The sequence below is a fragment of the Pristiophorus japonicus genome, chromosome 18 (genome assembly GCF_044704955.1).
Source record: "Pristiophorus japonicus isolate sPriJap1 chromosome 18, sPriJap1.hap1, whole genome shotgun sequence".
In the NCBI taxonomy this organism is placed as follows: Eukaryota; Metazoa; Chordata; class Chondrichthyes; family Pristiophoridae; genus Pristiophorus; species Pristiophorus japonicus.
The window spans coordinates 47,717,139-47,789,227 of NC_091994.1; the positions used below are offsets into that span (position 1 = coordinate 47,717,139).

Consider the following 72,089-nt stretch of genomic DNA (forward strand, 5'->3'; position numbering starts at 1 on the left):
AGTAATGTACCTGTGAACATCAGACTCACCACGATGCCCCTGACACATTGCCAAGGCTTATACATGAGGGATGGCCATTTGAGTGAAAAAGTGGACAGCGCTTGGTGCCCCTATCCCATCAAGGAGCTGTTACCAGGAGAGGCAGGGAAAACAGTGCAGAGAGAATTTTTTTTTTGTAAACTTACTCTACATGACCTGTGAAATTAGTTTGGCAGTTACTCAGGAGCAGTGTTAGTTTCCCTTCTATAGTTTCTGCCTTCATGCTCCCCAACAGTTTGAAAGATTTCATGGAGTCTGAAGTACAAGTCTATGGGGATAATTTTATAAGCCCGTGCTGTTGAGGGGGGCCTCTGTACCAGCAGTGCACATCAGAAGATCAAGTGGTACCTCGCCTACCAGCAGCACGAACTCCAACATCTTTTAAAGCAGTAGTAACAGACAAAACATTCTGAACCATGGTGCCAGAATAAGGAGAGGTGACCCAAAGCTTAGTCAAAAAGATGGTGTTTGAGAAGATTTTTTTTTTTTAAATGGGGAGGATGAAGAAAAACAGGTTTGGGCAGAAAAGTCCAAAAAGCAAGTAGGCCCAAAGTAGCTGAAAGCTGTGCCGCCAATTGTGGGACAGCAGGAAGGGGGGATTGCACAAAGTAGTTCAGAGCGTGAGGGAGGAGGAGGCACACCTGGAAGAGGTGGTGGAGACAGGGATGAGGTTAGGCCATAGAGGAATCTGAAGAGAAGCACGAGGATTTTAAATTTAAAGGCTTTTGGCACGAGGACCAGAGTAGGACTTGTAAAACTGCCTCGTACAAGTTGATCAAAAGTCAGAACCAAGCATGGTCAAAGAATGTTGTTTGCCTGCTTTGCACAATTTATGCTTCTAAATTTCACATCCTCTTGACACATGTATATACTATAATGGGATACAAACTCAAAGTAACCAATGTAGATTTTCTCACACATTTTTCAACATGTATTTTGTGCCCCAATTAAAAATGAGTCCAGGCTAGTGCTATGTGACTTGTTTCAGATATCAGTCACAATACCTACTGTAGAAATTCCATGGTTAACGCTTAACATGGTTCTCCAAGGTTGCAGTTATCCTGATACCTACATGCTGATGTATAGAGCTTTTGGGTGTGCAACACTAAAGCGGCAACGTACCACTGCAGCCCAGTCGCAATTGGACTCCAGAACCCATTAAAGCCAAGTAGAGTGACCCCTCTCCCAGGGGGCCATTCTACCACACTTGGGCTAGGCACCATCTGAACTCCAGTGTTCCATGAAATAGGGCTCAATGTGCCAACTGTCAGAGCTGGGTCCAGAATAAAGGCAATCAAAATGGAGAATACAGGCTAAGTAAAGATCATTAAAAATGAGCCTGAGCATTATTTCAAAGAGTATTTATTCCAGTCTACATACTTCAGGCCTGCTGTTTTTCCACTGGACTGTACAGCAATTTTGTGCATTTTTAGTGAAAACTGGACATAAAAACAGTAACTTCTTATAAAAACAATCTGTACAGCAAGGTTCCTAAATACCCTAATACAAATCACTCCTATACAGATGACATACAATGCAGAGCGATGATTTTTAAAATAAAATCATTTTTCTAATGTGCGTTTCGTTTCATTTTTTTGTTGAAATATAAAACACACGTGATGATTTATGCCGGTTTTGGGCACACCTTAGTTGGTCATCCAGACAGATGATGTGGTTTGTCCACCATAACATGTCTGGATTCTGGATATTATTCTATTACTAGAAAATGTAAACAAGAGAAAGTTGACCTATGCTGAACTTGGCTTAAAACAAAACCATATTATTTTATTAGATTATTCATTCGGAGTCAGAGAGCTGTCAGATCCAATCATTCTCGCCATGATTAAAAACAAATGAGCCCAATTTCAGATTACTGAGGTCAGAGCATATGGTCAGCTCATCGCCCAAGATTTGTACTCATCCCAGCCGCAAAGATTGCTCTTCAACAAAAGGACTGCATTTTCCCACTTCAATATATGGGGAAATTCATGTGTCCACTTCTTCAAATTTTGACCCATAGAATGTAATATCACACATTAGTGATCCTGTTCCCTTTGACATCAACATTCACACATAGCCGCCGGGCCACACAAGATATGAATCTACTGGGCCACAATCGTGTTTCATTCTTTAGTGTCACATTTATCCAATGAGACAACAGTGATAACTACCCTTTATGATCTTTCAGGGCCACAACATTCAAATTGGTCAACCAGCAAAGAAATATGTATCTGAAGACTATGAACCCAAAGCGTCAACTGTCTGTTCGCGCCACAGAACTGGTTCTATGCTTCCAGTATCTTGTTTTTGTTACAAATAAAATCCAGTTGTCGAGACTTTAGTGGCCAGTTTCCAGATGACCCACACTTTGGAAACTCTGAACTAGATCCCATTTATTAGAACATGCCAATTTGAACTTTGGTGGGCTCTTTTGGCCTCATTCAAGTGCCTTATCCTACCTTTTTCAATGCAGTACTTTAGGAGTGGAGACTCAGGAAAGTGTCCAAATTATAGACTGTAGATCAAGGCCCATCAATCCAACCTACAAGACACAACCAACTCAGTCCTAAATTCTGCTGATTGGTATCCAGAAGTTTGTAGTGCTGAAGTTTTGAAAAGGGTTCTTTTTAGCACTGTTGCCTCAATATTAGATAAATCCTTAATGAACACCAAGATCTGTTAGTATCAGCAACTTCATACACAATTTAATGGAAAGATGGATTTAAACTTTAGATTTGGTCCCCAAAGATCCATGGTGTGCACCGTTGTAACTCACAAAGTCAAAGTTTGAACAACTAAAACTAGCTCCGATATAAAAAGTTAATGTTTCAGTACTTACAAAAACAAAAACTTATTACAGCCTCATTCCTATCACGCCATTGGAACAATTTTTTTAAAAAGTCTACTCTTAGCTACAGCCAGGATGGGTGTTGGGGAGATGAAACATTTTTTCCCATAAGTTCAACTAATTTGATCTCCTAAATAAGCTGGCACGGTGACTGAAGCCAATGAGTATACACGGATTTTTGATCTGGTACAACATACATTCACATCATCCAGGGGACAACCTCCTGCCCGCTTAGAGACCCAATTTCAAAATTCTAAGGCTTCAAGGTTCCATTTGTTAGAATTAGGTTGACAAGTGGCTCCAGGTGCCTAAACCTACAGGCTATAACTTGTGGCATTATTCCAACTTTGCTCCTGGAGTACTCCTTTCCCCACTGACTGAAATAAAAATACTGCCAGTTTGGCTCAGTTAACACTCTTGCCTCGGAGTCAGAAGGTTGCAGGCTAAGCACTTAACTGAGGGCAACACTTCAGTGCTATACTGACAAAAGTGCTGCATCGTCAGAGGTACAATCTTTCGGATGATATGATACATCATAGCCCTTTCCCAACTGCCTACTCGTGGACATAAAAGATTTGAGAAGGGAGCTCTCAATTATCTTGGCCGACATTTGTCTCTCAACCATCACCACCAAAAACAGATGATCTTGTCATTCATTTGCAGGACCTTGCTTTCCACAAATTGGCTGCCTCGCTTATCTATAATACGAGTAACAACACTTCAGAAGCGATCCATTGCTTATAAAGCACTTTGGGACATGATATGGTGCTAGATAAATGCAAGTACATTCTTTATTTTACCTGTCCCGAGATAGATTGTCACCAACAAAGCATTCTGTACCATTAGGAGGTTCCTGCATATTAAACAGTAGTAGACATCACAACACTAGCTCCCAGCACCAATTCAGTTTAGTAATTTCAACATTGACTAATAAATCATTCTAAAACAAAGGATAGCCTCTCTAATTAATTATTCCATTAAACATCATGTTGTGATAAAAATGTAATCGGTACTAGGAAATAGCAATCAGTATACATCTAACTACTGTAGCTTTCCAAGATGAGCGAACAGGATTTTTTAAAATATAGGATTAATGTAATACGAATCTGCCTGAATGCTGGTATTTGTCACCTTCCAAATACTTTTCCCCCTTGATAACTTGATCTTTGCAAAATCTACATTGGACCAAAATGTAATCAAAGTAGCGCACAGCAGGCCTGGTCTCTGCCCCTTAAAGTACATAAGAAGCAGGAGATGGCCACCTAGCCCCTCGAGCCTGCTCCGCCATTTAATAAGATCATGGCTGACCTGATCATGGACTCAGCTTCACTGGGGCAGAGAATTTCATAGACTAACAACCCTCAGAAGAAATTCCTCATCTGTTTTAAATGGGCGGCCCCTTATTCTGAGACTATGTCCCCTATTTTTAGTTTCCATGAGTGGAAATATCCTCTCTACATCCACCTTGTCAAGCCCCCTCATTATCTTATGTTTCAATAAGATCACCTCTCATTCTTCTGAACTCCAATGAGTATAGGCCCAACCTACCATCATAAGTCAATCTGTTTAATTACTTAGATAATGCATCGAACAAGGAGGAAGTAAAAATAGGCACCCTGATATACAGTGGGACTAATTTCCTAAAATTGACAAGCACAGCCAATTATATACATTTAAAGGTGTAATTGTGATCTTTGGTTGCTAATTGGTCAGTACCCCAAGTGGTGGTTGTGATGCACAATGGTAGAAGACACAAGATTCCTTCACTGAATTGGCCAATTTGCAAGATTAATATACTAACTGAACCAAATAGTCCATGTAATTCTCCTGATGGTAAATTCCAATTGTTGTGTTTTATAAAAACAGCACAATGTTCTTGGACAATCAGCTGCCAGAGAAGGCACAAAGCAGCAGGAACCAAGTGAACTCCTCATATTGTAATCCCAATACTAACATTCTTGGGGCAGACATAGGGCCGTTGGTAGTTGTTCCTGCAACAAACGCAAAAACTACACCAGTATCTGTGTGGACTTGTTTTCATTGCTGGATGGAGCTTTTCCTCGAGTTGAGCAAGGACTCTCCTCGTCATCATCTGGCTTAGAGGCGCAGATGGCTGCTATTTTGGGAACACTCTTGCCAGTCGTAAAATGATCAGAGGCTAAATACTTATGGTGCATCAATGACCCACAGAACAGAATGACCTGTACCTGATGTCTAAAGAGCCATTAATCTGATATCAGCCTTGCTTTTACTCTTCTGCACCTTGTCTCCCCTCCCCACACTTTAGCAACACTGATATAATTCATGAAGATTCACCCTTAGTGCACATGGGACAGCACTCAGCAGTAAAACTAAAAATCTAACTTCAATGTCTTCTTGTCCTTGCCCGCAAGAAGAAATAGCTAAAGACCAACATTGAACATGTAGAGCAATGTTAATGACTTTTAATGAACAGTCTGAGGAGATTTCTCTTCAAACCCTTTTATTCTTGCAGGGGTGTTCTGATCAGTACAAAGGAGTTGAGGCACTGATCATCGCCAGTTAGATTTCTTACTATACTTAAGGCTGAACACTAAACAGAAAGTTCAAAATTCCTAAATACAAATCGAGCTCAAGCAAAGGACAAATCCTTCTACTACAATCGCTAGACAGAAAGGAATTTTAAAAATGCTACACTAATTTCGACAGGAAACTCTGGACAAGTTATTGTGGCATATTAGTTTGTGGTTAAGAGAACATTGCATTGTAAGTGATGTCAAACTGTCCAGAGCAAGTCTATAAAGGGGTAAGTGCATATTCACCTAGCATATTCACCTAGCAATGGAGTGGACTGTATACAGTAGACTCATCTGGCCTTGAGACTAGTTCGAAATGCTGGTTGCATTTCTGTGAAATTGAAACCTTACATGGAGTGAGACAGGGTAACTGAATATCATTGCAAACCAGTTTGTGGCATGGGATGTCTATGAAACCACGACTGAAAGCACTGCATTGTTTAAAGTAAAGCATTTGCTGCTGCAGTCAGACCTGTGCTTGGTTACAATTAAATTACCAATTTCAGATTAAAGTTTTACCATATGTATTATGTACCAGAATTGAACATTCTGCTCTCTCAATGGGATTGAAAGCTAGTTTAAATACATCATTTTGAGAGTAAAAAGAACTGCAGATGGAGGAAGCAGTGTCCCTCAAAGCAACTGAAGTTTAGGATTTCCCCTGGTGATTGTATGATTAATTCACTGAACCCAATGCAAATTTAATTCCGACTTAAGCTTCAGCAATCCATTTTTCAGACTTCACTACATTTAACGTAATATACTTATAGTACAGGAAACACCAATATGTTTTGTAAGAATATTTAGACACAAGCGTGTTTTATGGCTGATCACACGCGCAAGGCCCAAAATTGGTCCAATAAAATGAGCGAGAGACAAGTAACACAATGACATTAGTGCAAATACGGTCAAGTGATGAGGCCATTCTTTGACACTTCACTGCACCAGTCTGGTATTGGAGTGAAGTTCACATCGATGGGGGAATAAAATGACAAAAACATTTAGAAATGCTTTCTATCTTAAATCCTTTAGTTTAAGCCTTTTAGACAACTCAAGAAAGCCGTGTGATACATAATTTAATTCAATCTTTAAAACCTGAAAAAAAAATCATGAATACTACTTTTTCCTTCAGAAACGGTGTAGAAAAGCAAATCAAGAGTTCAGTCAGACTCGTCTTTTAAAACAGAATCAAACATAATTTAATATTGGTGAGAAAATAAATTAAGTACAAAAATGTTTAATAACTTAAAACAGCCTTCTGGCTTTGTAGCAAACTAAAATAAAGCAACAGTATTTAAACATTTACATCCACCAACTCACAGTACACATCAAGCCCAGGCACATCTATCTTGCCAGGAACTATACCTTGTACTGCATTAATGAAAAATAACTCCTACTAGCTGCCATGCAATACTTAACTCTTCAAAAAAAAGGAAATGAATGTAACATACAAGTTTAAAATACATTACACCTGCCCCTTCTTTTTGGCTAGATCTCAAAACTGATGACTGACTTCCCAGGGTATTCGGACAAACATCCAATCTGTTTTGTACCACTTTTCCAAACCCTGGAATATTCCCAGTTCTGTTGTGCTTCTTGCAGTTTCACTCTGGAACGACTCCATTTTTCAGTACTTGTGGTGCTGAATATTCAAGTTAGTAACATTATCAGATATAAGGTACTTTTACTTGCAGTGGCTATCATATGGTCTCATGTCATGTATATTAGGGGACTAAATTATGGAATGTCCTACCATGCCTGTACTGTCCAGATCCAGAGCTTTTGTTCAAACTGTACTAAGGTACAGGAGATTTAGCATATTTGTTTCACCTTAACACTTTTGAAGATTCATAAAAGTAATCCTTTCAGATTTTAGCCTCATTTGCATTACAGTCCAGTTTGTAACTTGGCTCAAGTACAAAAAATAACCATCTGAACAGTGCAAATTTATCCCCTTGTTCACTGGGTATAAAACACTTGGGGCCAATTTAAAAACTGTCTAAGGTGTACATGCATCTGAATCAGGCTATAAACAGCAAGATTCAAATCCCCATTTGTCTTCTTGCCCCACTGCACATGCCAATGCATGCATCAGAACTCGTTGTATTGTACATGTACTGGTTAAGGCAAAGCATAAATTAGCGTGGTTAATTTTAACTCGACCAATACATTCAGAATTCAATCCAAAACTATAAAAGTGGGCTCGGTGTTTTCTTTTGCAATTTCAATGTAATCGTTCCGATTTCTCCATCATGTCTCTTGTAAAAAAAAAAATCAATTTGAGCACTCTATGTGCTATTCCTACATAAAAACAAAGTTGTCTATAAGCATAGCTACAATCTAGAATTGAAAATATTAGTGCAACTCAAAAGCTAATCTGTGGATCATCATATGCATTTTACAGAAGTTTGGCAGTTGACCAAAATTAAAATTTTGGTAAATTAAGTTTCACCCTTTGAAGTCCAGGCCCTGTTGGATTTCTGGTGTCTCAGCTGGAAAATCCACCTACCCCTCAAATTTGAATACATCCTCTCGTACACTGCACTGCATCTCCGGCGTTCTTCAGTGTCAACAAAGTTATAAAATATAGTTGCAAAGCAAAACAAAAAGTAGGCCTCAAAAATGAACATATTTCCCAGATGAGATCAATGTGCCACAAATGTGGTTAGGATATGGAAATTACAAGTCAACTTTGCCTAACCATAACTTAATATGACTGGGCATTAGTTTATAACTGCACATTAAAAGGGGAAACACGGATATTCAAAGCTGTTAAAGGGCTACTCTTAAAGTGCTTTGTGTTTCCTCTATATAAAGAAAAAGGCATATTTGAAATTTAAGAGGTCCTTCATGCTAAAGGCAGTTCAAAATTAAACCACAAACTAAACTGGGCTCCTTCTACAGTGAATACAAAGCATTTCATACTTGTTGGAGATACAAGGATTGAATAAGCATCAATTTTTGCAGGATTTATCACCTTGTACCATCAGTACGTCATGGGGTTAGAACTGCCGTTCAGTTTGAAATTTGACTTCAAGAAGTTGTGTGCATAAATTACACACATGCACAAATAAAAAGGCATTGAACAGGTTGCTGTATTTCTGTTGACTCCTGGTGTTGGATTCAAGTAAGTGCATGATGCCTACTGCATTCTACACCATATATTAATCTGAGGCTCCCATTAACAGCTATACAAGCACAACCCAGGGAACAAAAACTAGTTGAGACAACATCAAATCTAAAAGTATTCTGTAGATAATACGATTGAAAAATCTTCATACTTTTAGTCACAGTAATATTTAATATATAAAATGTTAAAAAAAAATAAGGCAACCAAAATAAATGAAAGGCCCAGCGCTGCTGCCAAACTAGCTCATTGGTCAGGAAACCGCATACATCACCTCACAGCCCGTCTCTGACGGCGTGCTTTCTTGGGGTGGTGCTAATAAGTATCACTTGGTCCCACTTTCATTCCCAATATTAGTGTGGTGGGCATGTGAAGCCTTTACTGCCTTATGTTTGTTTCTGGGGGGGGGGGGGGGGCGGGGGGGGTTGGAATTAAAGATCAAATGGTACTGCTTCAACTTCAGCTATTGGAGGCTTTTAATATCCACTGGTCCTGCCTCCATTCCAGTTGCTTAGTTGAGGATGGAGGGATCGAACATCCACTAGTCATACTCTTTAAAAAAAAAAGCTAGCTATTAATAGTTACAGGTCTAGCTTTATTCTATTGTATTCTTTCCCCTTGTTAGAAATCTATCACACACGGTCCATTAAAATGCAAATTCAGGTAGGCCAACACCCATTTATTTTATTTTGGAACCAGAAAGAACTTCCCTTTGTACCAACTCTCGCTCTTTCCCAAGCTCTTCAATTCTTACTACCTTTCGTGGCAACGTTAGGTAGTCTTTTGATAGCCACTCAACACAGGTTAAAGTCCATCAAATGTTGAGCAACACAAAGCAGTGACTACAGACAGCTGGTATCAAGACAGTGTTTGTACATATTTTAACAGACACCTAGATGTCGAAGTGCAAACCTAACCAATCCCATTCCTCAGGAACACTGGGATCAAACCTCATTTAAGCGTTTCTTTGTTTGTTTCCCCCCAAACATGTTAAACTTCATGGAACAAGTATACTGGACAGGTAAGATGGAGTGAGAACTCGGAAATGCAACCAAACTGAAAACTTATCAAAAGTGACATTTATTGTAGACTAAACTCAACAATTTTACTTTGACATATAAATTCATTTACTTGAAATGCTAAAGAATGTAAGTTTCCAAATGGGTGGCTAGATTCTTCATGGGGTGTTAAAAATAATTCATACTATTAGTATAGTAAAAGCCATTGAGCACTACCCAACTGCTCCAATAAAATCTGCCTAATAACTGGGTCCGTTTTTTACCCCTCCTTTCCTGAGGGAGTTGAAGCCTTGCTGGTTTGGTGCTCAAGCGGTCATTACTCATGTGAACCTCGTCTGTGGAGTATTATACTGCGGGAGGAAGAGAAGTGCAGAGAAGGGATCATCATAGCCAAGTGTAATCCTATCTTCATCCAACATCACTTCTAACAGGAGCCTCTGTACCGGGACCGATTTTCCCTAACCTAGAGCACCAAGGGCAATTATTGTGCGCCTACCACTGCCTGGGCTGAGTCTCGCTAACTCAGCATAAATCAGGATTTAAGTCAGTGGCCTTCCTCATCTGCTAGTCTCAGCTACTCATTTGATAAATTTGCTGAGCTGCTGACTGATCTGTAACAAGCCCCTTGATGATGTAAGAAATTCATAACTATCTCCCAAAATTGCTGAAAGTAACAACTATAACCTAGTTCAAGTCTTGGAAAGTAGAAAACTACCCCACACTGGACAGACCGCAGATACAATTAAATCTGAAAGACTGTTCACTGGAATTCAGAGATCTAGGAGACAATATTCAAACTGAAGCCACCCAAGACCAATTTATTACTTTGCTTGCACCTCTCCCAGTTACTTTGACAACTGGTAAACACACTTACTGACCTAACAACCTGTAAAGCTGCAATGAACTAAAGGAAATTACACGCTGCTTCAGTGTCCAAGCAGCGTTTGAACTTTGAGATCCGCATGGTTTTTATTTTGTCCTTTTCCAAAATTAGCTTAAAATGTCTCAACAATTTGTAACTAGTTTTCAAATGATTTCTTTTTAAAGACGTGAACAATGCCATTGTGACCGTACACATTTTTTGCAGGGGGGGGGGGTGCGGGGAAGAAAGAGAGGAGATTCTGCTAAGAGTTGAAAATGTAATGAAGCACATTCCTTTGAGGTGACCAACGTAATCATCAAAAGGGCAATATAGAGGGACTGAACTCCTAATAACATTAGCATTATACATGCAATTGGTAGCATGTCTTTACCAACATTGCTCAGCTTTGGTGCAGTTTTTACATCAGATTATAAACTAGGAATAACCACAAGAAACCCAGCAATTTGAAGCTATGCTTTCACAGATTCCATCAAGGCAGCCCGATTAGCACTATCCAAACCAATGTGTTACTCTGCAAGTGGTAACATTCAGCTGTCACTAAATCAACTTTACTGGTACAGTTGCATTTATTAACATATATTTTAGGGACCCCAGCTCAAGTGTGGCAGTGTATAGATGCAAAGCAGAGGAATGTTGACTAAATTGTGGCTCTTCAAAATGTATTTTACAGCCTATCCCAAGAATCAATAGTAGCTCAAAACAGTTTGGTGAGAACCAATCTAGGAAAGAGATGGGAATCATTTCAATTTAAAAAAATGTCCAAGCTATTTCAGACATCATCCGTGTTCTTCTGATGATGTCACCAAATGCAAGAAACCAGCATCTCTAAATGTTGCAGGATTTATGGAAGAGAAGACAAAGAAATATGAGGTAGGGAATTTTTTCCTGCAGCATTAAGTAGGAGTAAAGCACGTCCTGAAATCTTACCTTGGGTAAAAGGTGTACTGTGGGGATGGGAAAAATATGGAATTAATTGCAGCAGTCTTGTTGATAAACTAACCTGTCCTGTTCTCTACTGCAAAGCTGTTCAGCCATTTTGGGAATTCAAAGTACTGATAGATAGGAGAGTTTTAAAAAAAAATAAAAGGCTATAAAAGATTTCTAAGCCAGAAAGAAATCCTTTATGGCTACACTTTTACTTTGTTATCCTGTAATCAGTATAACTAGTACAGAAAACTATTGAGGTTTTGCAACATAGGATTAACCAGTTAGGACAGTAATAAATTAGGATTACTGATACACAGATATCCCTACAAAGTGATATAATCCAGGAATCAATGTGGTTCGCAAGCAAAATTATAGTCATAAAAAATGACAACTGATCTGTTATGAACCATTATCAAGAGATGCAACCCAGGGTCTGGTTCTTCAGTTTAACTTCACTTTTTTTTTTGTTTTGAATACAGCAAATAATTTAGTGTTCTATTGGGATAAAGCATCAATGTTTCTCCTCCCCTCCCCCCCCACAAAAAAACAATTGTGGGCACAAAGACAGTGTAGCCCAGAGGGTAAAAAGCTGCAGCTGTCTGATATCCATGAACTACAGCAAAAACTGTATCTAGCTCAGTTTATATTTTGAAAAAAGTGCAGCGGAGTTGGTTTTCAAACACGTCACACCGTAGAAACTAACACAGCATTAGGCAAAAGCCAATTCACATTAACTCGATGCTGTGCAGTAAATAAGCAGAGGGCAAGGGTGAATTATGGATGAAGATAGGTGCAAGTTAATTCCATCTGGTTTAACTGGCAGGATGTACTGAGTTCTAAAGCGTGTTGAATGGAAGGACAAGGAGTAATAATTATGACACATGTCCAACCAGTAATTGCACAATACCCTTTAGTTGGAGAAATATACCATCAGTCCTCAGCTCTCACAAAATAAATGAATTGTTGACCATTCACTTGTCAGTGAATAAAATTATTGGCTTAGCATTACAGTCAAACTGGCCTAGAAATCCATTAAAAGCCTCATCATGACAATCATTCACAAAATACCAAAAGCAACTTTTGTCAGATATCAGAACTTTGTGGCAAAGATGTCTACTGCTGAGTAATTTAAAGGCCTAGCCAAAATCATTCTTCATACAAACTAAATCTGGTCTCGCCACAAAATGTATGCTCTCAAACAAATGCACAAGCTGTCAGCCAGGTTCTCTTTTCACAATGGGGTTGTCTTACATGCAAGTTCTAAATTTGGTTGAGTATCAGAAGGCATTTAGCTGTCTAAATAAACCCGAAATAAATCAGTTTGCACTAGTGAATAATTAGCTCTGAACCAAACTTAGAATGTCAGACTGTGGTGGAAGTCTACACACACAACAAAGACAACCCAACTGCTTTGTTATTCTCCTCCAGCAGACTATTCTTAATTACTTCAGATACAAATTACTTCTCAAATGTTACTCGTCGTGTGGAAGGCAGTCCTTCTATTTTCTACCACAATGTAATTGATGTTCAAGCAATAGCATTAAAGTAAAATCTGAAATATCACTGTAATTAGCTTGTTATCTGATTAAGAGTGAACTGTATCTAGTACTGGAGCCTGCAACATACTAGAAACTGCAACGTACTGGGCAAAGTTAGGAGGAACAAGGGCCTGGAATGAGAAATCAGAGAACCTTAAATCAGTCTCCACTAATCTGATAGCCTTGCTACCCTCAGCTCCCAGAAACTGCAGTAACTTCCCTACAATTTGTAAAAGTCCAAAAATTATATATAGGCATATGAAAAATTAAGTGCATTTTTCTACAGTTCCTTTCTCCAGCAGTTGGGAATGAGAAAAGGAGTTCAACTGAAAGTCCACAAGTTTAACTATCTATATTTTGAGAAACCATAACACTCTCAGATCCTATTCTGGGGTTTAAACACACCAGCGTGTTTGGCACAAAGAAAAAGGTTACAAGGAATGGTACGTTGGTGTCAGCGCCCTTGCCATAGGTTTGGGACAAAGCTTGACTGTGCATTTACCATGGCTTTAAGTAGTTTAGTTTCTCCAAACCACTTCTTAGCACTATCCATAATCATGTGCTAAACATAAGCAATAAAACTTATTTTCCCTCCATGCCCTCACTCAAACAGGACCAGTGGATTTGTGTCTGCATTTAATTCTAACAAAGATTTAAAAGCCGGCTACAGCTACCTGTCTACTGAAGGTTCAAGTCTAATTAATTTATTTAAAAGCTCATCAGTTGGCATACAAAACTTTCCACTCAAAATCCCCTGCTAGCACTCCTGTAAAAAGTTTGTTTATAAAAATAGATGCTCTGTGAAGCCCACTTCAGCATAAGGTGTAAAACTCTTTGGCAGGGTACCTAAAGATCAGGTGCCTGTCTGCACACTGGCCCCTCAATCCCTACCCCAAATTGGAAAATAAAATTTTGAAGCGCTAAACAGCAAATGAATTTTAAAACAGAAAAAAAAACAAAAACAAAACAAAATTGGAGCAAAACAAAACAAATTTAATGATCATAAATGCAAAAGTAAAATCAATAGTCAAACAAAACAAAGGAAACAAAATGAAAAGAAATTATATAACAGAACATTAACGAAATTCAAAGGCAGTTTGAAAAAACTTTTAGATTAGTCTTCTTTAAATCTATTTTAACAAAGCTTCGTGTCGACATCTAACCTGTATGAAAAAAAACATTAAGTACTTTCTATTCTGACGCATTATCCCAGCTTAGCATGTCAATTATGCAAAAAAACAATTTTTTTTTTTTTTAAAAAGAAATGCAATGGAGTTCACTAGATGGGGTGCAACAAACCTACAAACGTTCAAAAGTTTGAACCTCCAGGATATTACAAGTAGAATTAATCCTGTAATATAATTTCCCAACCAACTTGCTCCTTTCACCTAGAAATTTGGCAAATGTGTTAAAGCCACCTGCTCCATTCTTATACCGTCAACTGTAAATCTATTACTGAATACGGTATACTTTTATCAGGAATTAAAATGTGAATTATTTTTCCACCTATCACCATATTTCATGAGAACTAAGGAGGACCAATAAGGTGCCATTTACACTATCTACAGAAAACTGTAAATCACAACCATGGCTCAAGAGTCTGGGTCAACTTAATAACTAAACATATTAATTTTACGGGCACAAATCAAGCACATTTAAATTCAAAAAGGTTCACTAATGCGTGAATCCTGTGCTAGCAAGTAGTGCATTTATGAAATTGCTTTCCCAAACATAAGCAGGATTTAACCAAGAGCTACTAGTTACACAACTGATATTAAAATGGAATGACTATTGCAATTTAAAGCGATATTATTCCAAATCCATTGAACGACTATATGGTTCAGTATTTTTCCCTCCTTTTTTGGTTGGGTGGGAAGAAAGGAGGGGGCAAAATGAAAGGAAAGGTATCAAACGTTTGAACATTTCATGTTAGTTGCATCCCAGAGTACTAGTAATATAAAAAAATCCTTTTCACTTATTCTTCTAGAATGGTAGACAAAACACTTCTGTCACAACAATAAGAGTTGCTTTACACTAGTGGACTTATTCACCTTTCAGCAGTGTATTTCTAATCAAATGCTTACAAACGCGCACAAGCTTTAAATTATGCCTTGTGTGACTTGCTGGTTTTGAAGGAGACTTGGAGGATTTTGTCTCCGAGGCGATAGCCATTCAGGCTAGCAATGGCCATGGCAGCCTCCTCATAGTTTGTCATGGTTACAAAGCCGAACCCTTTGCATTTGTTGGTGTTGAAGTCGCGTATAACTTTGACATTGGTCACGGCTCCGAATGGGCCAAACATCTGCCACAGGATCCCCTCATCCGCGTCTTGGCCCAGGTTGTAGATGAAGATGCACCAGCCAGATGGATTGTGACCACCAACGTTCACACCCGACAAACTACTCATATTGTCAACACTCATCGGCGAAAACCTAACAAACAAACAAAGAAAATTAACTCAAGAGGTTGGTGCCAAAAGTTTAAAAAGTGACAAAAACAAATAGAAATTAGTAAAAATTCTCACCCTCCCCTCCAAAAAAAATAAAAAGACAATTAAAAACCTCACTACAGGGGAGTGGGAAAACTAAAGGTGTTAAGCCAGCGATTTAAGCTTAGCTGAAATATCCATACCACGTTTATAGACAAATGCAGACAGTAACACACTTCATCCAGAGTACAAGTCTTCTGCTTAAAACTGTCACAAAGTATTTTATGGTATTGTAAAGCCCTACACTATAGCCCAACACAACTCTATCGTGCATTTTTACACGAGTACAGTCAAACAATGATTACGACGTTCCCCTCTGTCGGCTGCATACCGCATGTAAACAAGTATAGCTTTTTAGACCCGTTGGGATAAGGGAGCAGCTTTATCAATGTAAACACAGGGAGTTGGCTCATGGACTTTCCTGCAACCTGAACCACAGAAGCACCAAACATAAAAGCATAATACAAAACTGCTTTCCAAACGAAAAAACTGAAGCTATATAATATTGGTAAAAGTGTCTAAAACTAAATCCTGCAATGTTCTTGCAAACTTCCTTGCAAAGGCAGCATCTGAACAAACCCAAAATGACTGATTACAGGCATTTTTGACAAGGCAAATAAAGCATTTTCAAATGTCAAATGCAAAAACTATGACATCAATTTTGGAATAAATAGTGCAATTCTAAACATTTTAAAAGCTAAATCTTATGGTACTGTTGTCCAAACCTCCAGTCCAAATTCAGCCCACATCACAATTTCAAATGGCCTGCCAAACAGCTCCTGGTCAGGAAAAAAGCCTGCTGGCACAAACAACTGATCCATCAATGGAACCTGAACCATCAGATGTAGTGCCAGCATTCACACTAGGCTGACAACACCTCCCATCCGTTCTCTTCTCCCATCCAGTCAGAACATGCAGCATTATAAATTTTTGAGACGCAGCCTCACTGAAAGGGGAAAGTAATGTTGCCAGGAGCAGTAGGCATGATAGCCTGCTGCACCCACGCTGTGTCTGTTTGGCATTTTAAATTCCGCATTGGAAGATTAACTATTTATGCCAGCTGCCCCACCCCGTCCCCCAGTAAGTAAGCCCTTTGTACTCATAGCCCTTATTATGTGACCCTTGCTGGAAGTGAGAGCGAGGGTTGCTGTTGGGGCATGGCCAACCTACCTAGCATTACTCAAAATAGTTGTTAGAAGTTCATGTGGAGCCTCTGAGCCCAAGGATGCTGTCACCTAACAGTGCCCTCTCCTCACCACCACAAAAAATTAAGCTACTCTCAGACTGCCACTCCCCAAAGTATACAGCACTCTTCCCAGACGAAGTAGAAAATTATGTTGCCACATCTCCCTTCCCCATGGTTGCAGAGACAAGCAAAATAGACAAGTAAAAATAAAGAGGGAAAAGAGAGCGGGAGATACAGACAGTGTGATCCCAGAACTCCAAAGAGCACAAAATATACAGGGGACTAACATGATGTTGAATGATGATTCCACCTAAATCAAAGTAATTTGTACATGATTTGATAGTTGTGAAGAATGAATCTGGCTCACGATTCCAAATATTTGAATACCCATTCCCTCAAAGCATTGCAGTGTTAAGTGACCCAAGATGAACCAGCCTTTTTGGATATGCCCATCTTGTTTCCAGCACTCACTTTCAAAAGGAACAAAGAGCTAATGATCGAAAAATATCTTGAAGATGAACAAAATTCCAATAAATTAGTTGTTAATCAAGATCTAAATTGGTGCTTACTGAACAGCAGGTTAAATAATGTATGGCCAAACACACCGGCTGCCCCAGTTTAGGATTAAGTCTGAAAGAATCCACAATAAATTCTAACAGGGTAACAGTGGCAAAACAGTCTCCGAGTCCAGGAGGATTAAAGTTGTTTTTTTTTTGTGGTACTGAAAGAAACACTGTACGAGGTAATCTTGAAGTAAAGGTGGTTGAAATCCACAAACGGTCAAGTAGTCTTTCATGTTACTGCTTGCTTCCTTCCCATCGACACAAAAAAGCAATTAGAATTAGCACCTCTGTGAGTGAAAGTAACACACCTGAATCTCTGTGCCTGATGGTGCAATGGTCCTGGAAACCGCCTTGCTGGTGAATGGTACAGCTGTGCCAGCAGGGATGCATTTGTTTTCTGGTTAGGATTGGCTGCGAGTTTTACCGTAATTGGCTCAACAGCACCAGGTGGTTTGTGCCCGTTCAGATTGTTAATAGCTTCGTCAGCTTCGGATTTCCTGTCAAAACGAATAAAAGCCACTCCCCTGGACATACCTGAAAACAGACGAGAATCACCAGTAAATGTTTTGCAACCGAGATGAGAACAATTGAAGAAAATCAACTAGTGTGCCAGCAATCTATTTAAGACCGGTTTATGAAATGCAGCCTGTTGATTTGTTCTGGTTCATATCATTAAGTTAAATTCTTTTGATGCTTAAAAATCGCACATTAAAAAGGTGGTATTTAGACTGGTTGCAACTGTAATTACTGGAAAAATCTCCATACAAGTATCTGGTACATAATTAGCATAAAAGTAGTCCATGTTGACCGTAGTCAGATCGTGCATAGAATATTGCCATCTCAGCAGTTTAAAAGAAACGCATATAAAACAGTCCCACTGGGATTCCATACAGGAATGCAATATAGAGTTTAACCAATGTTATAAATTTTGCGTGAATTACACTGCAACCATATCCCAGCAAGCAGTCAACATCTTCAGAAAGGTATGGGTGGGTAAAAAATAGCAAGGAAAAATAGATAATTCAAAAAAATGCAACCCCCAGAGCATTTGTATGTGATTGGGTTGATGACACTATTAAATGAACTCACCCACCAATAACATTTGATGGTTTAACACTAAAAAAGGTACTAAACAAACAGAAACTGATTGCATTCAGGGAAACAATGGTACCAGCTGAACCACTCCCTTCTAGATAAGAGGGATAAGGGGAGAAAAAGAGGAAAGAAAAGCCGTGTTCCCAAAGTTAGTTGGAAAGGTACAAGCTACAGAAGCTTTATGCTTTGACAACAACAACTTGTATTTATATAGCGCATTTGATTAGTAAAACTTCCCAAGATGCTTCACAGGAGTGTTAAGACAAAAATTTGACACCGAGCCACACAAAAGAAATTATGGTAGGTTTTAAGGAGCGTCATAAAAGGAGGAAAGAGGGGTTTAGGGAGGGAGTTCCAGAGCTTAGTGCCTAGGCAGCTGAAGGCATTGCCACCAATGGTTGAGCGATGATAATCAGAGATGCTCAAGTGGGCAGAATTTGAGGAGCGCAGACATCTCGGGAGATTGTGAGGCTTAAGGAGATTGCAGATATAGGGAAGTGGGGGGGAAAGAGACCATGAAGGGATTTTTAAACAAGGATGAGAATTTTGAAATCGAGGCTTGGCTTAACCGGAAGCCAATGTAGGTCAGCGAGCACAGGGGTGATGGCTGAACGGGACTTGGTGCGAGTTAGGACACGGGCTGCCGAGTTTTGGACGATCTCAAGTTTACGTAGGGTAGAATGTGGGAGGCCAGCCAGGAGTGTGTTGGAGTAGTCAAGTCTAGAGGTAACAAAGGCATGGATGAGGGTTTCAGCAGATTAGCTGAGGCGGAGACGAGCAACGTTATGGAGGTGGAAATAGGCGGTTTTAGTTATGCCACGGATCTGTGGCTCATTTCAGGGTCAAATATGACACCAAGGTTGCAAATAGTCTGGTTCAGCCTCAGACAGATGCTAGGGAAAGGAATGGAGTCGGTGACTAGGGAATGGAGTTTATGACGGGGACTAAAGACAATGGCTTCGGTCTTCCCAATATTTAATTGGAGAAAATTTCTGCTCATCCAGTACTGGATGTCGGACAATTTAGAGACCATGGAGGGGTCAAGAGAGATGGTGGTGAGGTCGAGCTGGGTGTCGTCAACGTTCATGTGGAAACTGACGTTGTGTTTTCGGATGGAGCCACCAAGGGGCAGCATATAGATGAGAAATAGGAGGGAGCCAAGGATAGATCCTTGGGGGAACACTAGAGGTAATGATGTGGGAGTGGGAAGAGAAGCCATTACAGGTGATTTTCTGGCTACGATTAAATAAGAATGGAACCAGGCGAATGCAGTCCCAACCAGCTAGCCGATGGTGGAGAGGCGTTGGAGGAGGATGGAGCAGTCAACCATGTCAAAGACTGCAGACAGATCCAGAAGGACGAGGAGGGATAGTTTACCTTTGTCACAGTCACAAAGGTGGTCAATTGTGACTCTGACGAGAACTGTTTTGGTACTGTGGCAGGGGTAGAAACTGGACTGAAGGGATTCAAACATGGAGTGCCAGGAAAGATGGGCACAGATTTGGGAGGCGACAACACGTTCAAGGATTTGAGAGGAAAGGGAGGTTGGAGATGGGGCGGCATCTTGCAAGCACAGTGGCGTCAAGAGTTGGTTTGTTTTGAGAGGGGGGATGATGGCAGATTTGAAAGAGAGGGGGACGGTCCCTGAGGAGAGAGAATCGTTAACCATGTCAGCTAACATGGAAGCAGTTTAGTGGGAATAGGGGCAAGGGAGCAGGAAGTGGGTCTCATGGACAAGATGAGCTTGGAGAGGTCAAGAGGGGAGATCAGAGTGAAACTGGAGAAAGTTGCGAGTTCAGGGCTAGGGCAGGGGAGAACTTTAGAGGAAGTTTGGCCTGGTGGGCTCGGGAAAGGAAGGGAAGTGGCAGAGGCAGCTGATCGGATGGACTCAATCTTTGAGACAAAGAACTCCATGAGCTCCTCGCACTTGTTTTTGGAGGGGAGTGTGATGGAGACAGGGGAGAGGGGTTTAAAAAGATGGTTAGCAGTGGAGAATAGAAGCCGGGGTTTATCTTTGCATTCCAGAATGATCCTGGAATAGTGAGCAGTTTTGGCAAACAAGAGTCGGTCCTGATAATGCTTTATGTGCCCCAGCCTGGCGGTGAATGGCTAAACCAGTTGTCCGCTACATCCATCTGTGTAAAGTCTGCGCCTCTTGGACTTGAGGGAGCGAAGATGAGGGCCATACGAGGGGGAACGACCAAGGTGAGAGAGAGTAATGGTTTTAATAGGGACTAGGGCATCAAAGGTGGTGGTGAGGGTGTAGTTGAGCAGAAATGTCAGGGTGACTGGAGGACCAAAGGCTAGACAGTTCAGATTTCATAAGTGTAGTTGTAAGAGAATTTGAAGTTTTTTCCCAGGGGTGGAAGCAGAAGTAGGGTTTGGGTGGGGGAAGGGGTATGTGGGTGGAGAGCGATACAAGGAAGTGGTCAGAGATTAAGCAAGCTAATAACATACAAGAAATAGGAGCAGAAGTAGGCCATTCGGCTCCTCGAGCCTGCTCCGCCATTCAATAAGATCATGGCTGATATTCCACCTCAACTGCACTATCCCCATATCCTTTGATTCCCTTATTATGCAAAATTTATCTATCTCTGTCTTGAATATACTCAGCGTCTACAGATCTCTGGGATGCACCACCCTCTGAGTGAAGATATTTCTCTCAGTCCTAAATGGCTGATCCCTTATTCTGAGACTGTGAACCCTAGACTCCCCAGCCAGGGGAAACATCCTTTCTGCATCAACCCTGTCAAGCCCTATAAGAATTTTGTTATGTTTCAGTGAGATCACCTCTAATGGAGGTGCACACTAGACTGGGCTAGTTAGGTCCACTTTTATGCAGCCAGACAAAAGCTCAGAGACAATTACACCTATATTCACATTTACATATATTCCTTTTATCGTTGACAAAAATGCAAAAATTACCCACCCGTGACTTGGTCAACGAGGACACGAGATGTAATGATGCGACCATAACGTCCAAAAAGTTGTTCTAAATCCTTCTGCGTCATTGTCTTTGGCAGTCCGCTCACATACAGGTTTGCATCCTTGATGCTATCGGAGCTCGGCCGGGCATATGAAACCTTGCAAACAAAATCATGTCCATTGCTCGCATCAGCAGTTTACTAAAACATAACGTTGGGTGCATGAAATGCTTCTATGTCTACTTGAATTGTGAAAAACGGATTTCATCCTGAACTTGGGCTGTATCTGGAGAGCACATTTTGAGCTATAAAACACTAGGTTACAATGTTAGCAGTAATGGTGGAAGCAATTTGAGATGATCACTTGTTAGCATCAGATGCAAATTTTCCTATAGATTATTGGTACCAAAATTTTAAATAAATCTGGTAACAGCACCGACTACTAGAGACTTTGCAGATATGCTCATTGATTTACTTGTCAATGTTAACAGATTTACTGGAGAGCATCTTTTTAGAGGACACTGCCTTTGGATAACTTCGCTGGCACTTAATTTGTTGAGGATATGAGCCTTCCTAACCAGCAGGCCCCTTTTCTCCCTAAATGTATACCCTTGATGATCTCAGGACCCACATGTTCCAAGGAGGTGCACAAAACAAACAGAAGATGGCATTCGGCCTTTTCTCCTACTTCAAGGAAGAACTTCGCCTCTAATCAAAAGCTCAACTGCACTATTGCAGGGAACTCTGCTGCTGCATGTTAATACTTCAACACCCACGAACAATTTTATTTATAAACAACTATTTCAACATGAGATCTGAACCTCATCAGTGGTGAAATTCTGTACAACACATCTATAATCTACTATTCAAGTACCGCGATGGCTCATTTGACAAACATTGCCCAGCATGGAATCAAGTCAAAACAGACCAGGAAGGTGCGATGTTTGACCGAGTTATTTGATCGCAGCAGGTTGCCATAATTGGCTTTACCTCCTCTGGGCTAGGGAAGAGGACAAAGCACCCATGGAACAGCACGACTCAACAACTTCGAGGGGTGTAGCTGGGGAAGGGAAAGAAGAAGATTTAAATGTCTACATTCCCTGAAACATGCACAATGTTATTGTACTAGGACACTTACCTTTATGGTTTTTGACTGCAGCCTCAGACCATTGAGTGTGTTAATTGCTCTCTCTGCATCTTTGGCGTCCACATAATTCACAAACCCATATCCGAGGCTGTGCCCTATTTAAAAAGGAGGTGTTTGGTAAGCAACATCCCAGTTACTAACTCCCCAGAAGGAAGAACTCTTATTTTCTAATATTCTCATTTCCATTTAAACTGTAATTTGCACAGGGACCCAAAGTTTTGTCAGCAGCATTAAGTAAAAGTAACTGCTTACACAAACAAGTCAGAAATTAAAGTACTGATAGTTATAAGATTTCCAAAACCCTCTATCCCACTTTGTGTTAATATTCTTAATGTGCACTCTGCACATAAAATCCCGTGTCAAAAATCCAGCCCCTTAACTTAACTTAACCTAGAGCGGAGATATGTACCAAAAGTCACATTAACAGAACGAAGCAGGACTCTCATGTAACGCCAGAATTTCTATAAAAAGTCAGCCTGGCCATGGATCAATAGTTGAAAGACAACATACCACCTGCTCCCTTGATCCACTGTGCAAATTTTTACATGCGCAGCATACAAATTGCACTACGATCAAAGCCAGCAATATATGTTCAACACTAGTGCTACAAATTGTACGGAATTCATTATACTGATTGAATAAGGCAAGTCTGATTACTAGTCATCCAACTTCATACCAAACTGAAACTGCAGAATAAACCCAACTAAGCACAAAAGCAGCATTGGACAGTCCACCCTTGCAGGCACATTTAATGGAAAGAAGATGGCACTGGGAGAACACTCTTTATAATACACTGTTCACTGTATTTTTGTGAAATTCATAAAACTAAGCAAGTTTCATGCATGTAACGATCACATGGGAATGATAATTACACCACAACTAAACAAAGCAGAACCCTAATGAAACCATTTCCATTCAGATAAGCTTTGCTATCTAAATGGGGTACAATACATGTACGTGTACAGGTCTGACTTGCTGAGTATTTCCAGCATTTTCTGTTATTTCAGATTTCCAGAAATCCGCAGTATTTTGCTTTTGTTTCGTTATACACGGAGTGGCTGGGCATTATTTTAAAACTTTTTTTCTCCATTATCTTCCACTGAAATATTTTGAGAGCCATTTCTGGCTATTAAGGATTATATGCTTCCTAATGTCCAGCTTATAGTAACATTGACAGAATGCTGGATGGATACTGCGACAGCCACACTCCCGGCTAAAAAGTGGTACATGATGTGAAAAGGAAAGAGATGGAAGAAAATCTTGTGAAGGGGGTCAAACAATCACAACAACAAAGGAACAGTGACTACTGAAAGAGAGAGAAAACTTACAACTACAAAAGGGAATTATTTGTCAGTCTGTTCTGGGACCAAATGCAGGCAGAAGACAATTGTCTGGGAAGAACAAAAAAGTGCTTTACACACTGCTGAAATTAAACAATCAGCACTACATAAAGCTTCCTTCCTCAGCTTAGAAATTCACTATAGAAACAGTGCCACTTCTGATCACTGGATACAGACAGAAATTGAGGAAAAGACAAAGGAATGAGTGCAGCAGGTGAGGTTTTCTGAACTTATTCAAAAACCACTCAAGTTTGCTATATTTGCACATCTCTTCATCAGCTAAGCAATAAGTAATTTGTTGTCTCCAAACATCACTCATTTTGACATAAGGCTATTTATGAATGTAAGTGTTCAGTATAATTATTACTACCTCTGGTGACTTCTATAAAAGGACTCTTAATCTACCTTAGTGTCCTGGAAGACTCAATGGAATGCACTGCCTGCTTCGGTACTGAGCACAACAGCTCTCCTTTTATTCCAGCTTCGATGACAGGCCCGTTCAGGAATGGGGGTGGAAAAGTTCCACTAATTGTTTTCCTGTAAATTCATCCCCTGTAATCGCCGATATGAATATCAGGGACGACAGGGACAGACTTGATCGTGATCCCTGTTCTCCCCTTTCTCATTAGTTGAACAGTCCGTCAACTGTCTGTCTAGGCTCACATGTGAAGAATGAGCAATTGGATGAAGTATTCAGTATTTTTTTTTAAAACAAAGACTTTTGTCATTGTTTCCCAATTATTTCATGTCTACACATTAGTTTAGAATTATTACAAATTCAAATATTTCAGTATTAGGATTTCTCCAAACTTATACATGAATCCACTGTTCCATTTAGGTACCAATGCTATAAACATCAAATATTTACAAAGATAGATGCTTGCATTTAAACTAAAAAATTGGGTTTAAAAAAGGCAAAGCAATATTGCAATTTAAATACATTACAGGTGCTGTTCATTTTGAATATAGGCATATGGGGCTCAATTTTCCCCAATTATCTGCACCGTTTTTTTGAGAGTAAATTAAAATCTCCAAGTTTCCCCAAAGTTTCTGTGCTAGCGTAATTCACTTAGGTTAGTTTTTTTTTAAGGTTACGATTTTTTTTTAAACCTCATTGGGGTCGTAACCTGCCACCCGTGCCAATTCTGGCTATTGATGCAAGTTTGGCCAACTACGATTTTTCTTAAGATGGTGAAAAACCTTCTGAACAGTTAACAAAATCAGCACAGGTAAGAAAATCAGCGCAGAAGATCCAGTTCCACAGCCGGGACAGCAGCGGCAGAGAGAGTGGGCAATTATAACCTCTTTTACATATGGGTTCTGTAGTACTGTAACAATCTCCTTTTTGTCTTTAATCTTGAATTAATTTTAATCTGGGGCTTTCGGCCTGGGCTAGGAGCAGCACCAAGCACCAGCAAGGGGGGTGGGGGGTCAGGGGCGGGAGCCTTTCTAATTCAGCTTAATTTTGGCACAAAGACTCTTTAATATTTTCATGTTGGTAAGCTGCAATGTGCTTGTGCAGGTTGCTGTGAGCTGGCCAGGTGGCCAGATTGTCTTGTATGTTTCACTTTCCAGCCACAGCCCGCAGTGTGTCCCTTGTTACCCTGACAACCCGATCTTTTGGGCACACATCTTAGGCTCCACCCAGAGCTTAAGGACAATGTGCGCCGGGCCACATTCACAAGTTAAAACGGGGAAACTTTCAACTTTTTTTTGGTGTAGTCGAGCCGCCAGAAAACGGGCATAACTCTTCAAATACGCCAAAAAACGGCATTGGGGAAAATTGAGCCCATAGGCTTTAGTAAAATTAAAAATTAAAAATTAAAATTAATTTCATGTTGCACAAGGATTAAAAGATTAAATGCATCCAATGACAGTTTTCCTTTTGGAAGGGAGACATGGCAAAGTTAGAATCAGAAACATTTAATTGAATATCTTTGAATATATTTCTTGCAATTGAATAAGGGTAGCAGATGTTGCACAGCTCTTACCAATGGCTCAGTGGGTAAATAAGCAGTGTGGGACATCACAGTAGACCAAGTAGTATTGGGTCCATTATGAGAATGTCAGTCGAGGTGGGTGGAAAGAAATGTTACAATTGGCCTCAGCAACCTCAGGAGAAGGAAAGTCAGCTCAGCAATCCACTTAGATTTTCAATCGTCTTTCCCACTATACACATGTACACTAGGGTCATTCTTACCTTATTAAAGTGGTTAATTTCCCTCCCTCCCAAGCAAAGAATACAGGAACCCAATTGTAGTTTCCCACTGGAGCGCCAATGAAAGGAAGCTCATTCAGCATAGAAGAGATGGAACTTACCTCTCTTGCACCCACATGATACATTTACCTACTGAACAAACCAGAAAAACATCTGCTCCATAAATGGTTTAACTATGAAATGTTTAAAGATGTGCAAGAACTGGGTGGCTTGGCAGGATAACTTGCGTCACAGGTGGGAGGAAGTCAATTCACCAGAGATGGTAAATGCCTGCATGCTTTGGTATCCATTATGCTGCCTTATGAATCATGCTGGGAAGAAGCTGCTGCCTCTGCTGAAAAGGGAGACGAGATCATTGCCACACACCTCTAAGATAGCACTGGCAGAGGCCTTCGGTTCACCACCTTAACAGCAAAGGGGAGGGATCCAAATGGATCTAGGCGAGATAGAAGAATCTCCTTCACTGGAGCAACCCGGATAAAAATATATAGAATGTGGATTGTGGAGAATAGTCAGAAAAATTATTTATTCCATTTCAAAATTATGTCCCCTTTCCTCTCCTCATCCTATTGTACAGTTTCACAGGTAGTGCTAGCATTCCAGCCCCTTATCCGAAATGTATTCGTCTTTTGAGGCTGGCCAGCAATCAGAGGTCTTTTGGGAAAGGGTGATGGTGGGAAGGAGATTAAAAAGAGAGAAAGAGAAGGAAGCATCACAGATCAGGATAATCTTGTCTATTAACAATAAGTGCGCTGGGGAGGGGGGGGCGGGGGGTGGAAGAGAAAGAGAATGAGGGTGTGATCTTTTCCCTTCCCCGATGCCAGGATGGAGATCTCGAGATCCAACTTAAGATTCAGGTCTGTATGGCTTAGGGCCACAACAAACAATACGTATACCAACTGAAGAATTAAAACCGCCCTCAATAAACCATATTAAGGCTGTACTAAGATGGATGGAAATAGTGCAGCTGTGAGAGAAAGAAACAAGGCACTAAATTGAACATCCATCACAAAAATAATGAACTGCCTTTAATGATTAACAGACTAAGTGTGAAAAGTACTTCAAGATAAAAACATTAAAGATGTTTTTAGTTTTTATAGTTATATTGCCTTTCAAACCCAACCCCACAAATAGCAAACATGCAGATCCAGCGCCTAAGATTTGCATTACTAAAACCATTTATCTTATCCAGAAGGCAGAATTATAATGCATATTTTAACGTGTATACAATGCTATTGGATCAGAGAAGCTTAACATGTCTCCCTTTGCTTGCTGCACTCAGTGTAAAAACCACCTCATGTGTTAACCACTATTCCATACTCTGTATTCTTTTAAAGGTTGGCTATTTTTTCCTTCCAGAATTGTTGGGCCACTAATAGACTCGCAGAAGTGCTGGTATATCTGCCCAATTTTCGCAAAAATATTCTGGGAGGTGGCATCCATTACAGATACCATCTAACAGAATGTTTATCAAATAGTAACTTCAGGGAGAAAGGAGACGGGAGAAAAATGCTTGCAATACTGGAAAGTCCTGTTTAAAACTTAACACCTAAACTTGGTTATGCTATGAACTTGCATAAGCTACGTTTACACTGATGACATGGCAGTGCTCCTACAATCAATAGCACACAATAATAAACTAAAGCAAACTCCAAACCTTGATGGCACCTGGGACCTCACTTTGAATGTAGGAGAAAATAAGTGTGTGGAAAACAAAGGACTGTTTCTATTGGTTCTCCATTGGAATCTGTGACACACAGGTGCACTTAAAATGGGACAGCAGCACTCAAGAGGTCGAGAGTTTCAACTTCCACCAACAGTGTAAAAATGTCTCGAGTTATCAACATACTAATCAGTAGCTGCCAATATAGATCCAGAACTGTTAACTGAATAGAAGCACAAGACTTTAGATATGAAGTCCCTTATGAATTAATTGTCAAGGATGGAAAATCAACAGTATATGAATTGCAACAAGAGTCAATTGGTTTACAAATTGAAAGCTTCAAATTGTCTACATTGTACTTCCAATTATTGAAAAAAATGAATTAAACTTTTCTTCAGTAAATGAAGTCAAATATTAAAACCAAACTACAAGAGATCCCTCACCCAGTTATGCCACCTCTTAGCAGATTTCAGCAAGAATGGTGCTGACACCAAGGAACAAATCCTTGTTGCTCTGTACAGCTCACTTTCAAACTGAGATAGTAATGTAAATTTTGCAAGATTCCAGAATCAAAATCACACAGTAATCACTTTATACAGCACTGCATTAAACACTTCTTATTCTCCCTCATTCAGTCTCACCTGTACATCTAAAAGTGTTGTCTTCCTAAATACAGCATCAAAATTATTCAACTATTGAATCCACAGAAATCTATAAAACAGTGCAAGTCCTCTGCATTTTAGAACGAAGACATAATCAAAGGCACATTATTCCATTATAGCCATGTTGACACCCTTGTCATAGAAACATAGAAAATAGGTGCAGGAGTAGGCCATTCGGCCCTTCGAGCCTGCACCACCATTCAATAAGATCATGGCTGATCATTCCCTCAGTACCCCTTTCCTGCTTTCTCTCCATACCCCTTGATCCCCTTCGCCGTAAGGGCCATATCTAACTCCCTCTTGAATATATCCAATGAACTGGCATCAACAACTCTCTGTGGCAGGGAATTCCATAGGTTAACAACTCTCAGTGAAGAAGTTTCTCCTCATCTCAGTCCTAAAAGGCCTAAAACTGTGTCGCCTGGTTCTGGACTTCCCCAACATCGGGAACATTCTACCCGCATCTAACCTGTCCCGTCCCATCAGAATCTTGTATGTTTCTATGAGATCCCCTCTCATCCTTCTAAACTCCAATGTATAAAAGGCCCAGTTGATCCAGTCTCTCCTCATATGTCAGTCCCGCCATCCCAGGAATCAGTCTGGTGAACCTTCGCTGCACTCCCTCAATAGCAAGAACGTCCTTCCTCAGATTAGGAGACCAAAACTGAACACAATATTCCAGGTGAGGCCTCACCAAAGCCCTGTACAATTTCAGTAAGACCTCCCTGCTCCTATACTCAAATCCCCTAGCTATGAATGCCAACATACCATTTGCCTTCTTCACCGCCTGCTGTACCTGCATGCCAACTTTCAATGACTGATGTACCATGACACCCAGGTCTCGTTGCACCTCCCCCTTTCCTAATCTGCCCCCATTCAGATAATATTCTGCCTTCGTATTTTTGCCCCCAAAGTGGATAACCTCACATTTATCCACATTATACTGCATTTGCCATGCATTTTCCCACTCACCTAACCTGTCCAAGTCACCCTGCAGCCTCCTAGCATCCCTCTCACAGCTTACACCACCACCTTCCCATCTTGGTAACCCTCAAAAGTACTTATTTCTCAGGCTCACTTTTACAGCCTGTACTTAATACTCTGTCACATCACTACAACTATACTGAGCCCCTAAGATAATGGTACAATGAGTGGGTTCCATTTATGGCAGATGCAATTTGACTGGACAACTGGGTAAATTAGATAAACCACATCTCCCAAACTCAATGCACTGAAAAGTAATGCACGTTGTATCAATTTCTCCAGCCAGGATTAACTGTTCAGATACACGGATGACACAAGTCTCCGTTACCTTGTGTCAGAGCCTTCCAGCTATTATTTACTACACATCAACCCCCCCCCTCAAAACAAGGTACAATTGTTTATATTGGACAAAACGATACTGCACCAAACAGACTTGCATTTCGCAACTCATCACCATTTACAAATGCAATCACAGCCTAGAAGAAAACGAGCAAGTGGTAATCCCCCAAACAAGTTCTTGAGGTGTTAGTGGCAGCATACCAATTTATGCTGCTCCCCACTTAACTAGATGAGAAATGTCTCACATTCGGCTATGCTTAATGCAAAATTCCAAGAACTAGCTCCAAGTTCAAGTAAATTCAGAAGAAAAAATATTAATCCAAGCGGCTACCAGAGATTTGCTAAGAAATCTTATTATCTAAGAATAAAAAAGCAGCAATGGCTGCGGCTTTACCTTAAAGGTCCTTACCTGCGACCTTGTCGCGGATGAGCTTGGCAGACTCCACCTCGCCTATGCTACCGAAAAGGCTTCGCAGCTCATCCTGCGTCATGTTCTGAGGCAGGTAGTTAACAATTAAGTTGGTTCTTGCATTGTCATCCCCATGATCCTTGCATTCCTCAGCCATGAGATCAAGCTCTGCTTGGTAACCGTTACTGTAGCAAGATTGGTCGTTTGACATTTCACAAAAGAGCTCACCTGTGAAAAGAATAAAGCATACAAATACATCATAGTCAGGGAAAGAGCCAACTCATAAACCAAGATCCCCAGAACCAACAATACTGGTGAACTAGAGGAACTGCAAACAATGCAATAGTGTGCACCAAGCCCTGGATCAAGTGTGCGTTGAATTGATGTCAGAACGATCTTTTTCAGTCAGCTGCAATAGTGAGTGTAATGGTGTGCAATCTGCATACCACTAACATTTGAACTGTGAAAACGTAATCAATGCTACAACTATAAATTTTGATCTTCCAAACCTAGTTGGTGGCTAGAGAACTCATTCTGAACTAAAGAACACTAGGGTGTACTGTTGGTTATAGGATCTTCACTGCTGGTATTAAAGATTATGAATTAAGAACATCATACATGTGGCATATTGACTTAAATGTAATCTCCCCTGTCATGTCCTCAAAATAAGACAAATGACAACATTTGTTTTCTCTTGTGCATCGGTTAACAGAATACACATGGGAAATTGGTCAAAAGTGCCAGACCATGTAATGCACCGCATTTGTAATCCTTCTGTTGGAAAGACTTGCATTTATATAGTGCCTTTCAAGACCACCAGACACCCCAAAGCGCTTTACAATGAGTGTAGCCACTGTTGTAATGTAGGAAACGCGACAGCCAATTTGCACACAGCAAGCTCCCACAAACAGCAATGTGATAATGACCAGATAATCTTAGTGCTGTTGAATGAGGGATAAATATTGGCTAAGACACCAGGAATAACTCCCCTGCTCCTCTTCGAAACAGTGCTATGGGATTTTTTTAATCTGAAAGACAGCACCACTGATCAGTGCAGCACTCCTTCGGTACTGCACTGGAGTATCAGCTTAGATTTTGTGCTCAAGTCTCTGGAATGGGGCTTAAACCCACAGCCTTCTGACTCAAAGGTGAGTGCTACCCACTGAGCCACGGCCGACACAAAACAATATTCTTTGCAAGAGGTGTGTCACAGTAAAGCAATTCATAATTTCTTTAGTGAGCTTTAAACTACACTTTAAACTACTAAACCCTTCTGAAAACAATATTATTTATCCTACATTATATTATCTTGCCAAAAAGTGTATTTTGCCTGGAGATCAAAGTATAGTTCAGAAAAAGGTACCAATAGAAAAAAAACTGGTTACATTATTTTCACCAGAACCAGCAATGTTCCATGTAACAATATAAATTACTTACCTGAGGCCCAGTATATATAAAACCTGAAGTGCTATGGGATATAATTTATATTGAACTACGAGAACAGATACATGAATTACCAGGTCAGTCTATTTGTGGCATATAAATCCCATCAGAGTTCCTTGTGTCTCCTCTACGTCTAAACATTCTGTATAGCTTGCAAAATTTACACGTGAGGGTGAAAGATTTTGGACCACAACCAAAAGAAAATGGGAGCGAAAAAAATTGTGATAACCAGGAGGAATGACCAGAACTGAAATATAGTCTTCGTTTATTCTGTTCATCACTGCTGCCAAAAACCACTGCACTCTTGCCTTCACCCAAAGAAGGATTTATTCACTTTTCCAAAACTAATCTGCTGTGAAAAACTGACAAAAAGCGGGCTTATGCAGGGTAGTATGTCATTTTAATAGCCCTCCCGCCTCATTTTTCTGCCAGCCCAATTGGAAGGATCACCCAGACACTGATCAAAGGCCAGGACCTGCTTGGTGAGCCAAGATCACTACAGCAACTCCACCATCTAGTCCTCTAACCTGCCCCTCCCATTTACTTTCAACATTCAACTCTCTTTCCTTCACACTGTTTTACCGTCTAGTAACCTATTGTGAACTAGAAGCTTCGTTTTTCTTCAGCTCTGTGCCAATCTGAGACTTAAAACATCTGCATTAAAACAGTTTTTAGCACAAAACTGAAAATGAAGTACAGGACATTACTTTAAAATTTGAAAGATATGCGTTTCAAAAGTGATGAGCATGCTTTAATTTTTGTTTTGTGACATGACCATATAAGCAAGTGTCCACTTTGGAGAAATTTAGGATCAAAGTTAAAATAATCACTGCAATTAAATACATTTTAAAGCAGCTTCTGAAGAGGAAAATTAGCAAAATGATAATTTATACACACAGACCTATTAATTCTATTTGTCATTAAGGGCCCAGGATAACGTTTGGGTTAAGTAAAAAAATCCCTCCAATATCCTCCTTGCCAGCTCCCACCCTCCAAACTACTCCAACATGTTCAAAATTCAGCTGCCTGCCTCTCTGATCTACACCAGCACCCAGCTCCCTAACAGATTGCATTTAAAATCCTTGTCCTCAGTCCTGTATCTGTCTCTGCAACCGCCACCATCACCATCCTTGTATTCTCTTCTGCACCCTCCAATACTCTGATGGTCTTTTGTGCATTTCCGACCTACCCTCACATGACTCATTTCATGTTCCCTTTAGCTATGTGTATCTCCTCTTACCGCCCCACAAGTCATTTTGGATGTTTTCTACATTAAAGGTACTATACAAATGCAAATTAATTGCACTCTCCATGCCCATAAAAAATTACAAAATATAAACAGCTACATGAACATGGGTAGTACCAACATTAACTTCAGCTTGGAGATTATATAATGCCAATTTAAAAGCCACTGAATGTCTGCCCGTATGCAGAAAAATGTTCTATTTTTATAAGATTTTACTCATATCATTCCTCCCCCAAAAATATTTCAGTTACTATCAGTATATTAGTTTAATTACAGCAGTCCACTTAACCACATCATTTTAGCCAGTTGGAACACCATGAGTCTATGGTATTGAATAGAGGCACACAAGGGAAATCTTAGGTACCACAAGTGTAATAGAAAATGTTAATCCTGAGCACTAATTAAACCATGACTGCAGGACTGTGAGGCTAGGTACAAACTGATAAACGATAAGCTCAGGACTGGTGTCAGGAAGCACTTTTTCACAGTGTCGGCAAAAACTCTGGAATTACTCAAGCGGCAGTTACATGGTCAAGGTTCCCATGGAAGGATGAATTAGATAGGCTTCCCTCATCAATTTGTGAGATCTCTGTGAAACAGGCTGTGCGTTTAATTGCCATTGAAGCCATGTGTCAGGGAACAGAAAGGGGTTGCAAACCCAAATCGTTAATAACATGTCTTTTGACTTTACTGATGCTGACTGATCAGCTGTATATTTCTAGTATTTTCTGTTTTTATTTCAGCATTTAGATTTTTTTCCTTTTTAGTTTAACAGGGAACAACAAGATTATGAACAAAGCCACTAAATAGAGAACCATTTTAAAAAATACCAATCTGTTACACTCGCCAACTTCACACCGCAAAAGAAAGACCCTGCCTTTGTACTCTGACTGCTACAACTTTACCTTTCAAATCAAAGAAATTGCCTCAGCACAGATCCAGAGATTTCTGCACCTCAGCATTTTAAAGAGAAGCATGTTTGGAATGGTCAGTGAGGCGCATTGTTGAACGCAACACCAGCTGGTTACTGCACATTTGACACTATGGCATTCAAACATTTTAAGCAGTTCAAAATGCTCCTGAGGAAATTCTTTCTGGCTTGACAAGTACAGTAACAGCAGGCAACAAAGGTGATTTTACCATCTAAAATTACCATGGGGACCAAATTTCATTTAACTGGCTCACTATTCACCGTCTCAAATGGTTTCAATTGTCTCAAGACCGGGATTCAAAAGAGGAAAAGAAAATCTACGTTCTTGCTGATGCAGTCACTCAGGCTTAACACCTGTAATGATTAACCCTGGTGGCTTTGATTTACAAGTGGTGAAATAAGTTGTCTGCTTGGGACAATGCACTGTGTACACTTAAATTATGGAATTGGCCACCAGAAACTAAAGATCCATGCTTCAAACCAATGTTTCCAATGCACTCCTGGCTGCCCTCCCACATTCTACCCTATGTAAACTTGAGGTTATCCAAAACATGCTGCCCGTGTCCGAAGTCATACCAAATCCCATTCACCTCTGTGCGTGCTAATCTACATTGGCGTAGGTTAAGCAACGGGTTGATTTAAAAATTCATATCCTCATTTTCAAATCCCTCCATGGCCTCGCAACCCCCCCTCCCATATCTCCACAACCTCCTCCAGCCGCGCCCCCACCCCCACACCACGATATCTGCGCTCCTCCAATTCTACCCTCTTGAGCATCCCTGATTATAATCGCTCAACTACTGGTAGCCGTGCCTTCAGCTATCTAGGCCCTAAGCTCTGGCATTCCCTCCCGCTTCTCTTTCCTCCTTCAAGACACTCCTTAAAACCTACCTCTTTGACCAAGTCTGCCTTAATTTCTCCTTATGTGGCTCGGTGTCAAATTCTTTGTCTTTTCACACCCGTGAAGCGCCTTTTACTACTTTAAAGGCGCTATATAAATGCAAGCTGAAGTTGTGTATCTAACCAGATTAACATTGTATTTATGGGAAAAGAATCAGGATCCTGAAAAGGTGTGCATTTCACTAATGTGGAGCAAGTCTCCCAATGGAAACCGCAGAATCTTTTAACTGCTCCGGCTTAGTGTGCTCCATTATACACATCAACAAGTAACAGGAATTCTGAAATTTGACCAAGTACAAACCTTGGTTATCAGCACAGTAGCCACCCTTAAAATAAATGTATGGGCATCCAAAAAGTTCATCGGGTTTAATGAATTAAAATTAGTCAATAGGAGTAGATAGAAAAGTCAAAATCACAACAAATTTACGGACAAACAAGTCCCCAGAAAACATTCACCAATCTTAACACTGTCTTAAAGCACATCATTTAGGCCAGAATTCCAATGCATTGAAGGACTGCTGCAAAGTCAAAGGTCCCATCCATTGTGCGAATGAACATTAGAGATTCAATGGCTCACTCAGTGGCCTGACCAATATTGCAGCCTCAACCATCAATACCAATGACAACTTAATTGATCATTCATCTCATTCCTGTTTATGGGATCTTGCTGTATATAAAATGGCTGCCACATTTTCCAATATGAACTATTGCACTTCATAGTATCGGATCTATATTCAAGTCACTGGAAAAGTTTGAGAACAGTTTTTGTTGCATTCAGTTCTTACCAAAATTCAATGAATACAAACCAAATACCATCCTTATGGGAAAAAAAGTGTAGCATTAAAGCTGTCGGAATTTCACCATTTCAATAGTTTTTACACAGCAAAGTGCAAATTTGGATTTTGTGCATTCCAGTACTATTTGGAAAAAAACAAGTGTAGTTGAAACATTACACCATTATCTCAATGCATGTGTGTGAACTGGATAGCTGCAGATAAAGGGGAAAACCGAAAAAAAAAGATTGAAAATGCTTCATCTACCTTTACTTGGTAAACAATGTGTGCCTACATAGCCATTCAAGCATGCAAACCCTCTGCAATCGGTTGCACCGTACCAGATATGGAAGCTTGGGAAATAACCAACTGATGGAAGGTGAGGTATTGGGGGAGAAATCAATAGCTGGGAAATGTAACTTTGTTTGATAGACGTGTGGGAATTATAAGGCAAAATATTTAATTAAGGCATTACAAATATTTGGAGTTTTAGTTTAGACTATGTTTTCCCTAAATCATGATGAAAGGTTTATTTACGCTCTTAATACGAGTTTAAAGGGCTTTATGCAATGAAATGATTTGAGTGTTGGGTACAAAAGCTGCTGGCCCGGAGTGGTGTGGGCGCATTGTTCTGTCGGATGCAGCGGTGCGCTCCTCCATCCCCCTTTCTCCCATTGAAACCAAGCGGTCGGGACTGGAGCCGCCGGGGCCTCAATATCCCGCTCGCCGGAGGCCTCCAGCCTTTTCCTTGCCGCCTCCATCTTACAACCCTCGCATTTTATCCAAGGGCCTACCCCCACCGGCTCACATCCTCGGCCACGATTTATGAGTTGCTGAACCGCTGTTAGAAAGCTCCGAGCTTTAATCTCTCTCTTCCCGCTTCAATCCCGACAAACCACGGCCTTTACTCCCCACAAACAACCACTGCACCTTGGCCTTTCCTAACCGTACCACCCCCTTTTTATCTCCAGGGAACCAGCTCAACGCCGAGGCCTAGCGTGTAGCAAGCTCAGGCCCCAATGCCGCATGGCCCGGGCCTGTTTCCCGGTCCGTGCCGGCTTTCACTTTCTCGGCCGATCTATCCGCACTTACACTGTCGGAGCCCCGCAGTCGGTACGGGGTGAAGGTGCCGGGCGGCGCTGGATTCTCTCCGGGACTCGAGCTGAGGGGGGGGGGGCGGGGGGAGAAAAAACCCGGGCAAAGGAGACGCGAAAAAAAAATCCGTTAAAATCAAACAAAGTCAACCCCGCGCTCAGCCGCCTCCGCGCGCACAGAACATCGCGCTTGAGACCCGCCCCGCGCTCCTCCATTGGCTAAAGCGACTGCCCATCACACCGCTGTTCCGCCTCGGCAATCACGCGATTGGTTGCGATCAACGTCAATCACACCGCGCGCCATGATCGACCCTTCGTACGCCATCACTATTGGTCAAAAGAGCCGACGAGTGCGGCGAACCTGCTGCCGGCGCTGACGCCCATGTTGAGGGGCGAGTCCACAAGAGCAGAGGGGGCGGCGTAGACAAGCATTTGCGGCTCGGTTGAAGTTGGGAGCGGCTGATTGTGGTTGCTCTTCGCCCTGGGGTAGGTGTTAAAATGGTTGTTTGCTGAGAATCGAGTGGAAATATCACCGAACTTACCGCAAGTTGTAGAAAAGCTCTTTTTTAAAATAAATGTTTAATTTCGAATATTGAGATTTTTTAAATTGCTGATTCTCCCTGGTATGTATTGTATATTGCCCGTCCTTTTGGATTGTTTTTGTTTTAAGATCACCAGAATAGTTCTCTGTTTGCAGCTACTGTTGTGTCTGGGTGATAAAGCTCACTTTCTACAACCGGTCGGACTGTGAGTTATTGATTTCTTCCTTGACACTAGTTTCAAAATTGACCAGTCAAAAATGTACTGAATTACACTAAGTGTGGGCAAAATATCACTGACGTCTTCCTTCCAGAGAATACTTTATAGTTGTCCTGTTTGTATTCGGCTTCTCCAGAATAGTTCTCCAAGGGTTGCTTATTGTTTTGATTTATACTCCTGTTTAAACAGTATTTTAAAAATCTAGCATCTGTACCTGCTTCCTATAATTTTTCAATTCTAAATTCTTGTGTCTTTATTTATAACGAAAATTGCCTATGTAAACTCGTCACGCCAGAAGCGCATCTCCACCCCGCCCCCCACCCCCGTGAAGGGCCTGTAGCACCATCACTGGCAGGCGGGTGTAATTACAGCGTGTCCAGTATCATACAGGCAGACAATATACTACCATTTAATGTGTATTAAATGACCACACTCGATCAGCTTCGCTGGGCAGGCCACATAGTTCGCATGCCAGACACAAGACTCCCAAAACAAGTGCTCTATGCGGAGCTCCTTCACGGCAAACGAGCCAACGGTGGGCAGCGGAAACATTACAATGACACCCTCAAAGCCTCCCTGATAAAGTGCGACATCACCACTGACACCTGGGAGTCCCTCACCAAAGACCGCCCTAAGTGGAGAAAGTGCGTCTGGGAGGGCATTGGGCACTTTGAGTCTTAACGTCGAGTCATGAAGAGGTCAAGCGCAGGCAGCGGAAGGAGTGTGTGGCAGACCAGTTCCACCCATCCTTTCCCTCCACGACTGTCTGTCCCACCTGTGACAGAGTCTGTGGCTTTCGTATTGGACTATTCAGCCATCAAAGAACTCACTTCAGGAGTGGAAGCAAGTCTTCCTTAATTCTGAGGGACTGCCTATGATGATGATGATCTCTCTTGCCTTCCCCAAATGCATTACCTCACTTCTTTGGATTGAATTCCATTTGCCATTGTTCTGCCCACCTGACGAGTTCATTGAGATCTTCCTGTAGTCTACAGCTTTCTTCATTATCAATCACACGGCCGATTTTAGTATCATCTGCAAACTTCTTAATCAAGTCTTATTAAATGTTTAGAGGAACAAAGGGACCTTGGAGTGCATGTCACAGATAGATAAAGGTTTCGGGCCAGGTGGTTAAGAAGGCATATGGAATGTTTTCATTTATTAGCTGATGCATACAATATAAGAGCAGGGATGTTATGCTAGAACTATATAAAAACACTAGTTGGGCCACAGCTAGCATACTGCATGCAGTTGTGATCACCACATCACAGGAAAGATGTGATTGCACCCGAGAGGGCGCAGAGGAGATTTACGAGGATGTTGCGAGGACTGGAGCATTTTAGCTTTGAGGATGACGTGAGTTCAGATGTTTCAATGAAGAACCTGAATTCCGATTGAAGGGGTGGAAGATGTCTGTGCGTGGATTTTTTCAACGTGTGGTGACTGTTGCGCATCAGCCACCTGAGCTCGGCCTTTATCCAGTGGCAAGGATTAACAAGGACGACGGGAGACCTGCTCTGCTGCACGGACCTAGGACGTGCACACATCACAATGTGGGCTGGCCCGTGCTGCCCCAGGGCTCTGGGCTCCAGTACTTTGGTGACCCAGGGAAGTGGGAACAAATGGCACAGGAAATCCTGCTCCTTGCCCTGCATCCACTTTTGACATTTGCCTTGTAAGGGGCAGGTGATGGCCCTGCCCCTTATAAGGCAGGCTTGAAAATCCCAGAAAGAAGGGGATAATTGGCGTCAGGAAGTGGGAGTCAGGAGAATGGGGAGATTATGGAAACGTTAGAAATTAATCTGGAAAAGGCACCATCCCAATTCCATATTCAATGGTGGAGTGGGGCAGGGGGAGGAATTCCTGATTCCATGTTTCATGTGGGGAAGGTGGGCGCGGGGTGGTGTGGAGGTTCCAGATTCCACGTGGGGGTGGAGATGCCAAATGGTGTGATGGGGTTTGCTTTCCCACAGACAGATTAGAGTGTCAGTTGCAGTCCAGGTCCCAATCATAACAGACTTGCGTAAGCACTTAAAATCCAGGTGAAGATTTCTTCCTGATTTTAAAAACAAGAATGATGCTTTGCAACTGGAGGGACTTTTTCCCATTTAGTCAGACCGTGGCATACAAACGAAATGTCAAGAGGGGCAGGACAGCCTCTTTTTTAAAATTTAACAGGGTGGAGAGCAAGGACAATTACTGAGTTTATAATGGGGATGTGGGGGGGGTGCAGAATATGAAAATGTTATTGAAGAAAAATCTTGTCAAAAAATTCAAACTTGATCGGACACTACAGCTGCTGACAGACCCAAGATGGTGCTCCCAGGCTCTCAACATTTCCAGAGATGGACTCCTTGAACACATTGACCATCTGACCAGAAAGCTGGCTGACAGCAGGACTGTGTAATTGCAGAGTGACAAGTTTACATCCGTGAACTCATTCTAAATCTGGATGTAAGAATTCAGAATGGGGTTGGGGAAACGAAAGTTGACAGTGTGACAGAAATGTGACAAGCTGAGTTGTGCCATTCCGTCCACTGCTGCACTATACTGAAAGCACTACTGGTCTTGCCAAGAGCTGCTTTTTTAAAAAAAAAACATGCCGAGAGGCTATACATCTCCAACTAAGCAAAGATTTGTTTATTATGGGAATGGAATCATAGAATTGATGCAGCACGGAAGAAGGCCATTCGGCCCGTTGAGCCTGTGCCGACTCTCAGCTAGTCCCACTCCACTGCCCTTTCCTCGGAGCCCTGCAATTTTTTTCCCTTCAGATAGTTATCTAACTCCCCTTTGAAAGATAAGATTAAGTCTGCCTCCACCACCCTTTCAGGCAGTACATTCCAGATCTTAATCACTGTTTTTAAAAAAAAAAAGCTTTTTCTTGTGTTGCATTTGGTTCTTTTGCCAATCACCTTAAATCTGTGTCCTCTGGTTTTTGACCCTTCTGCCAATGGGAACAGTTTCTCTACCCTCTCCAAAGCCCTCATGATTTTGAACACTTCTATGAAACCTCCTCTCAATCTTCTCTGCTCCAAGGTGAACAACCCCAGCTCCTCCAGTCTTTCCACGTAACTAAAGTCCCTCATTCCTGGAATCATTCTTGTAAATCTTTTCTGCACCCTCTCTAAGGCCTTCATATCCTTCCGAAAGTGTGGTGCTCAGAATTGGACACAGTACTCCAGTTGGGGTCGAACCAGTGTTTTATACATAATTTACAGGGTTCATCATCATTTCCACACTATTGTACTACCTCTATTTATGAAGCCCTGGATCGTGCAAGCCTTTTTAACTGCTTTCTCGATCTGTACTGTCACCTTCAACAGTTTATGCATGCATACCCCCAGGTCTTTCTGTTCGTGCACCCACTTTAGGATTGTACCATTTAATTTATATGTCCTCTCATTTTTTTCTAACAAAATGCATCATTTCACACTGTTCTGTTAAATTTCATCTGCCATGTGTCTGTCCATTTCACCAGCCTGTATGTCTTCCTGAAGTCTATCGCTCTCCTCCTCACTGTTCACTATACTTCCAAGTTTTGTCATCTGCATATTTTGAAATTGTGCCCTGTACACCCACGTCCAAGTCATTAATATATATTAAGAAAAGCAGTGGTCCTAGAACCAACCCCTGGGGTGTACCACTGTATACCTTCCTCCAGTGTGATAAACCACCATTCACCACTACTGTTTCCGGTCACTTCCGATCAGCCAGTTTCATAACCAGGCTGCCCCTGTCCCTTTTATTCCATGGGCTTCAGTTTTGCTGGAAAGTATTGTGTGACACTTTGTCGAACATCAATTGGAATGTACAAGTTAAATCAGTAGCTAGATTTGGAATACAGCACTTTCACTAGAACATTGTTTTTCAGGAATTCTTTAAATATTGATATTTGCACATGGCTTTGTGCTCAGCGAGTTCAGGGTAAACTGAAGGTGAGCATCTAATTGAAGGTCTCCTATATGAAAATAAGCCTTTCATGTTACAGTTGTGTCTTATCCTTCTCGCTCTAGATTTTTTATCCTCCATATTTTAGATCACTAAGTGAATTTCAACTTCCAGCCTTTGAGTGTTGTGTATGGAGAGAGTCAGACTGAACACTGAGCTCAAAGTAAAGTGTGACCATAGTTTTTTATTGCAGGTCTCCAGAGTGCTCCTTAAATACCTGTGCTCCCAAGGGATTATGGGATCCCTTGGGACTCAAGGGGATGAGCCCTCTGGTGGCTGTACAGAGTAAACACAAGTCCACATATATAACAGAGAGCATCTTCATTAGTAAGCTTTTGGTCATTTGCTCAAGCTAACACACAGAAAAACTCGTTCCATTAATTATTTTGGTTAATGGAATTATCCAGGTTTGTTCTCCTGTCTTTTGACAAGTTGTAGAGCATCACAATATCGGACTTCATTAAGGGGATTTATTTAACAAATAAATAAGTGCTATAATAAAGCAGATTCTTCTATCAAACATTTATATATGTAATGTTTTTTTTTCTAGTTGTATTTCTTACTACTGCAAGAACTGTGCTGGTCTGAATTGTATTTCTTGGATGTTCCAGACTGACCAATATGTGAAAAGTTGCAACACCTTCAGCATTCCTGAAAAAATAAATACGGGGACTTCCCTGGATTTGAATAACTGTTGACTGCATTGAAAAATATGTGGCTGTCATACAGGTCACAGTCTATGCTTGTTTGGAAATATCTTGACTCATGACAACTGGCAAAACTTGTAATATTGGTATCAAGTTAAGCTTGGGATGAGATTCTAACTGCAGCTCTTTTAGTTTAAACTTCATGACTAGCAACTGAATTAAAGGAACCTCTATGAATCTCAAACAAGATGGGCTGCTTCATTTTCTTTGTCCCTCTTTCTCCTCCCACCACCCCTGTATACACGTGCATGTTGCTAACGTGGTGCAAGTGAGCATTGGCGTTTGGGGAACCATGACGATGTATTACCAAATTGTATCCTTTCAGGATGATGCTCCATCGCAAATGATGTGCATTTTTGTCCAGAATGTATAATAAATGCATTTTCATGTAAATGCGGTTATAGCTTCTGCAGTATCCAAGCAACATATTTAAGCATTCTAGCGTTGTAGAATAAGCGATCCCTCACAGTTTACGGTTCAGGTAAACAACAGAGCTTTCCACTCCAAGGTAACTTACTTGGCTCAGTAGAACACCGATGTTTCTGTATGCTGCATTGGTGTGGACTGAAAGCTCCGAAAGAAACACTTGCATTTATATAGTGGCTCCCTACGTTACAACAGTGACTGTACTTCAAACAGTAATTCATTGGCTGTACAGCGCTTTCGGACATACTGGGGTTGTGAAAAGCGCCACAGCATTAGCCGTGGCTCAGTGGGTAGCACACTTGCCTCTGAGTCGGAAGGTTGTGGGTTCAAGTCCCACTCCACGAACTTGAGTACATAAATCTAGGCTGACACTCCAGTACAGTACTGAGGGAGTGTTGCACTGTCCGGTGCCATCTTTCGGATGAGACGTTAAACTGAGGTCTGCCCCCTCAGGTGGACGTAAAAGATCCCATGGCACTATTGCGAGGATGATCAGGGCAGTTAACCCCGGTGGCCTGGCCAATATTTATCCCTCAATCAACTTAACAAAAACAGATTATCTGGTCATTATTACATTGCTGTTTGTGGGAGTTTGCTGTGCGCAAGTTGGCTGCTGCATTTTCAACATTGCAACAGTGATTACACTCCAAAAGTACTTCATTGGCTGTAAAGTGCTTTGAGACGTCCGGTGGTCGTGAAAAGCACCGGGCCCGAAATTGGGGAAAGCTAAGTTCTACCCAAGTACTGTCCAAAGGACCGCTGAGATCCTTGGGCAGAAGTTTAGTGAAAAAAATCTGGGAAAGACCGCCCGGTGGCAAAATCTGGGTGGAAAATGCAATCCTCGGCACAGTACTGCCCGAGGATTGAGTTGGGGCCCAGGGAGGGGGAAACTGATCAAATAAAAAATTTTCAAATCATTAAAAAAAAAAACACCAGAAATCCTTCAGGGGACCCCATCCACCTAAATCCCTGCAAAAACAAATAAAGAAAAGAAGTGGACTAACTTTTTTTTTGCAGATCTTCATACTTACCGTTGAGGTCAGACCTGCCTCCACAGGCGGTCTTTTCCCCTGTTGGAGCGAAGGACCACCCGGACCAAACTGGCAGCTCGGCGGGTGGGAGAACTCTTCTGGGCATTGCATGCCGGCAGACGCCAGCGGAAGGTACCCAGCGGTCTTTTCTCCCCGCCGGCGGGAGGCCTCCACCAAACTCGCTTGGAGGGAAGAAACCAGGGAGACTGCCGAGAAAACCAGGGAGACTGCCGAGAAAACTCGGCAGCAGCAAACGGTAAGTCCGCCAATTTCGGGCCCTATATAAATGCAAGTCTTTTTATAAATACAAGTCTTTCTTTATGCTCTTTTCTATCTGTCTGTCTGTCTCAAAGTGCTTTACAACCAATTGAACATCAAAAGTATTTAATCACTTGTAACGTCAGAAAAGCAGCAACCAATTTGCATGCTGCAATGTGATGATGATCTGTTTCAGTGACATTGGTTGAGGGATAAATATTGTCCAGGACACTGGGCATAGTTTCCCTGCTTTCCTCGACCAGTATCATGGGATCGTTTACATCCATCTAAGATGGCAGATGAAGCACTGCTTTAACGTCTCATCCGAAAGATATCACCTCTGACAGTGTAGCGCTCTTTCCGTATCCGTGCTGCACTGAAGTGTTAGCCTAGGTTCTGTGCTCAAGTCTTGGGAGTGGATCTTGAACCTACAACCTATTGACTCAGAGGCGAGAGTGCTACCACTGAACCAAGGCTGACACTTTGATAGCCAGGATACACAATTGAGGTCATGCATTGAGTTTATTAGCCTTGCAAAACATTTTCTGCCCGACAGAACAAACCACTTAATTGGGCATTACCTTCTTTGATGTATCAGTTAACGACATCACCATGTTGCTATCATTAGGAATTAATCTACAGTAATAAACAGCACACCCAAAGGAATACCCGGTTTGCAACGGAGTCTACCTTCACCATACATGGTGACCCATATACAATCACTGCAATATGTGGATATTACATTTTCCAGCCTTAACCATCAACCTGGCTGTGCTTAACCAGGTTCACCAGACCGCAAGATAATCACAGATGAAGGTGGCCATTCAGCCCATTTTCAGTTACCCAGAGAGCAGTGAGAATCTTTACACCCCCAGATCCCCACTCCCATTTCAGCATCCAATTGTTTCCTAAAAGCTTCCAGGATTTTCACCTCAACTACTCTTTGTTGAAGTCTGTTACAAACATTGATCACTTTGTGTGAAGAGAATTTCTGACCTCTCTCCCAAATTTACCTTTTCATAAGTTTGAATTTATCTCCTGTTGTCCTACTCTTGCAATTTAATTTTAAGGTAGTATCTTTCCATCCTTTCAACTTCTTTGTATACATCTATAAGATCACCTCTTGGGTGCCGCCTTTCAAGACTAAAAAGCCCAAGTCTCTCCAGTCTTTAGCTCATCTGAATGTCGCCCATGTATCTCAGTGACCAGAACCGGGCACAACACTCGGTGCCAAGTGACCAGAGTCTCTCCTTCCTCTGACTTGTACTGTACTGTTTTGGCTACGTCGTACAGCATGCGAATGGCTTTGTTCATTTACTGCTCTGCATTATTCGAACATGTTTAGTATTGGGTATACTTAAAAAGCCTTCCTTGTTATCCTGCAGAATTGTACACCCACAGAAGCATAGGCCTATATTTTGTTACCTGTCTAAAGGAGCTGGATTTAGTTGTGTAAATGCAAAGAGCTTGTCTCGTGCACTTGCTGTTGTGGTGCTAACAACTGACTCGCATCAATTGCAAACTTGAATGCGGGAGAGGGTGTACAAATGTCACTGTCACCAGGACTACAAACTAAAGCCACAACAGCAACAACTTGCATTTATGTGTCAATCTTTAACGTAGCATATAATGTCCAAGGCATTTTACAAAGGAATGGATTCCAAGCGTTAATGGGCGGTGAGCCAAACCTTAGCTGAATGTTTTTTCAGGATAGGAGGTTATTTAGCCTTTCAAACTTGTTCCATTCAGTTGGATCATAACTGATCTGTAGGTCAATTCCATCTTAGTCGCCTTGGTTCCGTAGCCTTAATACCCTTGCCTAGGAAATATTTATCAATCTCAGTTTTTACATTTTCAATTGACTTAACATGAACATCTTTTTGGGTGAGAGTTCCAGATTTTTACCACCCTTTGTGAGAAGAGGTGCTTTCTGACAATACCCTGAATGGCCTAGCTCTAATGTTAAGGTTATATCCCCTTGTTCTGAACTCTCCACCAGAGGAAATGGTTTCTCTCGATCTACACCTACAAATACTTTAATCATGATAAATACCTCAATTAGATCACCCTGTGATCCTCTATACTCAAGGAAATACAAGCTTAGTCTATGCAACCTGTCCTCATAATTAGTATCAGCCGTGGCTCAGTGAGTAGCACTCTCGCCTGAGTCAGAATGTTGTGGGTTCATGTCCCACTCCAGTGACTGAGCACAAAAATCTAGGCTGACACTGCAGTGCAGTACTGAGGTGCTGTCTTTTGGTTGACACGTTGAACCAAGGCCCCGTCTATGCTCTCGGGTGGATGTAAGAATACCAGGGGAGTTATCCGGTGCCATGCCATGTACCTTCCCTCATTAAACATCACTAAAAACAGCTTAGTGTACTTTGTTGGCTGTAAAGTGCTTTTGGACATTCCAAGTCATGAAAGGCGCTATATAAATGCAAGTCTTTTTTCCTTAATTTTACTCTCTTAGCTCTGGTATAATTTTGGTGAATCTCTCCAAGGCCAATATATATTTCCTGAAGTACAGTGCCCAGATCTGAATGCAGTATTCCAGATGGGGTCTAGTCAGAGCTCTGTACAATTGTAGCATAACTTCCACCCCTTTTGTATTTCAGCCCATTTGAGATAAAGGCCGACATTCCATTAGCCTTGTAAATAATTTTTTGTACCTATCCGCTAGCTTTGTGATTTCTACATTTGGACCCCTAAATCTCTCTGCTCCTCAACAGTTCCTAGCTTCTCACCATTTAATAAATACTCTGATCTATCTTTAGGCCCAAAGTGGATAACCTCGCACTTTCCCACATTAACCTCAATCTGCCACAGTTTTGCCCAACCACCTAACCTATCAATGTCCCTTTTCAACTTTCTGCTTCCAGCTACACTATTTGCTGTGCCATCTACTTTATAAAAAAAAAAAAATTCATGTATGGAATGAGAGTTGCTGGTAAGACCAGCATTTATTGCCCATCCCTAATTTCTCTCGAAGGTGAAGGTGAGCCACCTTCTTGAATAAGTGGCATTTCAGAGGGCAGTTAAGAATCAAGCACATTGATGTGAGTCCGGAGTTGCATATAAGCCAGACTGGGTAACGTTGGTAGATTTCCTTTTAATAAAGGACATCAGTGAACAGATGGGTTTTTGCAACAATCCAGTAGTTTCATGGTCATCAGTACTGATATTAGCTTTTTATTCCAGATTTATTTAATTGAATATAAATTCTCCAGTTGCTGTGGTAGAATTTGAACTCGTGTCTCCGGATCATTAGTCCAGGCCTCTGGATTACAAGTCCAGTAACATAACCACTATGCTACCGCACCCTTCGTGTCATCAGAAAATTTGGATATATGGCTCTCGATTCCTACATCTGCCATTTATAAATATAGTGAAAGGCTAAGGCCCCAGTACAGTTTTCTGGGGCACACCGCTAATCACATCCTGCCAATTTGAGTACATATCCACTATCTCTACCCTCTTATCTCCTATCTCCTAACCAAGTCTCTATCCAGACCAATAGGTTGCCACCAATTCCATGCACTCATTTTTGGTAAGTCTCTTGTGTGGAACCTTGTCTTCTGGAACTTCATATAAATAACATCCATAGACACTCCCTTATCTGGCATGTTTGTTACCACCTCAAAAAATTCAACTAGGTTCATTAGACATGACTGGCCAGTTACAAATCAATGCTGGCTTTCTGATCAGCTCTCTGTGCCTAATAAAAAAACATTCTAGTAACTTCCCCACAATTGAGACTAGACTATAATTTCCTAGTTTATCTCTCCTCCCCTTCTTAAATAATGGAGTGACATTAGCAATTTTCCAATCCAAGGGGACAATTCCTGAGGTTTTACAAGATCATAATGCTTCAACAATTTCCTCAACTTTTAATGCCCTGGGGTAGGTAGAAAGAAGGAACTACTTGCATTTATATAGTGCCTTCACTACCTCGGGACATCCCAAAGTGCTGCACAGTACTTTTTGAAGCGCAGTCACTATTGTAATGTGGGAAATGTGACAGGCATGTTGGTTGAGGGATAAATATTGTCCAGGACCGGGGATAACTCTCTCTCTCCTTCAAAATAGTGCCAGGGGATCTTTTACGTCCACCTGAGCGGGCAGGCGGGGCCACGGTTTAATGTCTCATCTGAAAGTCCGACAGTCCAGCACTCGCTCAGTACTTCACTGAAGTGTCGACCTGGATTATGAAATCAAGTCTTTGGATTGGGGCTCGATCCACAATTTGACTCCATGGCGAGAGTGCTACCCACTGAACCATGCCCAACAACTCGGGCGAAACCATTGAGTCATGGAGATTGTCTATTTTTATTTAAATTTGTTTCTCATCACTTTCTTTCACTGATATTGAATCAAGTTAGTTCCTCCCCCTTGATTGATTTTTATTTTTCCTTTTCTCTCTGTACTTTACTCATCCTCTACTGTAAAGACTGATATAAAGTAGCTATTTAGTAAGTCTGCCAAGTCCTGATTTCCAATTACAGTTTCACCTGTCTGTCATTAAAGGGCCCCACATTAGTCTTTCTCTCTTATTTTGTTCGCAAAAACCTTGTTCTTGATATATCTCGCAAGGATGCTTTTGTAGGTGGAAAGAGAGTGGAGGGCATTGGGAAAGGAGGTACAGACAGTTGGATAAACCCCTACCCCAGTTGTAATCATTTAATGGCACAGAATTCGGAATCCTGTGTCCTTTTGGTCTGTAAACCTCAGTTATATGCCATCTCTGTGAACTGAGAGCGGTGGGAGCTAAATCAATTTATTAAAACATGCTCATGTAGCCAATTAGCAGGGTCAAGATTTGCAAGATTATTTTACTAAAAAAAGAGCAACTTGCAAGGTGCCCTGTTAACAATGATAGTGAGTGTGATGTCATCTGTCATGAAGCCAACGGATAGCTGGACAATCTCCTTGGTAACCAGGCCTGACTGGGGTATTCTTGCTATTCCAGGCTGGCTGCAGTTGCTATATAAAATGGCTCCTTTTTCGGGCATTTGGTTCTTATGAATAAAGCTGCATTTTATATTGGGTGTTTGCTCTCCATGTTTATTCCGCTAAACCTGGCTCTTTTTTAAAAATCCTGTCGGTAGATTCGGAGACTCAGATTATCTGGATCGAAGATCTTTCTGCTGGGATGAGGACATTTGTAAGCATGGGGAGCTTCGCCTGGGATGCCAGTCTGAGTCTGAACCAAACAAATTCAAGGGTTTTCCTCCACCGCGAGAGAACCGAGTAATCAAAGTTAGAAACGGTTTAAAATCAGATTTCTGAACGTGATTCGCAAATACATTTCAACACATAGAAGCAAAGACAGAAATACTAGAAATGGGCAGTGGCTGGAGAGGACAAACAAGTTCCGTTTTCAGGTGTCGTCCCATTTTCAAAAAAGAAAAGTAAGATGTGTATTAATATAGTCAGAAAAAGGGAAAATATGTTGCATACACTGACAAACTCTGAGGAACTGCGAGTTGAATGGTTGTACAGATCATCTGTCAAATAATGGATGAATGTGTTAAAACATTAAAGAAACACAGGATTTTGCAGATGAACAGCATTTTAAAAAGAACAGAACAAAGGAGACAAGCACACACAGTGCCACCAAGTGGAAAACTAAGATAGTTAAATGGCAGAATTGATATTGGCACAAGACTATGGGATGCCTAATGAGAGAAATTGAAGACATTTATGAGACACAGAACAATTAAATAGTTGAGTTACTGACGATAAGGCAGGTACAATGGAAATACGAAAAACTGTTAAGCAGAGCACACTCCCGCGGTCTGAGCTGTGGGGATGAGGATTAAAAAAAGGTCTATCAAAGATGCAGATCTCCCTGCCAGTGCGGTGTTCAGCTGAACCATCTCCACCCAAAGTGCCAACCCAGAAATACCAGCGCATCCATCCGATGTCACCAGCACTTCCTGTTGAAGAGAAAGTGGAGTTTTAGTAAAGTCTGATATTAAAGTCAGTATTAAGGTCAGAGGGCTGCAGTGTGTAATAGAAAGAAGAATCCTGTTCCTTGTTGGAACAGTGGAGAAGGCTGACGACTGAGATCAGAGTGTGACGAGGAATTGAAGTGGCAAGTAACCGGGAGCTCGGGGATTGCACTGGTGGACAGAATGGAGGTGTTCGGCCAAGTTACCCAATGTGCATTTGGTCTGCCCAATGTAGGGAAGACTATTGGAGAAAATATATGTGAAGTCTTATCTGGAAGGAGTGTTTGCTGCTCTGGACAGTGGTGAGAGAAGGAGCTGACTTGGCAGGTTTTGCATCTCCTGTGCTTGCATGGGAAGGAAGCAGGTGGAGGTGGTGGTGAAAGTGAATCAGGATGTCATGGAGGGAGTGGAACCTTTTTCAAGGCGAATAAGGGAGGAGTAGGGAAAATGTTAGGCAGTGGGATCAGGTCAGAGGTGGCGGGTATGGTGGAAAGTTGGGACAAGGTACAATCTATCATTATGGGGGAGTGGGGTGAGGGCACAAGCATGTGAATCTGGTTGAGAACCGTATCTTCCACGGTGAATAGAAGAAAGAACTTTCATTTCTATTGCATTTTTCACAACCTCGGGGTCCCAAAGCACTTCAGCCGATGAAATATTTTTGAAGTGTAGTTACTGTTGTAATGTAGGGAAATGCACCTTCTTCCACCCCTCTCTCATTTAAAATTCTCGTTCTCGACTGCCAAGTACCACAAAAATATGACAAATATTTCTTCTCTACTTTCCTCCTTCTGCCTCTGCACTGAATGACTTCTCATCCTCGGTGATTTCAACCCCTATCTCCATTCATCATACTCTCTCTCTCCTCTGAATTCACTAGCCTCCTATCCTCCCTTAATCTCTCCCTCCATGTCTTCACGGCCACCCCCTCGAGCTTGCCATTTCTTGTGGCCTCGCTACTCCCATTGTATTAATTGCAGATAAGGCCATCTCTGACCACTTCCTCGTATCGCTCTCCACCCATATTCCTCCTGCTGCAAAACTACCACCTCCTATGTTCGCTACTGGGGGAAAAAAACTCTCTCCTGACTCTTTCAACTGCACTTATGAACTCCCAACTGTCCAGCCTTAGGCCCTCCATTCACCATGACATTTCTGCAGCTACCGATCTGCTTAATCAAATCCTCCCCACCACCTTTGATGCCCTAGTCCCTGTTAAAACAATTACTCTATCTCACCCTGGCCGTTTTCCGTGGTATAGCCCTGATTTTCACTCCCTTAAGTCCAAGGGACGCAGATGAACAGATATGGCAGACAACTCGTTTAGCCATTCACTGCCAGATCTGGCTAGACCACAAAAAGCATTATAGGGTCCTGCTCTTGTCTGCCAAAATTGCTCACTATTCCAGAATCATCCTGCAATGTAAAGATAAACCCCGGCTTCTATTTTCCACTGTTAACCGTCTTTTTAAATCCCTCTCCCCAATCTCCACCCTCACCTCCATCAATAAGTGTGAGGAGCTCATGGACTTCTTTGTCTCTAAGATTGAGACCATCCATTCGGCCGCCTCTGCCACTTCCCTTTCTTCACCAGGCCAAACTTCCTCGAAGGTTCCTCCCCTGCCCTAGCCCTTACCTTGCATTTTTCTCCAGTTTCTCTCCGATCTCCCCTCATGACTTTACAACCACATTCTGCCCATGAGACCCACTTCCTGCTCCCTTGACCCTATTCCCACTAAATTGCTGACTATCCAATTTCCTTTTCTGGCTCCCATATTAGCTGACATTGTTAACTGTTCTCTCCTTGTGTACTGTCCTCCTCTCCCTCAAATTTGCCGTCATCACCCCTCTCAAAAATAAACTACTGACCCATCTCCAATCTCCTTGAACGTGTTGTCGACTCCAAAATCTGTGCCCATCTTTCCCATAATTCTATGTTTGAATCCTTCCAAACCAGTTTCCGCACCTGCCACAGTACCAAAATGGCTCTCATCAAAGTCACAAATTGCATCCTTGTGACTGTGACAAAGGCAAACTATTCCTCTTTGCCCTTCTTGACTTGTCTGCAGCCTTTGACATGGTTGACCACTCAATTCTTTGAACGCCTCTCCACTGTCGTCTAGCTGCGGGGCGGGGAAGGAGCGGGGGTTGGTGGCTGCACTTGGCTGGTTCCATACTTATCTATCCAATCGTAGTCAGAGAATCACCACCTCTTCCCGGCCACGCATCGTTACCTCTGGTGTCCCCCAAGGATCTATCCTTGGCGCCCTCTCATTTCTCATCTAAATATTGTGTGGGACCTTGTCAAAAGCCTTTTGAAAGTCCAAATGCACCACATCCACTGGTTCTCCTTCGTCCACTCTACTAGTTACATCCTCAAAAAATTCCTGAAGATTTATCAAGCATGATTTCCCTTTCATAAATCCAAATCTTTCTTTCCATTAATTAAACAGCTGACTTGGACCGATCCTGCCACTGCTTTCCAAATGCGCTGCTACTTCATCTTTAATAATGGATTCCAACATTTTCTCCACTACTGATGTCAGGCTAACCGGTCTATAATTACCCGTTTTCTCTCTCCCTCCTTTTTTTTAAAACCGTGGTGTTACATTAGCTACCCTCTATTCCATAGAAACGGATCCACAGTCGATAGACTGTTGGAAAATGATCACCAATGCATCCACTATTTCTATGGCCACTTCCTTAAGTACTCTGGGATGCAGACTATTAGACCCCAGGGATTTATAGGCTTTCAATCCCATCAATTTCCCCATCACAATTTCCCGCTTTATAAGGATATCCTTCAGTTCCTCCTTCTCACAAGACCCTTGGTCCATTGGTATTTCTGGAAGGTTATTTGTGTCTTCCTTCGTGAAAACAACCAAAGTGTTTGTTTAACTGGTCCGCCATTTCTTTGTTCCCCATTATAAATTCACCTGAATCAGACTGCAAGGGACCTACGTTTGTTTTCACTAATCTTTTTCTCTTCACGTATCTATAGAAGCTTTTGCAGTCAGTTTTTATGTTCCCAGCAAGCTTCCTCTCATACTCTATTGTGACGTGAGTAGCATGTGTAGCGAGTTGGTCTTACCACAGGTGAAGGGTCCACAGCCAGCTAAGGAATGGAAGACCAGCAGGAAGAGCAGTGCAAGGAAGGTAGTGCAGGGGTCCCCTGCGGTCATCCCCCTGCAAAATAGATGCACCGTTTTGAGTACTGTTGAGGGGGATGACTCATCAGGGGAGGGCAGCAGCAGCCAAGTTCATGGCACCGTGGCTGGCTCTGCTGCACAGGAGGGCAGAAAAAGAGTGGGAGAGCGGTAGTGATAGGGGATTCGATTGTAAGGGGAATAGGTGTTTCTGCGGCCACAACCGAGAATCCAGGATGGTATATTGCCTCCCTGGTGCAAGGGTCAAGGATGTCTGAGCGGGTGCAGGACATTCTGAAAAGGGAGGGTGAACAGCCAGTTGTCGTGGTGCACATTGGTACCAACGATATAGGTTTTTAAAAAAAAAGGGATGAGGTCCTATGAGATGAATTTAAGGAGCGAGGAGTTAAATTAAAACGTAGGACCTCAAAAGTAGTAATCTCAGGATTGCTACCAGTGCCACGTGCTAGTCAGAGTAGGAATCACAGGATAGCTCAGATAAATATGTGGCTTGAGCAGTGGTGCAGCAGGGAGGGATTCAAATTCCTGGGGCATTGGAACCGGTTCTGGGGGAGATGGGACCAGTACAAACCGGATGGTCTGCACCTGGGCAGGACCGGAACCAATGTCCTGGGGGAGTGTTTGCTAGTGCTGTTGGGGAGGAGTTAAACTAATATGGCAGGGGGATGGGAACCAATGCAGGGAGACAGGGAAACAAAAAGGAGACAAAAGCAAAGGACAGAAAGGAGATGAGTAAAAGTGGAGGGCAGAGAAACCCAAGGCAAAAACAAAGGGCCACTGTACAGCAAAATTCTAAAGGGTCAAAGTGTAATAAAAAGGCAAGCATGAAAGCTCGATGCCTCAATGCAAGGAGCATTCGGAACACAGGAGAGGGCTCTGAGCTAGTTAGAATGGGTGAGAGCTCAGATGAACAGGATCTCAAGAAAGAATGCAAAAGGCAGGAGGCAACAGAGCAGAGTAGCACTGGGGTAAGTGTAAACCACAAGGTGATAGGAAGGGACAATATGTATGAATGTAAAGGGGCCGCAGGAGGGGTCAAAACTAAAAATCATGGTTTAAAAACTAGTATTAAAACACTACCTAAACGCATACAGCATTCGAAATAAAGCAAGTGAGTTGATGGCACAAATCATTACAAATGGGTATGATTTGGTGGCCATTACAGAAACGTGGTTGCAGGGTGGCCAAGACTGGGAATTAAACATACAGGGGTATCTGACAATTCGGAAAGATAGACAAGAAGGGAAAGGAGGTGGGGTAGCTCTGATAATAAAGGATGATATCAGGACAGTTGTGAGAGACGATATTGGCTCTAATGAACAAAATGTTGAATCATTGTGGGTGGAGATTAGAGATAGTAAGGGGAAAAAAGTCACTGGTGGGCATAGTTTATAGGCCCCCAAATAATAACTTCATGGTGGGGCGGGCAATAATTAAGGGAATAATGGAGGCATGTGAAAAAGGAACGGCAGTAATCATGGGGGTTTTTAACCTACATATCGATTGGTCAAATCAAATCGCACTGGGTAGCCTGGAGGAGGAATTCATAGAATGCATACGGGATTGTTTCTTAGAACAGCATGTTACAGAACCTACAAGGGAGCAAGCTATCTTAGATCTGGTCCTGTGTAATGAGACAGGAATAATAAGCAATCTCCTAGTAAAAGATCCTCTCGGAATGAGTGATCACAGTGGCTGAATTTGTAATACAGATTGAGGGTGAGGAAGAAGTGTCTTAAACGAGCGTACTATGCTTAAACAAAGGGGACTACAGTGGGATGAGGGCAGAGTTGGCTAAAGTAGACTGGGAACACAGACTAAACGGTGGCACAATTGAGGAACAGTGGAGGACTTTTAAGGAGCTCTTTCATAGTGCTCAACAAAAATATATTCCAGTGAAAAAGAAGGGCGGTAAGAGAAGGGATAATCAGCTGTGGATAACCAAGGAAATAAAGGAGAGTATCAAATTAAAAACCAATGTGGCCAAGGTTAGTGGGAAACGAGAAGATTGGGAGAATTTTAAAAGACAGCAAAGAATGACTAAGAAAGCAATAAAGAAAGAAAAGATAGATTACGAAAGTAAACTTGCGCAAAACATAAAAACAGATGGTAAAAGCTTTTACAGATATATAAAATGGAAGAGAGTGACTAAAGTAAATGTTGGTCCCTCAGAAGATGAGAAGGGGGATTTATTAATGGGAAATGTGGAAATGGCTGAGACCTTAAACAATTATTTTGCTTCACAGTGGAAGACACAAAAACCATGCCAAAAATTGCTGGTCACAGGAATGTGGGAAGGGAGGACCTTGAGACAATCACTATCACTAGGTGGGTAGTGCTGGACAGGCTAATGGGACTCAAGGTAGACAAGTCCCCTGGTCCTGATGAAATGCATCCCAGGGTATTAAAAGAGATGGCAGAAATTATAACAGATGCATTCAATATAATCTACCAAAATTCTCTGGACTCTGGGGAGGTACCAGCGGATTGGAAAGCAGCTAATGTAACGCCTCTGTTTTTAAAAAAAGGAGGCAGACAAAAGGCAGGTGACTATAGGCTGGTTAGTTTAACATCTGTACTGGGAAAATGCTTGAAACTATCATTAAGGAAGTAATAGCGGGACATCTAGATGGGAATCGTGCAATCAAGCAGACACAACATGGATTCATGAAGGGGAAATCATGTTTAACTAATTTGCTGGAATTCTTTGAGGATATAACGAGCATGGTGGATAGAGGTGTACGGATGGATGTGGTGTATTTAGATTTCCAAAAGGCATTTGATAAGGTGCCACACAAAAGGTTACTGCAGAAGATAAAGGTACGTGGAGTTAGAGGAAATGTATAGGCATGGATAGAGAATTGGCTTGCTAACAGAAAGCAGAGAGTCGGGATAAATGGGTCCTTTTTGGGTTGGAAATTGGTGGTTAGTGGTGTGCCACAGGGATCGGTGCTGGGAGCGCAACTATTTACAATATACATAGATGAACTGGAAGAGGGGACAGAGTGTAGTGTAACAAAATTTGCAGATGACACAAATTAGTGGGAAAGCGGGTTGTGTGGAGGACACAGGCTACAGAGAGATTTAGATAGGTTAAGCGAATGAGCTAAGGTTTGGCAGATGGAATACAATGTCGGAAAGTGTGAGGTCATCCACCTTGGAAAAACAAACAGTAAAAGGGAATATTATTTGAATGGGGAGAAATTACAACATGCTGCAGTGCAGAGGGACCTGGGGGGTCCTTGTGCATGAAACTCTTTTCGGGAGTTAACGGAAAAAACATTAAACCGTGCCCCCTGATCTGGGGGAAACACCAACATTTACAATGCCATTTTTTTTTTTGGCACAGGATTGAATTTTTCTCCAAGTGCCCCCTATAAAAGGGGAGGGGGACACTAAAAGCACCGGCAATTAAAACAAATTAAACTTTAAAACGTAAAATCAAATTAAAATTTGGTTGCCGGGCATGATGATGCACTCCAGTCCCTCCGGTGCCCACCTCTCGCGGAAGGCCGCGAGCGTACCGGTGGACACCGCGTGCTCCATCTCCAAGGGCACCCTGGACCGGATGTAAGAGCGGAAGAGAGGCAGGCAGTCAGGTTGAACGACCGCCCGCTGCCTGGACCGGCTGATGGCACCCTTAGCCGTCAAATTTTCAGCAGCTGAGACAACAAGCATTCAGGTTCTACCGAGATTTGAACTCTGATCACTGGATTCAGAGTCCAGAGTGCTCACCATTACACCATGGAAGCAATCCCAAAAAGTTAGTTTGCAGGTGCAGCAGGTAATCAGGAAGGCGAATGGAATGTTAGCCTTCATTGCGAGAGGGATGGAGTACAAAAGCAGGGAGGTCCTGCTGCAACTGTATAGGGTATTGGTGAGGCCGCACCTGGAGTACTGCGTGCAGTTTTGGTCACCTTGCTTAAGGAAGGATATACTAGCTTTGGAGGGGGTACCGAGACTATTCACTAGGCTGATTCCGGACATGAGGGGGTTACCTTATGATGATAGATTGAGTAGACTGGGTCTTTACTCGCTGGAGTTCAGAAGGATGTGGGATGATATAGAAACATTTAAAATAATGAAAGGGATAGACAAGATGGAGGCAGAGAGGTTGTTTCCGCTGGTCGGGGAGACTAAGACGAGAACTAGGGGGCACAGCCTCAAAATACGGGGGAGCCAATTTAAAACCGAGTCGAGAAGAAATTTCTTCTCCCAGAGGGTTGTGAATCTGTGGAATTCTCTGCCTAAGGAAGCAGTTGAGGCTAGCTCATTGAATGTATTCAAATCACAGAGAGATAGATTTTTAACCAATAAGGTAATTAAGCGTTACGGGGAGCGGGCGGGTCAGTGGAGCTGAGTCCATGGCCAGATCAGCCATGATCTTGTTGAATGGCGGAGCTGGCTCGAGGGGCAAGATGGCCTACTCCTGTTCCTAATTCTTATGTTCTTATGTTCTATTTTCCCCCTGCTAATTAAACCCTTTGTCCTCCTCTGCTGTATTGCAACATTGTCCCAGTCCTCAGGTTTGCTGCTTTTTCTGACCAAGTTATATGCCTCTTCCTTGGATTTAACAGGATCCTTAATTTCCCTTAGCCACGGTTGAGCCACCTTTCCCGTTTTATTTTTACTTCTGACAGGGATGTACAATTGTTGAAGTTCATCCATGTGATCTTTAAATGTTTGCCATTGCCTAGCCACCGTCAACCCTTTAAGTATCACTCGCCCGTCTATTCTAGCCAAGACATGTCTCCTATATCATCGAAGTTACCTTTCCCCAAGTTCAGGACCCTCGTCTCTGAATTAACTGTCACTCTCATCTTAATAAAGAATTCTACCATATTATGGTCACTCTTCCCCAAGGGGCCTCGCACAACAAGATTGTTAATTAGTCCTTTCTCATGACACACCACCCAGTCTAGGATGGACAGCCCTCTAGTTGGTTCCTCGACATATTGGTCTCGAAAATCATCCCTAATACACTCCAGGAAATCCTCCTCCACCGCATTGCTACCAGTTTGGTTAGCCCAGTCAATATGTAGATTAAAGTCGCCCATGATAACTGCTGTACCTTTATTGCACGCATCCCTAATTTCTTCTTTGAATCTGTCTCCATCCTCATTACTACTGGTTGGTGGTCTGTACACAACTCCCACTAGCGTTTTCTGCCCTTTGGTATTCCGTAGCTCCACGCATACAGATTCCACATCATCCAAGCTAGATCTTTCCTTACTATTGCATTAATTTCCTCTTTAACCAGCAACGCCATCCCACCTCCTTTTCCTTTGTCTATCCTTCCTAAATGTTGAATACCTCTGGATGTTGAGTTCCTAGCCTTGGTCCCCTGGAGCCAATCGCATCATATCCGTTAACTGCTCTCTGAGCAATTAATTCGTCCACCTTATTCCGAATACTCCTTGCATTGAGGCACAGAGCCTTCAGGCTTGTCTTTTTAACACCCTTTGCCCCTTTAGGATTTTGCTGTAATGTGGCCCTTTTTTGCTTTTTGCCTTGGGTTTCTCTGCCTCCACTTTTACTTTTCTTCTTTCTATCTTTTGCTTCTGCCCCCATTCTACTTCCCTCTGTCTCCCTGCATAGGTTGCCATCCCCCTGCCATATTAGTTTAACCCCTCCCCAACAACACAGGCAAACACTAGGACATTGGTTCCGGTCCGGTCCTGCCCAGGTCCCTGCCACATACTGTGTTTCCTAGCCACTGATTCTATCCCTCTCCCCAACTTCTGTCTGAGGCTGAACCAGACTGTTTGCAACCTTAGTATCATATTTGTCCCTGAAATAAGTTTTCAACCATATATCCACAGCAAAACTAAGCCCCGCCTATTTCCACCTCTAACATTGCCCGTCTCCGCCCTTGCCTCAGCTCATCTGCTGAATCCCTCATCCATGCCTTTTGTTACCTCAAGACTTGACTATTCCAAGCACTCCTGGCTGGCCTCACATTCTACCCTACGTAAACTAGAGGTGATCAAAACTCGGTCCGTGTCCTAACTTGCACCAAGTCCCGCTCACCCATCACCCCTGTGCTCGCTGACCTACATTGGCTCCCGGCTAAGCAATGCCTCAATTTCAAAATTCTCATGCTGCTTTTCAAATTTGTCCATGGCCTCGCCACTCCCTATCTCTGTAATCTCCTCCAGCCCCACCACCCCCCTGAGATATCTGTGCCCCTCTAATTCTGCCCTCTTGACCATCCCTGATTATAATCGCTCAACCATTGGTGGCTGTTCCTTCTGTTGCCTAGGCCCTAAGGAGGAGGTGCTTCCTACACACTGGGAGAAAGACTTGCATTTGTGTAGCATTTTTCACGACCTCAGGACTTCCTAAAGTGGCTTACAGCTTGCGGAGTACTTACTGAAGTGTAGTTACTGTTGTAATGTAGGAAACATGGCAGCCAATTTGTGCACAGCAAGCTCCCACAGACAGCAATGTGATGATGGCCAGATAATTTATTTAATGAAGGGGGATAAATATTATTTAGGTTACTGGGGGAAAGACTCCCTGCTATACTTCGAAATAGTGTTGTGGGATCTTTTATGTCCACCAGCGTTCCCGCTATGTTGCATGCACGTGCAGCCGTGCAGTTATCTGCAAGGTCCTGTGCAGGCCACTCACTGTCTCTTGCATTATAAATACCAGATATCAGCAGAAATTTAAAGGGACCGCGCTTTAAAAGAAACTGGCTGCATAGAACAAAATGCAGCTTTTAGGGTACATTAACGTCCACATGAGGACTGAAGGTGCCTTGGCCATCGGATTTGAAAGCAGCTAATGTAACGCCTTTTTTTTTTAAAAAGGTGGCAGACAAAAGGCAGGTAACTATAGGCCGATTAGTTTAACATCTGTAGTGGGGAAAATGCTTGAAGCTATTAAGGAAGAAATAGCGGGACATCTAGATAGGAATAGTGCAATCAAGCAGACGCAACATGGATTCATGAATGGGAAATCATGTTTAACTAATTTACTGGAATTCTTTGAGGATATAACGAGCATGGTGGATAGAGGTGTACGGATGAATGTGGTGTATTTAGATTTCCAAAAGGTATTCGATAAGGTGCCACACAAAAGGTTACTGCAGAAGATAAAGGTACACGGAGTCAGAGGAAATGTATTAGCATGGATAGAGAATTGGCTAACTAACAGAAAGCAGAGAGTCGGGATAAATGGGTCCTTTTCGGGTTGGCAATCGGTGGTTAGTGGTGTGCCGCAGGGATCGGTGCTGGGACCACAACTGTTTACAATTATACATAGATGACCTGGAAGAGGGGACGGAGTGTAGTGTAACACAATTTGCAGATGACACAAAGATTCGTGGGAAAGCGGGTTGTGTGGAGGATGCAGAGGCTGCAAAGAGATTTAGATAGGTTAAGCGAATGGGCTAAGGTTTGGCAGATGGAATACAATGTTGGAAAATGTGAGGTCATCCACCTTGGGGGGGGGGGGGGCGGAGAAACAGTAAAAGGGAATATTATAAAAACAGTAAAAGGGAATATTATTTGAATGGGGAGAAATGACAACATGCTGCGATGCAGAGAGACCTGGGGGTCCTTGTGCATGAACAGTAAAAGGGAATATTATTTGAATGGGGAGAAATTACAACATGCTGCGATGCAGAGAGACCTGGGGGTCCTTGTGCATGAATCCCAAAAAGTTAGTTTGCAGGTGCAGCAGGTAATCAGGAAGGCGAATGGAATGTTGGCCTTCATTGCGAGAGGGATGGAGTACAAAAGCAGGGAGGTCCTGCTGCAACTGTACAGGGTATTGGTGAGGCTGCACCTGGAGTACTGCATGCAGTTTTGGTTACTTAAGGAAGGATATATTAGCTTTGGAGGGGGTACAGAGACAATTCACTAGGCTGATTCCGGAGATGAGGGGGTTACCTTATGATGATAGATTGAGTAGACTGGGTCTTTACGCGTTGGAGTTCAGAAGGATGTGAGGTGATCTTATAGAAACATTTAAAATAATGAAAGGGATAGACAAGATAGAGGCGGAGAGGTTGTTTCCACTGGTCGGGGAGACTAGAACTAGGGGGCACAGCCTCAAAATATGGGGGAGCCAATTTAAAACCGAGTTGAGAAGGAATTTCTTCTCCCAGAGGGTTGTGAATCTGTGGAATTCTCTGCCCAAGGAAGCAGTTGAGGCTAGCTCATTGAATGTATTCAAATCACAGATAGATTTTTAACAATTAAGGGAATTAAAGGTTATGGGGAGCGGGCGGGTAAGTGGAGCTGAGTCCATGGCCAGATCAGCCATGATCTTGTTGAATGGCGGAGCAGGCTCGAGGGGCTAGATGGCCTACTCCTGTTCCTAATTGTTATGTTCCTATGTTCTTAATCTCTCATCCAAAATCCGGTACCTCTGACAGCGCAGCACTCCTTCAGTACAGCACTGGAATGTCAGCTTTGAGAGAGGCTTCACCTGTCTGATGCCATATGTCTATCAGCAGATGAAATTGGGATTGGTGGAGCACCCCAAGCAGTTTGCCGACCTGTCCACTCTCTGCTATTGGTATGTGCGGCCTAGAAGTCAAAAGGAAAACACAGTCCACATTTAATTTGCAGTTATAGATCGCAAATCGTGTAAAATAATCTCGAAAGGTGGAATCACCAGGGAGTGAAGGATATGTGGGGTGGGGCACAGTTGGAAAGGCAAGTGTTTCGGAGGTGTGGGAGAGAGATAGCAAGTGGTGGTTATGGACATGCTGGTGGAGCGGAGTGGAAGGTGTGGCTACAACATATGGCTGGAGATTTCCCCAATGGAGTGGAAGGGATTCGAAGAAGAGGATGAGCATTGTGAACCAAACACAGTGATCCAATGAAGCTGAGAGGGCAGTGGGTGGGTGGCACGTGGCACTTTATGTGGGAGAGGACTCGCGCTTGACATTTCCGGATGAGGTTTTTCAGCAGTAGAATGATGTGGGTGGGACTGAAGCCGACAATGTTCTGAGGTGGAAGAAAATGGTCAGGTTGGATTATCCGCAGCAGTAAGTGCAAAATACATTTAAATTATTGTGCAAGGTCCCAAGGTAATCGAGTGGGCAAAGGCTTTTCAATATTGGGCCATACCAAGCAGAAGCTTCAATTCCTGATCTGTGCCAAGTTAACTGCACTTCAGCAGAGATAGACAATGGGGTGCAATAATTGGCCCCATTCCCGAAATGAATGGTTAGGTTTTAGTGAGGTTTTTGTGGAAAATCTCAAGTGCTTTGCGCAGTGAGTTACTTTTGCAATTCACATCATCATTGGCAATCCCTTGAATGAGGATGACTTGCTTCCACACCAAAAGGGATGAGTTCATGGATGTTTCAATGAAGGACCTGATATTCCAGTCCTGAACTCCAGCAGTGGAAGATGCCGGTATGTGGCTTTTTTTAATCGTGTGGTGACCATTGGACATCAGCCACCACATGGGCTTGACAGAGCTAGGCCTTTGTCCAGTGGCAAGGGTTAACCAAGATGACTGGAGACCTGCTCTGCTGCACGGACCTAGTGTGGGCTGGTCCGTGCTGCCTCTGGGCCCTCGGCTTTTCTGGGCTCTACCCTCATTTGCTGCACCTCCGCTACAACTTTCCTGCTTCTCCGCTGTGCCTGGGCCACGCCGATGTTCCAGCCCACGCTCTAACCGGCAACCTGGGCCTTGATGACGTCACCCAGTTGTCCACCTCAAAGTCATTGCACACTTGGGGCGACTCGTGCTGGAAGCTGTAGTGGCATGCTCCAGCTCTTATACTCCCGACCTGTGGTGGTGTCCTACATAAGAACTTAAAAAAACAAAAATGAGCAGGGGTAGGCCGTATGGCCCCTCGAGCCTGCTCCGCCATTCAATAAGATCATGCCTGATCTGTTTATGGACTCCGCTCCACTTTGCTGCCCGCTCCCCATAACCCCTTATCGTTTAAGAAACTGTCTAAGAAACCTCTCTCGGGTCGGGGTGGCCCATGACGTTGCAGCGCCAGGTGCTCCAGCTCTTTATACTCCCGACCTGTGGTGGATTTACAGCACAGGCCATACGGCCCAACCAGTCCATGCTGGCATTTAGGCTCTACTCAAGCCGTCTCCCGTCTTCCCTCATCTAAATCTATCCGCATTCGTCACTATTCCCTTCTCCCTCATGCTTGTTTAGCCTCCCCTTAAATGCATCTATACTATTCACTTCAACCACTCCCTGCGGTAGCAATTTCCACATTCTCAACTCTTTTTGTTGTGACTGGGTTTGAGGGGGGAAAGCCAGCTGAGGTTCCTGCTCCTTATTATCCAGTCACCACCTACTGAAAATGCGGGTGTGTGGCTATCAGTGAGAACAGGATTGTTTTTCTTTTTCTTCTCGCATACCCAGGGCACTGAGGTTAGACAAACATCCCACCACTGCATCAGCTGAGAGCTGATAATTCAGCACAGACCAGGGATTAAACCGGAGACCCCCTGGTCCTTGTGGCTCAGTACCATAGCAGGCGTTGCATATATCCACCAAATCATTGGAGCAGGTTTTCGCCTCAAAACCATCGCCCCTTTGTTGAATTGGGTCACTTTTTAATAAAAATCATATGACGGTGGCACTTTGGCACAGCACACTGCTGCAGCCATATACTATACCTTGGAGGGGTTGGGCTGTGGGATGGCTGCATTGATTTCACACTTGCAGCATTCTTGGCCATACCTGAATCATCAGCAGAGTAGCTGTCCCATGCTCCTCTGATAGTGATTTGAAGCCGAGTGTACTCAGTCTGGTAAAGTAATTGGGGGACAGGCTGGAAGAATCGAGTCAGCAACATTACAGGATCTAAACCTTAAATATTGCCAATGACTAAGTTTATTTATGAAATAAAATTATTAATTCTGATTCATTCTCCAAAGCATTGAGTCTAAAATTGGTAACATCGCTACCAATCCTGTTCCAACCCTAACCTGAAGAGCAGCTGCTGCTGTACTTGTGTGGCATTGTTCCCACACCAGCTGTGCCAGTTTAGTAGTAATTAGAGCCAAATTAGGCACTGCTTTTTGTGCTCAATAGGCACTCCATTGAAATAAAAACTGGAAATGCTTGAAATCTCAACAGGTCAGGCAGCATCTGTGGAGAGAAAGAGTTACAAACTGATTCTGTCTGAGGGATGAGCAGAACCTCTTCAAGGTGGGCATTCCTAGAAGAGAAGTGGCAGTGAATTAAACACTAATACATAAGCAAAATACTGCAGATGCTGGAATCTGAAAAAAACACAAAATGCTGGAAATCTCCAATGAGCGGTCCAAACTCATTTCACGTAGCAGCGAGCACTCGCAATCTAGGATTGGGAGTTCGAAAGGGCGTGAGGTCTGCAGACGTAGAAGACCACGGGGTTGCAGCTCCTGGTTTATGGGGATTCTGGAGATCTTTACAGGCAGTCTGATGGGACTGTTGCAAGAGGGAACAGCTCATAAAAAAAAAAATCCTAAAGTTACGTCACACTGAATTGTGACAGATGCCTATTTTGTCACGTGTGGCCTCAGGTGATAGGTACTGGAGTAAATACTTCTCTAGTTTGTGCATTAGGGTATAAACTGGCGAGCAAATTTATTAAAAAAATAAATGATTAAGCAATGACAATATAGCTCTTACATTAGTTATAAACTTGATAATCTTTCCTCGTAGAAAATAATAGCCATGTCTGATATGCTGGATTATAATGTAAATATGAACTTTGTGGCATTTTTCTTCAGCTGGCTGTCCATGATGTCTCTTTGGCCTACCGATATCTCTGTCCTCAGGCAGACTACTCAATTTTACAATACATAGCTTGAGATAAACTTTTTGAAAATAACAAAACAAAAATTTAAATCTCTCAATCTCAATAAGCTGCCAATCAAATATGTACACAAAACCAGTAAGATGTTTGTATTTGAATTAAATAGCTTGGTCTGTCCCTCGGATATCTAATGCAGACAATATTATCTGGTCATGCAGAAAAATAAGTGGGGCCATTTTCTACAAGTGAACCTGTACTGTGAGATGATGAAAGAAGCTGATGCATTGCAGGCAAAAGTTGCTTCATTTTTATCACAATCCTGTCTGTCATTGCTTAAAATAAGCAGGTTAACAGTTATGTAAAAATAGTCCAGACAGACATTTAGCACAAAAATGATTAAAAATAGGGTAGAGCAAATACTAACCCCTAGATTTTCCACTTGGGTTAAATCTCAGACAGAATAATGTTAATGGTGCCATTTGCGTCTTTCCAAACTCCAGTTGGTCAACTACACATCATTTCCATGGTGAGTCTTGTCTTAACTGTCAGCTGTGGCTCAGTGGGTAGCACTCTCGCCTGAGTCAGAGGGTCGTGGGTGCACAAAAAGTGCTGAGGAAGCACTGCACTGTCGGAGGTGCTGTCTTTTGGATGAGATATTAAATCGAGGCCCCCTCTGCTCTCAAGTGGATGTAAAAGATCCCATGGCACTGTTTTGAAGAAGAGCAAGGGAGTTATCCCAGTGTCCTAGCCAATATTTATCCCTCAATCAACATAATAAAAACATATTATCTGGTCATTGCCACATTGCTGTTTGTGGGAGCTTGCTTGTGCACAAATTGGCTGCTGCATTTCCCACATTACAGCAATGACCACTTCAAAACTACTTTATTGGCTGTAAAGAACTTGAGACGTCCGGTGGTCATGAAAGGCGCTATATAAATCCAAGTCTTTATTTTCATTTTAATAATCCTGGTGAGGTTATTACTGGCTCTGATTTGGGAGATCACCATCTGTGAGGTGAGAACTTGTGTGTTGCTGTAGGATGTATAGGACTGCAACACCTTGGAGGCCAGCACAACGAAAAAACCTTCTGGCAGCATAACTCCAAATATTGCCAAACCGCATTGCCTTCTGCCATTTGCTGCGGGACTGCCTTCTCCCCTCGCCACCCCCCCCCCCCCCCCCCCACCCTTTCAGACTGGGCACAAAATGGATCCCAAATAATGCATGGTAATGAAGAAAATCTAAGTTTTGTGTCTGGATTATGTTTTAGATATTTTTGCAGAGACCACTGCAAAACTGCTGTGCACTTTAATAAACTGGGAAGGAAGCAACTCGAACCAGGAGACTTGAAACTGAGCACTGTGGGCCTTGTAACTCATTCACTTGGGATAAATCACATAAACAAGTCACAAAAACACATCCTTGACTTTTTTTTTAAACACCTTGTGTACCTTGATGACAGCAGAGGAAGGATTAGGAAACTTAACCCTTTTGTAAACTGGAAATACTTTAGCTTCTTGCAAGGGAGAACACTGCATTTAGAATAGCTGCTTAATAGATCCCGTTTTGAAGGCTTAGTGGAGCTTCTCCTGTACAGTCCTCCCCGTTGTGTATTGTCCAGGTACATTAAATGTATAAGTACAATGGTGTGACCCAGAGGGCGCTGTGGTGGGAGACCTGAAAGTACCTGCAAGACAGAGTATAAAAGGTTGCCCACTAGATCTGAGAGGCACTCTGGAGTTGCACAATAAAGGACTAAGGTCACAGCAGTTACTACAATACCAGACTGTGTGAAGTCAGTGATTTGAGTGCTACATACATCACATTGGCGACGAGGACACAGACGAGCTTCACTCAACCATGGCTACTCTGGGCTCGTTAAAGGATTTGATGGGCAATGATTGGGAGGCCTTTACGGAAAGGCTCGAGTACTACTTTATGGCAAATGACGGATGCACTGCGAGAGAAGCGTAAGGTGATATTGCTTTCCAGTTGTGGCGATGAGGTCTCGTCAGGGATTTGCTGGCACCCGCGAGCGTCAGGGCCAACTCATATGAGGAGCTGATCGAACTCATTCGTGACCAGCTGAAACCGAAGGAGAGCATCCTCACGGCCAGGCACAAATTCTACCATCACTGCAGACCTGAGGGCCAGGATGTCACCAAATATGCTGTAGACCTCAGGAGACTCGCGGCGCTGTGTGACTTTGACACATACACCTTGACTAGGCGTTGCGAGACGTTTTTGTTGTGGGGATTGGCCATGAAGGTCTCCTTCACAAGCTGCTATCCACTGAACCTATAGTCACCCTGAAACAAGCCATCACCATCAGCAGGGCATTTATGACCTCGACTTGCAGCACTAAGCAGATAATCCACACAGTCTCGAACCCGGCAGGCACTGTCCACAGGATAGCGCCCGTCACGGACAAAACTGCAAAACGTGGCTCTGCCCAGGGCAGAAAGCACAGACCTCGGGGTCCTGGAACTCAGAGGGGGACTAATCGAGTAGCACCATGCTGGCGCTGCGGAGGAAGCCATGGGGCTCACTGGTGCAGGTTTGCGGAGTATACGTGCAATACCTGCCACACGAAAGGCCACCTTCAGCGTAAGTGCAAAAGAAACCTGACCCACCGTAAGGCTGAGGAGATGGTAGAGGATCTCAGCGAAGAGCAGGCAAAAGAAGATGAGGCGTTTGGACTGTACACGTGTACCGACGATTCAGCCCCAGTGATTATGGAAGTCAAGATTAACGGAGTCCCAGTGAGTATGGAAGTGGACACTGGATCTGGTCCGTTGTTGATGAGTCAGGAAACTTTTGATAAACTGTGGGTCAACCCAGCTGCATGACTCAAGCTGGTCCCGATCATGGCGAAGCTGCGTACCGACACCAAGGAACTGATACCCGTTCTTGGCAGAGCGGATGCAAAGGGATCTCATGGGGGCAAGACGCACAGTTTACCTTTGTGGGTCATTGCAGGTGGTGGGTCATTGCAGGTGATGGGCCGATGCTACTAGGCAGGAAGTGGATGGAAAAGGTCCATGGGAGCTGGGAAGACTTCATTCCTCCACAGACCATTGTCCCTCGGGTTCCCAAAGAGCAGCGCCGACCGAGCTGGAGGAGAAAGAAGCAGTTCATCGGCAGTCTAAATCCCCACACAGATGAGCAGACCCTGGAAGAGGAGTTTGGTTGGTGCGGGCCGATCGCTAGGGTGCGAGTCGACGACGCGCTGCGGACTATAAGCGGGAGGTCCATCGATGGCCGACAAATCCGGGGGGCCCACGCAGAGGAAAAGTCGGGCGGCGGTCATGGCTACGGTGGTGGCGGTTACGGTGGCCGCAGGAGGAGCGGCAGTTGCGGGGACAGCGACAGGAGCAGAGGCTACAGCAGTGGCTGGTGTGACTTGGGAGAACGCGAGCCAGAGTGGCGGATACAGCAGCAATTACGGAGGCCGCTCTCACAGGGACTATGACTGATCGAGTCCAGGGAACCACTTCTGCCAGAGTCAAGATCAAGTTGTTCTTGGCTGTTATTTCTTTCTTTCTTTCTCTCTCTCTTTTTCTCTCTCTCTCTCTCTTTTTTTCTCTCTTTTTTTTCTCTCTCTTTTTCTCTCTCTCTTTTTCTCTCTCTCTTTTTCTCTCTCTCTTTTTCTCTCTCTCTTTTTTCTCTCTCTCTTTTTCTCTCTCTCTTTTTCTCTCCTTTTTCTCTCTCTTTTTCTCTCCTTTTTCTCTCTCTCTTTTTCTCTCTCTCTCTCCTTTTCTCTCTCTCTCTCTTTTTCTCTCTCTCTTTTTCTCTCTCTCTCTCTTTTTCTCTCTCTCTCTCTTTTTCTCTCTCTCTCTCTTTTTTTCTCTCTCTCTCTCTTTTTTTCTCTCTCTCTCTCTTTTTTTCTCTCTCTCTCTCTTTTTTTTCTCTCTCTCTTTTTTTCTCTCAGCGAGCTCAAGGTGATGGCGAGCCTCGTGGCAGCAGAGCTCTGCAGAGAAAGGCAAGCAGAGCAACTAAAATGGTGGCACCCAGTAGAAGCCTCGTGGGAAACACAAGATGGCGTCTTCAAAGGGAAATGCACCCGGGAGTCTTAAAAGGGCCTTACACCATTGGCGGTCCTCACAGAGCTTTTGTAAGGCAAGAGCAAGTCTAAATGAGCAATGTGAATGTAGGATGACGGATTTATGATAAGAGTTAATATTTTAATGCTGAATGGTTGCTGTGTTTAAAATAATGGATATGAATTACGAAAAGTTAATACCACGAGGTACAAGTAAAAAGGTAATGGATCCGTGACTAACATGACTAAAGGACTAATGCGATTTTCGATTTATGTGATTCATGCAATGGTTCAGCGGCTGCAGATGAGTCGCCAAGGCGACTACTTTCTGAGAACAGAGGCAACGCACCAGTTGCGATACTCTGTCTCAGCGCAGCCCATTACCTCTGGCAAAAAGGGGCAGCATACCGCCACTGTACCTAACCCAGAGGAGCTGGGATTAAATAACTGTTCAGTGTGCCTGCAACCTTTTGACATAACATCTGTACCACATATTATATGTACCATACAAATGTACTGTCTATGTATACCTGCTTCTGTTGGAGGTTATACTCGTGTACTTCATCACCCATGTAAGCACTGCAAACACCACATGCTTGCACCGGATCGCAAGCATAATCTCCACATGGGGGAAGAAGAGGGAAGTGGATGGTCATGGACTCGCACTCTCAAATCAACCAGGACGAACAAGGCCGAGGTTACTGGCAATGGCTTTTGGAACTGGGGGGGAGTGAGATGTTATGTATTGTCCAGGTACATTAAATGTATAAGTACAATGGTGTGCCACAGAGGGCGCTGTGGTGGGAGACCTGAAAGTACCTGCAAGACAGAGTATAAAAGGCTGCCCACCACACCTGAGAGGCACTCTGGAGTTGCACAATAAAGGACTAAGGTCACAGCAGTTACTACAACACTAAACTGTGGAGTCAATGATTTGAGTGCTACGTACGTCACGCTCCCAACCCTTCCAACCTTTGGTGTCGACCACAAAGTGAGGCATGTACCCACACATTGCTTACCTTACACATTGTGACCAACGCTATCAGCAGCTGTGCCTTGGTGGGGTCCACTGTGAAAGGCCAGGAGTACTTGATGTCTGGGGAGTCCGAGTGAAAATCGAGTGGTTTCTATAATGGGCAGCTGATGAACAGCACCAGTTTTATGCCTGTTCGGTAAATTGAAAATCTACCCTTTAGTGTCATGAACTGTTGCAATGAGGTTAGAAAGGGAAATTTGAAATTAAGCCAGATAATTCTGGAAATACACAATAGGTCAGTCAGCCTCTGAAAAGTGTGAAGAGGCCAGTTAATGTTCTTGTGGAGAGCCGGGAGATTTACACTTGCACAAGTCTCGCCGCCTGAGTTATGCAAGTGCAGGGGTGTCTGCTGGTCTTGCACGTTCTGTCATGTATGTAACCACAATGTAACACCACTATTACTGTATACACTCAACCTAGATGCACACCTTGACCACAAGGGGTGAACTTGTGGGAGACACTCCTTACCTGATCACACAGGTATAAAAAGGGAGGTCCTACGATAATCCCCATTTTTGGAGTCCTGTGAATAAAGAGTTAAGGTCACGGAGTGACCTTGTCCCCAGAATGTGCCTCGTGTGGTTTCATACTGTAGAGTAAGAACTTTACATTAGCGACGAGAAATAGAAATTCATGACCCACGAGAATGGCCACCAGTAGCACAGAGGAACGGTACTGTGTTGGGGAAGACTGGGACGGTTTTGTCGAGAGGATTCGGCAAAGCTTCGTTACGAAAGAATGGCTGGGGAATGCAGCGGCCAACAAGCGACGGGCTCATCTTTTGACCAGCTGTGGACCAAAGACTTAGGCACTCATGAAGGACTTACTAGCACCCTAAAAGCTGGCGGACAAAACTTTTGAAGAACTTAACAAATTGATCGGGGAGCACCTTAAACTGGTGAGTAGCATTCATGTGGCCTGACACAGATTCTACACCCACCGACATTGTGAAGGACAGAGCATACCAGACTTCGTAGCGGACCTCCGGCATTTGGCCAGCCTCTAAGTTCACAGACGCCTGCAGGGGGGAGATGCTAAGGGACTTCTTTATTGAGGGCATCGGTCATGCGAGAATTTTCCGCAAATTGAGACCAAGGATTTGACCTTGGAAGCAGCGGCGTTGATAGCTCAAACTTTCATGGTGGGGGAGGAAGAGATGAAAATAATATACGCGCACAATTCTGCCTCTAACGCGGCGATGGATCAGGGAGTCATCATCAATGCAATTCAGAGTCCCGCAGGCAGGCAGGAGCAGTCCGACACTCCCCAGGCAGCAATAGACCCCAGAGTAGGACTTCAACAGAGACAATGGCAGGCTGAACGGACATTCACGTCATCACAGTGGACAATGCGGCCCAGGATGGGGCCATTGACACCCACCAATAGGGTACTTAAGAGCAGTCAAAGGGACAGTCAGCGCGGAATGCCTGGCCATAGTCCCTTTGTTCCCAACAATGGAAACTTTAACTCATGCTGGAGGTGTGGGGGAAAACACTCAGCTAGATCTTGCAGATTTCAACAGTTTGTCTGCAGGAACTGCAATCTCAGTGGCCACTTAGCTCGAATATGCAGGAAGTCTGCAACCAGACTAATATGAGGTGGATGGACCAGAAGAGGGTTCTTTGAGGCAGGATGACTTTTGAGGCAAATCAATGGACGCCGAGATTCAGCGGGTCCATGTGGCGAATATTCACAATTCATACACCAAAACGCCACCAATGATGAGGGTTTTATTAAACTGTATCCCAGTACGCATGGAGCTGGACACTGGGGCCAGCCAATCACTCATGGGCGTTCATCAATTTGAGAAGCTATGGCCACTTAAAGCCAGTCGATCCAAATTAGCATATATTGAAACACAATTACGGACTTACACTAAAGAAATCATTCCAGTGCTAGGCAGTGCAATGTTGGATGTCACACACAATGGGTTAGTGAATCTGCTGCCGCTCTGGATTGTCCTGGGCAATGGTCCTGCACTGTTGGGGAGGAGCTGGTTAGCTGAGATGAACTGGAAATGGGGGGATGTTCACGCAATGTCATCTGTGGAGCGAAGTTTGTGCTCACAAGTCCTACAACAATTCGATTCACTATTCCAACCTGGCATCGGGACTTTCAAAGGCACTAAAGTAGTGATACACATCACCCCAGACGCCAGGCCAGTGCACCACAAAGTCAGAGCAGTGCCGTATGTGATGCGGGAAAAGATCGAGAGCGAATTGGACCAGCTGTTGAGAGAGGGCATTATCTCGCCTGTTGAATTCAGCGGCTGGGCGAGCCCCATCGTTCCCGTCCTAAAAGCGGATGGCTCTGTCAGGATCTGTGGCGACTACAAGGCCACCATCAATCGGGTGTCCCTACAAGATCAATACCTGCTCCCGAGAGCGGAGGACCTCTTCGCCATGCTGGCAGGTGGCAAGCTGTTCACCAAGTTGGACCTCACTTCAGCCTATATGACCCAGGAACTGGCCAACGAATCTAAACTACTGACCACCATCACCACGCACAAGGGACTGTTCGTTTATAACAGGTGCCCATTTGGCATTCGATCAGTGGCCGTGATTTTTCAATGAAACATGGAAAGCCTGCTTAAATCCATTCCTGGAATGATCGTATTCCAGGACGACATCTTCATCATGGGTCGAGACACCGAGGAACAACTCCACAACCTGGA

At 42.9% G+C, this 72,089-nt stretch overlaps 1 protein-coding gene across 1 annotated transcript; it reads right to left on the reverse strand.

The window, feature by feature from the left end:
• Nucleotides 1-6,632: 6,632 nt before the first annotated feature.
• LOC139228696 (ELAV-like protein 1) lies at nt 6,633-36,532 on the reverse strand. Its single transcript, XM_070859957.1, has 6 exons — nt 36,340-36,532; nt 29,955-30,182; nt 22,331-22,434; nt 21,198-21,351; nt 17,482-17,707; nt 6,633-15,368 (listed from the first exon to the last, which is right to left on the reverse strand). The coding sequence occupies exons 2-6, from the start codon at nt 30,163-30,165 to the stop codon at nt 15,041-15,043; spliced, it is 1,023 nt and encodes a 340-aa protein (XP_070716058.1). The 5' UTR covers nt 30,166-30,182; nt 36,340-36,532; the 3' UTR covers nt 6,633-15,040.
• Nucleotides 36,533-72,089: the final 35,557 nt, after the last annotated feature.

Excerpts from the sequence above, each read along its gene's own strand:
- LOC139228696 (XM_070859957.1), bottom strand. The coding sequence starts at position 30,165 with ATGTCAAACGACCAATCTTGCTACAGTAACGGTTACCAAGCAGAGCTT. Across the intron at positions 22,435-29,954 it reads CATCCGCGACAAGGTCGCAG|GGCACAGCCTCGGATATGGG; the intron begins GTAAGGACCTTT and ends CTTTTTAAATAG. Across the intron at positions 15,369-17,481 it reads CATCAGGCACAGAGATTCAG|GTTTTCGCCGATGAGTGTTG; the intron begins GTGTGTTACTTT and ends TTTGTTTGTTAG.